This window comes from Myxine glutinosa, chromosome 2 (assembly GCF_964187855.1).
Source record: "Myxine glutinosa chromosome 2, kmMyxGlut1.1, whole genome shotgun sequence".
Classification (NCBI taxonomy): Eukaryota; Metazoa; Chordata; class Myxini; order Myxiniformes; family Myxinidae; genus Myxine; species Myxine glutinosa.
This window is the reverse complement of record NC_136262.1, coordinates 116,236,424-116,297,371: the sequence shown is the minus strand read 5'-3', so window position 1 is coordinate 116,297,371 and position 60,948 is coordinate 116,236,424. Positions and strand designations below refer to the sequence as shown.

General features: G+C 46.2%; 3 protein-coding genes across 7 annotated transcripts; 2 read left to right on the top strand and 1 right to left on the bottom strand.

Annotated features, from left to right (window-relative positions):
• Positions 1 to 3,786: 3,786 nt before the first annotated feature.
• On the bottom strand, positions 3,787 to 15,258 carry LOC137412953 (uncharacterized). Of its 2 annotated transcripts, none has more exons than XM_068098308.2 (2): positions 15,045 to 15,258; positions 3,787 to 7,832 (listed from the first exon to the last, which is right to left on the bottom strand). In XM_068098308.2, the coding sequence occupies exon 2, from the start codon at positions 7,773 to 7,775 to the stop codon at positions 5,229 to 5,231; it is 2,547 nt and encodes an 848-aa protein (XP_067954409.1). In that variant the 5' UTR covers positions 7,776 to 7,832; positions 15,045 to 15,258; the 3' UTR covers positions 3,787 to 5,228. The 2 variants fall into 2 exon arrangements, with proteins under 2 accessions (XP_067954409.1, XP_067954408.1); XM_068098307.2 differs by having other exon boundaries at positions 15,059 to 15,241.
• An 807-nt stretch (positions 15,259 to 16,065) lies between these two features.
• LOC137412949 (uncharacterized) lies at positions 16,066 to 28,019 on the top strand. The gene is made up of 8 exons (XM_078771491.1): positions 16,066 to 16,109; positions 19,757 to 19,818; positions 19,927 to 19,977; positions 20,132 to 20,315; positions 20,509 to 20,981; positions 22,202 to 22,591; positions 22,958 to 23,085; positions 26,502 to 28,019. Exons 3-7 carry the CDS (start codon positions 19,951 to 19,953, stop codon positions 23,030 to 23,032), a joined length of 1,149 nt encoding a protein of 382 aa, XP_078627617.1. The 5' UTR covers positions 16,066 to 16,109; positions 19,757 to 19,818; positions 19,927 to 19,950; the 3' UTR covers positions 23,033 to 23,085; positions 26,502 to 28,019.
• Positions 28,020 to 28,146: 127 nt separating this feature from the next.
• Positions 28,147 to 49,400, top strand: LOC137412954 (lysosomal protective protein-like). Of its 4 annotated transcripts, XM_078771494.1 has the most exons (10): positions 28,147 to 28,317; positions 33,648 to 33,734; positions 33,877 to 33,953; positions 34,094 to 34,162; positions 37,585 to 37,662; positions 39,910 to 39,994; positions 42,618 to 42,709; positions 42,898 to 42,977; positions 46,975 to 47,084; positions 47,255 to 49,400. In XM_078771494.1, exons 6-10 carry the CDS (start codon positions 39,917 to 39,919, stop codon positions 47,345 to 47,347), a joined length of 453 nt encoding a protein of 150 aa, XP_078627620.1. In that variant the 5' UTR covers positions 28,147 to 28,317; positions 33,648 to 33,734; positions 33,877 to 33,953; positions 34,094 to 34,162; positions 37,585 to 37,662; positions 39,910 to 39,916; the 3' UTR covers positions 47,348 to 49,400. The 4 variants fall into 4 exon arrangements, with proteins under 4 accessions (XP_078627620.1, XP_078627619.1, XP_078627618.1 ...); XM_078771493.1 differs by lacking the exon at positions 37,585 to 37,662 and having other exon boundaries at positions 28,152 to 28,317; positions 33,648 to 33,738; XM_078771492.1 differs by lacking the exon at positions 37,585 to 37,662 and having other exon boundaries at positions 28,153 to 28,317.
• The last annotated feature ends 11,548 nt before the right edge of the window (positions 49,401 to 60,948 follow it).

Sequence of the window (60,948 nt, the reverse complement as noted above, 5' to 3'; positions counted from 1 at the left end):
CCCACGATATCGGCGAGGCCCACGATTCTGAACGTTGCTCGGAATCACCTCCTACGCGAAGCCACACGTGGCACCCATCGCGGGCCCTCTCTGCGACGCCGGCGATTCCTATCGCTGCTCGTCGGAACCCCTCTTACGCGCGAATCACGCGCCGCACCGTCGCTGGATGGAATCCCTACAATGCACGACGCGCCAGTTGCGCGCGCCGCATCTTCGCTGGATGGACCCCTTTGCATGCGGTTCCTCTCGCAGGCCCTACTCTGTGAGGCCGGCGATTCTGATCGCGGCCGTCGCAATCCCACCTACATGTGGCTACTCCCCGAGGCCGGCGAACTCCGCTGCCCGGAATCGCCTCAATGGAGGCTCGCTTGGCACCATGCGACGACTCGTCGCAGCACGGTTGAGTTTCTAAGGACGTCGAGCGGGACCTTCATAGCCTTTCACAGCACTCGGGCTTATGCTTATGGTGGTTGATCGTATACCATGTGTATCCTATAAGATGATCGTTCTTCTTCGTCCTTTGTTTTACCGGATTTGTTGTTCCCGATCTTCAAACGGCGTATACGTGAAACACCTGCGACCATTGTACACCGACTGCTTTCATTCCTTTTTCACACCCCGCGTTTCACCCAATTAATTTAATTTGATAACTGTTGGATTGAATGAATGTGGTGTTGGTGTAGAGCAGGCTTGACGGACCAAATGGCCTCCTCTTCATCCTTCATGCTCTGACCCGAAAACGAGACGCTACTTCAGGTCGTGCAGTCTATTGCTGCCAAGCATGCTCGCCACCTCGACTCGGCGGGCTCACCCGCACTGGATCAGCAGGCCGAGCTCAACTCAACTTTCGGTTTCCCTCGTACGCGGTGCGCCCTAGATATTACTTTCGCCCGTCGGCCGGGTTCGTATTCCGTATACCGATCTCGAGCTCGCTCGAATGCTGCTGCCCCATGGACGCGAGACTTTAGATTTCGGAGTGCTACTTTACTCCATCTGGGGATGCCGCTCAGCTAAAACTCGCCGTCAAACCCGCCCGCACGCACGCGCCCGAACTAATTGATGACGTCATCGACTATATCACGCATTTGCTTTACGGCGTCATTAACGTAATTGCGTGCTTCCCGCGATCTCATCGGGGATTCGATTACATTTCCCTGTACCTTGGTAGACTACGTACCAAATGTCCTTTACGTAAATGCCGTAAACAACGTAACGCGGCGCTACCTCAGGGTCGCGCGCCAGCGCCGTTTAGGGAGTACACGGTGACCTCGTGAAATGGTGACATTGAGCGTCGCGCCCGACTCCCTTGTCACCTGCGCATGTAACGGGGCACCGTACTGCCTGCTCGCCCTTGACCTTGGGCTCGTTGTTTACTCTGGGCTCGTTGTTTATCGGACAGAGCTCTTGGCTCGTACATTTCGAGCCTGCGAGACGCCTCGTCTGATTCCATTTTCCCTCTGCCCGGACTGCCTGTGACTCAGCCTGACCCAGACTGTGAAGGTCGTCTGTCTTCGGTATGCAGCGCGCTGCTGCACCCTCGGTGGGGGGGGGGGGGGGGGTGGGATCGGGTGCCTTAACAGATGTTTCGTCTACCTCGATAATCTTACGGTTTGTGGATATGTCCAAGGGATATGACCATGATGCCTCTACCTCGATAATCTTACGGTTTGTGGATATGTCCAAGGGATATGACCATGATGCTGATTTGCAGCGCTTCCTTGAGGTCGCGCTGGTATTATTTCTGGGGTACACCGTGACCCATGGCTCTGTCGCTCCGGGTAAGGAGCATCTGCGACCTTTTCTCGACATGGCCCCTCCCTGTGATCGGGCCACCTCGCCCCTTGTGGGGGCCCGGGAGGTTATTGTTGCTCGCCCGGGTGCCGTCCGGTATAACGCCTCCCACCTCGCCCCTTGTGGGGGCCCAGGATGGACTCTTTGCATCCATGGATGGTCGATCCGAGCCATTCCATGATGGTGTTGAATGGATGGATTGGTCGGACAGCCGTGGATGGACAGTCCATCCGGGGCGATGGCTGTCTTTGGGTCTCTGTGCCATTGTGTCCGTGGATGGTCGATCCATCCGCGGTCCGGCTGGATCCGTGCCATGCAATGATGGCGTTGTATGGATGGATCGGTCGGACATCCGGGGATGGCCAATCCATCCGGGTCATCTAGCATGACAATCATCTCGACATCTAGACAATCCATCCGGGACAACGCTGGGACAAACATGGTTTGTCCAGCCGGGACTCTCTCTCGGTCTGCCGATCTTCTCCGATCCTCCGCGCGCGCTGTACAGCTGGACAGGATGCCATATGCATCCCGGGGGTTCTGCGCGCTTCGCTGGAGAGGCGCATTTCGGTCGTTTTGTGTGTCGTCGTAATCAGCCATGCCGGTCGTCCAGGCAGCCTTCAGAGGCCGCTCGTGTCTCGTGCGATCGCTGCCAACGGTAGATTCGCGTGCCGAAACAAGAGTTTGTAATGCGTATGTACCCTTGGGAGCCAAGGCAGGTACAGACTTACTGTAGTGCTTACTGTAATGGACTTACTGTAGTGGCCTCCTGTCATGTACTCTTACTTACTGTTACGGCTTACTGTAAAGAGGCTTACTGCTATACACATCTTCCACATCGACACATCTTCCTGAAATGTTGCCTTGCGACGAATAGACATGGCTTACTGGTTTACACATCTTCCACATCGACACATCTGCCTGTAATGTGTTGCCTTGTGACGAATGGACAGTCGCTCTTCGTCAAGGCACACCTTATGTAATGAGTTGCATAACGCAAAGGTACACCTTATCCATCTAGCTGCTGTGCCGACTACCCCACAGTAAGACTACTGCTACCCACGGGCTCATCGTCTTCTCCCTGGGATGAACACTGCTTGCTCGGTTCGATATCTTCTTGATTGGGATTTCCTCCTCAATACTTCTATATCTGGGGATTGATGCTAACCCGGCTAACAGGTTCAAATGCAGTAACCCTGCCATCGACGTGGATTGACGTGACCCATTCGTTTATTGCTGATGCTTGCTTGCAACCTGACGAGCGGCAGTATAGTTCTAACGGCGGGGAGAATGTAGTGAAATTATACCAAGGTGAACCCAGGGGTGCTCGCTACGGAAGGGGCCGTCTATAAGACCCGGGACAACCGGGGCGTGCGGACACTTCAGCGGAACTCACTGTGACATTATCCAGTAGTTTGAATGGTATGTACGCCCCCAAATGCTGCGCTGACAATGCGCTGCGCTAACCATTGTTATATTGAAACTACCATTGCTGCTCATGAATGCTCTGATTTAATGCCTGTTGCATGCATGTATATTTACAGGATGTACTCCAGATCTAAATGATATTAAAACCTACCCAGAGGTCAAGTCGTGTCTGAGCTTGATTTTCACGACACACACCATATTTAATTATAAAATGATAATGATTACCTCATAGCAAAATGCATCACACTCCCTCCTCATTTGCACACCTTGTATTCCCCTCATGGTTCACACACACCTTATTTAATTATAAAATGATAATGATTACCTCACAGCAAAATCCATCACACTCCGTGCCAGATGCCAGAGATGCCAGAGCGTTTGTGGAGTTGGTGTCTTATGTTGTTTGCCATTGAGGATGGGACATACCTGTTCAAGTTATCAGATCTACATGAGATGTATGAACGCCCTCTTCAAAATGTTGGGCATGATGTGTCAATTACAACAGCCGGCTGAAAAGCAGGCTTCTTGAGCACTTGGCCGACACCGGTGTGCAAGAACAGACAGATGGCAAGAACATTGTTCATCTATTTCCAGAAGGCAATTTTCAACAATTTTGTACATGACGGCAACAGCAGAACTGACAAGTTAATTCATTTTTATTCACTTAGGATGCCTTGCTCCAACATATCAAGAGGGTGGTATACCAAGGTGGCATCTGGACCACAAGTCGTCAGGCACAGCCTACGGTTCCCTCCCCGGAGGGGTGGGGATGGACAATGCAGAATGACCACTGGGTCCCTGTTTGGATGACCATCCCGGAAGCAGCTAAAGCATGCAAAGAGCTCATCAAATGTGGTTGCAAGTCAGAAGCCGGTTGTGTCAGTCGTTGCAAGTGCACGAAAGCTGGTCTACCCCACACAGAACTTTGCAGTTGTAACTGTCAGAAATAACTTGCTTGCAGCTACAGCTCATCACCGACACGATAGCTATCACACTTATTCCAGTTCTGTATGTTTCTATTTTGAACAATGAATTACTTGCGTGAGGAAGGGGGAGCTGTCACTGTGTGTTTTTAACAAGGTAATAAAAATAATGATAGAAGAAACAACATGTCGGCCGATATGCTAATATTCTTTCGCATCTCAAGGAATCACTGCTACAAAATGGGACAGAATCACGAATATTTGTATAATGTATATGCATATACATTTGATGCAACATATATAATTTTGTGTCATTTACCCCTTTATTAAACCAGCTAACGACATAATGATCAAGTGTAACTAATAATAGCTCAGTCAAAATTACTAAAAAAAAAAATGCTCCAGTGCTGTTTTAAATTCTGTAACTCAACGGAAGATTATTATGTACTAAAGTCTCGATATGTGGATGTTAACTAATCAAACGAATGTGTGCAGATGGATCTAATACGAATTTTTTTTTGTTGTTGTTGGTGTTGCTGGATGACATCAGATTGATGTCATAAATCCTTTAAACATTGTCTAAGAAGAAAAATGACAATTGCATTGAATTCCTTGACCTCGGAAACATATATTTCGATGTCAAAATACACTTAATAGGTGAGCAGATAATCATAACAATTGTGCAAATTATGACTAAAGCATGAAATTTTACCAGTGTTAGTACATACCATAAGCTTCATTTTAAGATCAAGAGGTAAGTCAGATTTGACCTCTGAGGATAGTGAGAGGTCAATGACCTCAATTACATTGAAATTGTCATTTTTTCACGATTCTGGTGCAGTTTGTCTGTTTTGGGAATCATTAAAAAGGTATGTTGCCATGTGTTAGTCCCTTTATCTTCTGGAGAGCCTTTATACATAATCACAGGATGCAACCATGACTGAACAAGTGCTTTAAATGAGGTCAGTGACCTCAGAAAACAAATTTATTGAAATACACATTTTGGTTATTGTGGTGTCCAGAACAGCTTGCATGAAATCGTGTTGTAAGATATAGACGCATAAATATAAAGGTGTCTGATTGCACCTAACAGTCTCCCGAACATGCACATAATGCAGTGCACTTGAGTGCAGCCTTGGTGCACTTGCAGCGGCCGGTACATCCCTTCTTGCAGCCGCAGTGGATCAGTTCGTGGCAAGATTTTGATGCCTCTGGCAGTGTCGTCCAAAGAGGCTGCCACCCAGAGGCCTCCTTTGTCCAGCCCCAGTCAGATGGGATTGGTAACTCTGGATTCAGGACCAGAGTTTGGTTCCAGCAGTTGCCCTGGAGAGATGCACGCTTGATGTGCTGCTGGAGTGCTGCCTGCGTTGGGGGAGTGTTTTCTAGAGCCCTAGACTTGTGTGCGAAGAGCTGTTTCCAAGCAACGTTCACTTCCATGGTGTCACTGGTGCGGTCATACATCAGCACAACGAAGCGCTCCAGCAGTGACATTGACTCCTCACTGACATCACTTGGCATGCGTAAGAGTTCTTCAAAGGCATCAGTCACCTGTGGGAACACTTTCCAAATCTCCCAGGCAGTCTTCTTCCCTCTGCCAGCGAAATAAGACACAGTGTCGCACCCTGTGAGGGCATGGAAGATGGGGAGAGTAGTCTTGGGTTCATGGCGGCAGCCAGTTGGTGAACAGCTATGTACCATGGAATGTCTTATCATTGCCACCGAGTGTGCGCTGTCTAGGAACAGAGGCAACAGTGCATTGATCGCGGCAGTTGGGATCACTGCTTGCTGGACATCGGCATGGTAGGCAGACCATGACACCCATTCATCTATGGATTGCTTCTCTAGAGCTGTCTTCACTGTCCTCAGCCACCCATACTCTTCTTCCATGGCAGCTTTAGCAGCCAGGAGGTCGGGAGGCCTTGCAGGACGTTGTACAGCCGGTGCAGTGAAGTGCTTCGTCTTCATGGCAGCAGGTGGCACACTTGTGTACACTGATGGCAGAGGTGCTACCGACTTGGCGGAAGAGATGTCTTGCCCAATCACCACTACACCACGGTCGGGTCTGCCATTCGTGTGTGATGGATGTTGCATTAGGGAGATACCTGTGCCATGAAAAGAATCATTGGCTGTCGCAGAGCTGGGGTTATGGTCAATATTATCGACAGCCCCAGTAGTGAACAGTCCCTGGCGCAGCTTGGGTGGGCAAACAACTTCTTCCATGTTGAAGCGCTGGCAGACACCATTGGCAATGTCTGCTGTGAGCTGTAGGAATCTATCATATGACACACACATCCCTAGGCTGAACAGTTTGTCAATCAGACCTCTGCTCCTGGTCACAGCGTGAATCTTGAGGGACAAGTAGAGTGGGAGTGGGGTTTCTCTCTCGCGGCTGTGGCGCACTGAGGTTGACTCCACACTGCGTGCATGCTTTACACTGTTGAACACCAGTAGCTGCGATACTGTAAGAGCAGCAGTTGTGGTGATTGTGTTGGCCAACTGAGTCTGGTGCTTGATGTTCGCCCCATCGAGGATCATGTTCACCAGAGCAAGGAGGGATGGTGTCACAGAATCTTTCTGGCAGTCAGCTTGGAACGCACCGTCAAAGGTGAACCTGGTCTCAAACATTTCTCTACGTACTACATGTGCTGCTCTTACTAGGTGCATGGCATCACTGTCATGATCACAGGCCTTCTTCAGGGCGGGACCTATATCTTTCTCAAACAAGAGAAGTGTGTCTCGGCCCTGAGAGTGGGCTCTCAGATCAGGAAGCACAGAAAGAAGTCTGTCCTTCAGTCTGGTTGTGTGTATTCTGTTGGTTACCGTGGCACCCAGCTGCTCCAGTCTCGTCTTGTAGAGGTTAGCCACGTCTGAGAGTTTAAATACAGGCGCATTGTCCTCATCTGCATGCATGTCCTCCATGAATACCACCAGCTCAGCAAAGGCTATGCCATGCAGATGATCCGCATCCTCGTCCTTGAGTGCGGCTGGTCTGATTTTGTTGTATAATGCACGGAGACAGTTGCGATGGTATTTTGCCTCGATGGCAATCATGTCTCCTGCAGACAGCTTGGCCAGCAGTTCAGTGTCCCCCAATTCAGTGGCACATCTCCGAACGTTCTTGTCAATTTCCTTTGTAGCTGCTCCGTGCAAGTCTGCAGTGCCAGCTGGCTTATTGCAGAAGAAACAGATAGACTCGGTTGACTGTGGAAGCCTGTGGGCAGCTGCTGATCGTGTGTGCACGGTTGGAGTACCGGTACTAGATTGCTGTCCTGAAGCTGATTCTGCTCTGCTCTGCTGGTTAAACATTTTTTTGTTAAACTTTAAACGACATTTCTTGTGCCACTGAGCACTGTGTGTCCTCAAGGTAGCTTCTACGCCATCACCATCATCCAGTCTGTTCACGTTGAGTTCCATTGGCATGTGCCGAAGTCCCTTGAACTGGAGGAGGTCTTCTGTCAATGATGCATAGCCACTACCACTCGGTTTCATGGTTGATCTTAGTGGGCACTGCAAAGGTTCATCTGTCTCTGCTTGGCAAAGAATACAAAGCTCCCAGTTAGTTCTTGGGGGTGGTCTTGATTGCTTGGACGTAGAGGGCTGGGCTGGGTCTATGAGGATATGACGCTTTGCCATAGTGACGATCAGGTCTGGGATGCTTGTATCTTGGCTTCGATCATCAGGCAGGGAATCCTGCAACACACAAGTACAACAAGTGTTAGTACCAGCCACCACAGTTTACATTCATTGGCATCAATATTTGATATGTTGAGGTAATTGACCTCCCCCTGTCCTCAGAGGTCAATGCTAGACATCTGTAAATAACTACCAACACTGTGTAGAATATGTAGACACTTTTATTGGAACACAAATGCATGGTTTGTACATCATAAACATGTTTACCATTAACGAATGAAGCCAAACATCAATATTTTGATATTTTGAGGTCATTGACCTCTCACGGTCCTGAGAGGTCAAATCTGCCTTACCTCCCGATCTGAAAATGAAGCTTATGGCATGTACTAACACTGGTAGAAATTTCATGCTTTAGTCATAATTTGCACAATTCTTATGATATGAGAGATTATCAGCTGTACTATAACAGCCTTGTTCTAACTAATTGATTTTTTATATTTGATTGCAAAATAATTATCTTATGACGTCATAATGACATCATAAATCTTTTAAACATTGTCTAAAATGAAAAATGACAATTGGATTGAATTCCTTGACCTCGGAAACATATATTTCGATGTCAAAATGCACTTAACATCCTAGTTCTAACGAATTGATTTTTTATATATGATTGCAAAATAATTAGCTTATGTCGTCATAATGACATCATAAATCTTTTAAGCATTGTCTAAAATAAAAAATGACAATTGCATTGAATTCCTTGACCTCGGAAACATATATTTCGATGTCAAAATGCACTTAACAACCTGGTTCTAACTAATTGATTTTTTTTATATATGATTGCGAAATAATTAGCTTATGTCGTCATAATGACATCATAAATCTTTTAAACATTGTCTAAAATGAAAAATGACAATTGCATTGAATTCCTTGACCTCGGAAACATATATTTCGATGTCAAAATGCACTTAACAACCTAGTTCTAACTAATTGATTTTTTAAATATATGATTGCGAAATAATTAGCTTATGTCGTCATAATGACATCATAAATCTTTTAAACATTGTCTAAAATAAAAAATGACAATTGCATTGAATTCCTTGACCTCGGAAACATATATTTCGATGTCAAAATGCACTTAACAACCTAGTTCTAACTAATTGATTTTTTATATATGATTGCGAAATAATTAGCTTATGACATCATAATGACATCATAAATCTTTTAAACATTGTCTAAAATAAAAAATGACAATTGCATTGAATTTCTTGACCTCGGAAACAGAAATTTCGATGTCAAAATGCACTTAACAACCTAGTTCTAACTAATTGATTTTTTATACATGACTGTGAAATAATTAGCTTATGTCATCATAATGACATCATAAATCTTTTAAACATTGTCTAAAATGAAAAATGACAATTGCATTGAATTCCTTGACCTCGGAAACATATATTTCGATGTCAAAATGCACTTAACATCCTAGTTCTAACTAATTGATTTTTTATATATGATTGCGAAATAATTAGCTTATGACGTCATAATGACATCATAAATCTTTTAAGCATTGTCTAAAATGAAAAATGACAATTGCATTGAATTCCTTGACCTCGGAAACATATATTTCGATGTCAAAATGCACTTAACAACCTAGTTCTAATTGATTTTTAGCCGCGTCGCAGACGCTGCTCATAGAGTGCACTCTGCTGTTGTTGTTGTTGTTGTTACCACCCCCTTCTTCTTCTTCTTCTTGTTGTTGTTGTGCTTGCAGAGAAGACAAAACCTCAAAGCTCCACCCATTCTGGGAACCATAGCTCCACCCATTCTGGGAGAGACTTCATATAAACAAATATCCACCATTTTATTAACTCACATAGCTTTGAGGCCTGTTTTGTAGGCCCGTGGTGTCTTCCTCTCACACAGTTTTCTTTCAAATCAAATTCGATATATCATTTCATTTTTCACAGTCGCCAACATAGTTTTAGACTCGGTTGAAAAAAAACGGGAAGAAAATCCGATGAAAGTTGCCCTTGAAAGAACGAAATGAATTCTCAAAGGCCTGTAACTTCAAGTCCATTGACATATATTTTTTTAAAATCGCGGCATGCTCAGACATACACCGCCCGAAATAAGAGCCGGGAAAATGCCGAGATATATATATTTTGATTAAATCGCGGCATGCTTAGTCATACACCGCCCGAAATAACAGACGGGAAAATGCCGAGATATATTAAAAATTCGTCCATTTGATGACAATCGTCACGATTAAATATTTAATTTATACGTCGTCACAATAATGTGGAGAGAGGAGCATAGCTTCGTTCACGTGTCGCCACATACGGGAAATTGCCGAGATATATATTTTTTTCAATCGCGGCATGGTCAGTCATACACCGCCTGAAATAACAGACGGGAAAATGCCGAGATATATTAAAAATTCGTCGCCACACACGGGAAATTGCCGAGATATATTTTCACTTTGCACAAAGATAACATCAAGTAATCGAATCAATAGGAATGTCCTGTGCCTATAACATCGACGTTTTCGGCACAGCTGCATCTAGGCATTGTGTAACATCGACGTGGCTTTTGTTTTAATTAAAACTTTTTGTACTTGTTTTTATATGATTGCGAAATAATCAGCTTATGACATCATAATGACATCATAAATCTTTTAAACATTTAAACAAAGCGTGAATTTGACACCCAACCTCGAACAGTTCCTGGAGCCTAAGGTATTCATTAGCAAGAGAGCTGCGAGGATTTCAACCTTGGAGAGCAAATCGAAAGATCCCAGATCATGTTTCCAAGGTTTCCAAGGGAGATGGGACGGAGACGGGAGACGGGACGGACACTGGAGACGGGACGGACACGGGAGACGGGACAGACACGGGAGACGGGACGGACACGGGACGGACACAGGAGACGGGACGGACACGGGAGACGGGACGGACACGGGAGACGGGACAGAGACGGGATGGAGACGGGATGGAGACGGGCGACGGGAGACGGGAGACGGGACGGGACGGGACAGAGACGGGACGGAGACGGGACAGAGACGGGAGATGGGACGGAGACGGGAGACGGGACGGAGACGGGAGACTGGACGGAGACGGAGACGGGACGGAGACGGGAGACGGGACGGGACGGAGACGGGCCGGAGACGGGACGGAGACGGGAGACGGGACAGAGACGGGACGGAGACGGGAGACGTGAGACAGGACGGAGACGGGAGACGGGACGGAGACGGGACGGAGACGGGACGGAGACGGGAGACGGGACGGAGACGGGAGACGGGAGACGGGACGGAGACGGGCGACGGGAGACGGGAGACGGGACGGGACGGGACAGAGACGGGACGGAGACGGGACAGAGACGGGAGATGGGACGGAGACGGGAGACGGGACGGAGACGGGAGACTGGACGGAGACGGAGACGGGACGGAGACGGGAGACGGGACGGGACGGAGACGGGCCGGAGACGGGACGGAGACGGGAGACGGGACAGAGACGGGACGGAGACGGGAGACGTGAGACAGGACGGAGACGGGAGACGGGACGGAGACGGGACGGAGACGGGACGGAGACGGGAGACGGGACGGAGACGGGAGACGGGAGACGGGACGGACACGGGAGACGGGACGGACACGGGACGGAGACGGGACGGAGACGGGACGGAGACGGGAGACGGGACGGAGACGGGAGACGGGAGGGAGACGGCAGACGGGAGGGAGACGGGAGGGAGACGGGAGGGAGACGGGAGGGAGACGGGAGGGAGACGGGAGACGGGACGTACACGGGAGACGGGACGGACACGGGAGACGGGACGGAGACGGGACACGGGACGGAGACGGGAGACGGGAGACGGGACGGAGACGGGCGACGGGACGGAGACGGGAGACGGGAGACGGGAGACGGGACGGAGACGGACGGACGGGAGACGGGACGGAGACGAGACGGAGACGGGAGACTGGACGGAGATGGGACGGAGACGGGACGGAGACGGGAGACGGGACGGAGACGGGACGGAGACGGGACGGAGACGGAGACGGAGACGGAAGACGGGACGGAGACGGGACGGAGACGGGAGACGGGACGGAGACGGGACGGAGACGGGAGACGGGACGGAGACGGGAGACGGGACGGAGACGGGACGGAGACGGGACGGACACGGGAGACGGGACGGGACGGGACGGAGACGGGAGACGGGACGGACACGGGACGGAGACGGGAGACGGAGACGGGAGACGAGACGGGAGACGGGACGGAGACGGGAGACGGGAGACGGGACGGAGATGGAGACGGGACGGAGACGGGAGACGGGACGGACACGGGAGACGGGAGACGGGACGGAGACGGGACGGAGACGTGAGACGGGACGACGGAGATGGGACGGAGACGGAGACGGGACGGAGACGGGACGGACACAGGAGACGGAGACGGAGACGGGACGGAGACGGGACGTAGACGGGACGGAGACGGGACGGAGAGGGGAGACGGGACGGAGACGGGAGACGGGGGGGGGGCGGGACGGGACGGGACGGAGACGGGGGACGGGACGGAGACGGGAGACGGGAGACGGAGACGGGAGACGGGACGGACACGGGAGACGGGAGATGGGACGGAGACGGGACGGAGACGGGAGACGGGACGGAGACGGGAGACGGGACGGGCACGGGAGGCGGGACGGGCACGGGAGGCGGGACGGGCACGGGAGGCGGGACGGGCACGGGAGGCGGGACGGACACGGGAGGCGGGACTGACACGGGAGGCGGGACGGACACGGGAGGCGGGACGGACACGGGATGCGGGACGGACACGGGAGGCGGGACGGACACGGGAGGCGGGACGGACACGGGACGCGGGACGGACACGGGACGCGGGACGGACACGGGACGCGGGACGGACACGGGACGTGGGACGGACACGGGAGGCGGGACGGACGCGGGACGGACACGGGAGGCGGGACGGACACGGGAGGCGGGACGGACACGGGAGGCGGGACGGACACGGGAGGCGGGACGGACACGGGAGACGGGACAGAGACGGGATGGAGACGGGATGGAGACGGGATGGAGACGGGACGGAGACGGGACGGAGACGGGAGACGGGAGACGGGAGACGGGACGGAGACGGGCGACGGGACGGAGACGGGAGACGGGCGACGGGACGGAGACGGGCGACGGGACGGAGACGGGACACGGGAGACGGGACGGAGACGGGACGGAGACGGGAGACGGGACGGACACGGGAGACGGGACGGACACGGGAGACGGGACGGACACGGGACGGACACAGGAGACGGGACGGACACGGGAGACGGGACGGACACGGGAGACGGGACAGAGACGGGATGGAGACGGGACAGAGACGGGATGGAGACGGGACGGAGACGGGACGGAGACGGGAGACGGGAGACGGGACGGAGACGGGCGACGGGAGACGGGAGACGGGACGGGACGGGACAGAGACGGGACAGAGACGGGACGGAGACGGGACAGAGACGGGAGATGGGACGGAGACGGGAGACGGGACGGAGACGGGAGACTGGACGGAGACGGAGACGGGACGGAGACGGGAGACGGGACGGGACGGAGACGGGAGACGGGACAGAGACGGGACGGAGACGGGAGACGGGACGGAGACGGGAGACGGAGACGGAGACGGAGACGGGACGGAGACGGGACGGAGACGGGAGACGGGAGACGGGAGACGGGAGACGGGAGACGGGAGACGGGACGGACACGGGAGACGGGACGGACACGGGACGGAGACGGGAGGGAGACGGGAGACGGGAGGGAGACGGGAGACGGGACGTACACGGGAGACGGGACGGACACGGGAGACGGGACGGACACGGGACGGAGACGGGACGGAGACGGGAGACGGGAGACGGGACGGAGACGGGCGACGGGACGGAGACGGGCGACGGGACGGAGACGGGAGACGGGAGACGGGACGGAGACGGACGGACGGGAGACGGGACGGAGACGAGACAGAGACGGGAGACTGGACGGAGACGGGACGGAGACGTTACGGAGACGGGAGACGGGACAGAGACGGGACGGAGACGGGAGACGGGACGGAGACGGAGACGGGAGACGGAAGACGGAAGACGGGACGGAGACGGGACGGAGACGGGAGACGGGACGGAGACGGGACGGAGACGGGAGACGGGACGGAGACGGGAGACGGGACGGACACGGGAGACGGGACGGACACGGGAGACGGGACGGACACGGGAGACGGGACGGGACGGGACGGAGACGGGAGACGGAGACGGGAGACGGAGACGGGAGACGAGACGGGAGACGGGACGGAGACGGGAGACGGGACGGAGACGGAGACGGGACGGAGACGGGAGACGGGACGGACACGGGAGACGGGAGACGGGAGACGGGACGGAGACGGGACGGAGACGTGAGACGGGACACGGGAGACGGGACGGAGATGGGACGGAGACGGAGACGGGACGGAGACGGGAGACGGGACGGACACGGGAGACGGAGACGGAGACGGGACGGAGACGGGACGTAGACGGGACGTAGACGGGACGGAGACGGGACGGAGAGGGGAGACGGGACGGAGACGGGAGACGGGGGGGGGGCGGGACGGGACGGGAGACGGGGGACGGGACGGAGACGGGGGACGGGACGGAGACGGGAGACGGGAGACGGGGGACGGGACGGAGACGGGAGACGGGAGACGGGACGGAGACGGGAGACGGGACGGAGACGGGAGACGGGACGGAGACGGGAGACGGGACGGAGACGGGAGATGGGACGGAGACGGGACGGAGACGGGAGACGGGACGGAGACGGGAGACGGGACGGACACGGGAGGCGGGACAGACACGGGAGGCGGGACGGGCACGGGAGGCGGGACGGGCACGGGAGGCGGGACGGACACGGGAGGCGGGACTGACACGGGATGCGGGACGGACACGGGAGGCGGGACGGACACGGGACGCGGGACGGACACGGGACGGACACGGGACGCGGGACGGACACGGGACGCGGGACGGACACGGGACGCGGGACGGACACGGGACGCGGGACGGACACGGGAGGAGGGACGGACGCGGGACGGACACGGGACGCAGGACGGACACGGGAGGCGGGACGGACACGGGAGGCGGGACGGACACGGGAGGCGGGACGGACACGGGAGGCGGGACGGACACGGGAGACGGGACGGACACGGGAGACGGGACGGACACGGGAGACGGGACGGACACGGGAGACGGGACGGACACGGGAGCTGTCAGCACCTCCGCCGCCGCACCGCGCAGTGCTCCCACAAGGTGTACTCCAACTTCGTCCGGATTCCAACCGTTGCCTCTGCACCAGTGGTGTAGTCTAATTTTTTGTAGTGGGTATACTGTGATTTTTCCCTTCCAGCCTCATAGTCATCCGTCCCAGAGCGACGCGCCCCAGAGCGACACCCCATAAGCACCACTACACTCACTAATGCATACAGTAGGTGACGTCAGATCCGGGTCACAGGTCACGAAAGCCCCAATGCCATTAGTCAGTGCTTCTTAACACAGACGGGGTGAATTTTATCAAATCAAATCAAATTTTATTCATATAGCGCATTTTAGGAATGAAAGTTATTCATATAGTGCATTTTCGGAATGAAAATTATTCATATAGCCCATTTTATGAATGAAAGTGTGAAAGTTCTGTCACGAAACTATGTTGTTACGTATCCTCGCGCATTTTTAAGTGGGTATACGGAAATCCTGGACCTTTCCTAGTGGGTATACGGCGTATACCTGCGTATCTCGTAGACTACACCACTGCAGTCTGCACACGTATTCAAACTGCGCCAGGTACGCCCTCAGATCACTCTTGCCGTCGTACGGCGCGAGTGGGACCTTGTGGGTGCCCGAAGGCCGCACCCCGCGCGTCACTCTTTGCGGGATCGACACGAATGTGTCCATCTCGCATGATTTTACCGATTCTTTCCGAGTTCCAGAATTATGGTGGGCGGTCCCAGTATTGTGTGGGCGTGGCTAATTGTAATCGTGTGAGGTCATAATAGTCCGATCAAAAACGACTTCGCCTCATTGTTCAAACGATTCGAAGGTGAGTGGTTCGAATACATTGTCGGAGCGCGATATTTGTGGATAAATTATGTTTTAGAGAAGAATCCGTTGCCGGATTATAGGTTTTTAATTGTCTCAATCGAAGCAAAAAGTAAAATAGTACATTACTTCACTAATCCTCTAATGACCTCCCGAATCTCATACAGCAAGCGGTGCATGCTCGACCAGCTTTGAATGAATATTTTCAACGTCCACTGGAAACGACCACTGGAAACGAACATAATTGTGAGTTATTGCACATGTTGTTTTACATCGTTCAGTTTGATGGACACGTTCGATTACCAACTTGGCAGGATGTACACCATGTTAAGGATAAGCTTCCAAGGAATGACCGGGCAGGGGTGGTGTACAGGGTTCCCTGTGTTTGTCGGGCTGAATATATTGGTGAGACAGGGAGAACATTAGGACAACGTGTCCATGAGCACCGCAAGGCCTTCGACTGCAACTTTCCAAAGCGATCTGCCATTGCCAAACATGGTCTTCAGGCTGGCCAAGTTCCCCTTTGGGATAATGCCAGCATTTTGGGGGCAACCCCCAGTAAACGAAGGAGGATTTTGGAGGCATGGCACGTGGAGGAGTCTGTGGTGTCGCTCACAGAGGAGGTGTTGGACTTACCACCAGCTTTTGGCCCTCTCATGCAGAAACGGACCAGAGAAACTGCGTCACCAAGCATATAAATTATTACCAATCATGTTGTTTATTTTTCATCGATTTATTTGAATTATGCTAAGTTTTGTTTGATTCAACATGTGATTTAACGGTTGTTTTGATGTGACATCCAAAGGTGTGGTTTCAGTGGTGCAACGGTTTGGATGTACGGTTTAAATTTGAATGGCATGAGTTGTTCCAGAATGGCATTGATTGGTGGTTCGGTGTCCCCGCCTCTTTTTCCCTTTTCTAAGGGAGGATATAGTTGTTTTGCTTTACTCTTGAGAAACGTCAGTGGATGCACGTTTATCTGTGTTGCTGATCGAAACGTCGAGCAGTTGTTTGTTTGCTCATTAATGGTTGGAGAACTAAAAATGGATTCATTTGATATATATATATATATATATATATATATATATATATATATATATATATATATATATATATATATATATATATATCAAATGGTTGAGAGGGAGGTGAGAAGAAAGGAAGAGGAGGGGAGATATGTGAAAGCAGTCGGTCAGGCACAGCAAGGTTCTTGGACTAAGTGTAGTAAGGGCATTTTATGAGATATTTCACAAATCTGTTAACTAAATTGTTACCAAAAAATTTCTTCACCAATATGTTTGTAAAGGTGTGTAATATGTGTTAAAATGTTGAAGTTCAACTCACATGGGAAACCCAGAAAAAAAGCTGTTGAATTCGGGTACCGAAAAATTATTTTCGAGAATTTTTATTTTTTAAAATCGGCCCTTAAGTAACTTATGAGGGGTCAAATAAGGGTTTTTCATGATTCTGAGTTGATTGTTAACATTTATATTTTCACTTTTACATTTACACACAAAGTAGCTTTTATTTCACATACATATATAATACTCAAGAGTTATTTCTCATTCACAATGTCAGAAGTTTCAACAGTCATTGTCTATGTCTTCTTCAGACTCAACAACATCATGACTGCAGTTTCTGCATGTAATGCCATTACAGACTCCACAGGCCGAGATGCACGTGACCCCATTCTTCTTGCAGCTGCATCGCCGGTTGCTGCAATCTCCATGACAATTACAGCTCGTGAACTGCAATAGCTCCTCAGGAGCCGTGGGGTCTAGTGTTGGAACTGGCTCATACCCATGCACACCTATTGTCCATCCAGAGTCACTGGGGTTCAGAGACATGCTCTGTAGAAGGATCCAGTCCCGGGATCCTCAAGCGCAGCATTGATCCTCAAGCACAGCATCAACCGCAACCTCATCATTGATCTGTTCATCGGTTTCCTCCACAATGGTGTCAAGAGTGCCAGAAGTATCTGGAACATCATCTCCACTCCTGCTATTAAGGAAGCAGTATTTGTAGTTTTGTGTCTCCGTGTAAGACTCAGTGTACCCCAGCCGGTGGAACTTGTTGAGCATCCATTTTGACCCAAATCTATGATCAAGTTGTATGGCAAGCCCCATTTGGTGTGGCAATACTCCAGACCGAGGTCGACAGGCCTTAATAAAATTCTGCCCCCAAACGGCAACTCTTTCGTCTGTCTTGACAATCGGTCTCAAGAACATCTGAAGGCTTGCAGGAACAAGTGTCAGCTGACTATCGATGTCAGTCATACTGTGTGTGGTGGGGTATGACTTTGGACCTAAATCAATCGAGGCAATATCATTGGATATGAACTTGAGTGCCGTCTTTATGATCTGAGTCTTCTCATCTCCATGGTCAAGATTAGCATGATGCTCTCGCAGAATATTGTCGGTGCCATCTTTGAGACAGAGTACATCTGCCCTTCTTTCCTGTGTTGTGAAATACAAGGTGTCTTCGTATTTCTCTAGAAGTTTTATCTTTAGCCAATGCTTTGAATAAGAAAGGCTCTTCTCTGGTGACTGATCAAACTCCTGCAGCTTTTCATGGACTTGGTCCATGTTCATTACCCCATGCTCTAATTCTGAGTCTAACCATTCGCAGAATTCAATAAAAACTGCCTCTCGCTCCTCATCAATACTCCTCTGTCCTCTCTTCCTTTTTCCTTCCTCATCAGTCTTGGACAAACTGTCACCTCTCGCAAACATAAGTTTGCATCGCAAATGGTACAGTGTTTCTTCTGCTATCAAGTCGTTGATCCCTTCCAGGCGTCCAGTGACTTCAGTGCCCCAGTCATCCCCGCGACTCCGTGCTGTCTTCAGCAAGCTTGCCTTCAGTGTATCTGCAGTCAAATTATCTGGCACTCTATTTCTTTCTAGCTTGTGCTGGATTATTTTTGTAGAGCTGGGCTGGTTGGTTGCAAAGAATGCATACATCCTTATACAGGAGGTCAACTGACTGTGATCTTCTAGAACTGCAGCCAGTTGATGAACTGAACTCACAAGTAGTGCGTCTTCTCTTCAACTTTGATGACTCTTTCTCTGCCTTTGATGCTTGAGCTGACTTCTTGGTGGTTGCAACAAAGTTGTTGTACAGATCATTTTTACACTTCTGGTGGTACCTCAGTTTTCCTTCCTTTTGAGCCTCCTTCATACGTTCCACAACAGTAACATTTTCGACAGTTTCTGCTTGTTTCAATAAAGTTGAGTATCCCTTTGGAGTTGCCTGTATGAGCCTTTCAGCTGGTGTATCCGAGCGTGCACAGATGAAGCAATTGAGCACAGGTGGAGTAACGTCTTCATCCATATTGCTAGACTCCATGTCCTGCAAAGTAGAAAATGAGATATATTTAGAAATTATTTTTCCACAAAGGAGTGTCTGTGGTGAAATATAAATGTTAACAATCAACTCAGAATCATGAAAACCCCTTATTTGACCCCTCATAAGTTACTTAAGGGCCGATTTAAAAAAATAAAAATTCTCGAAAATAATTTTTCGGTACCCGAATTCAACAGCTTTTTTTCTGGGTTTCCCACGGGAGTTGACCTTCAACATTTTAACACATGTTATTACACACCTTTACAAACATATTGGTGAAGAAATGTTTTTGGTAACAATTTAGTTCACAGATTTTCATTTGTTTCCCTTACTAGTGGGAAGGTGTGCGGGTGAGGATATTGAATTGGCAAGAGATTTGGAGGATGGAGCCAATATTGTTGAATTTCCTGTTGCGGGCAACGTATGATGTGCTTCCGTCACCAGTAAACTTGAGATTGTGGGGGTTGTTGCAGGAGGAGAGATGTTATTTGTGTGGAGATGTTAGATGTTATCTAACATCTAACATGTTAGAGATGTTATCTCCCCTTCAGGTCCAAAATCAGATCCGGCCTATCAGTGGGATACAAAACGTAAACTGTTCAGCGTGGTGGAGGTACGCTCTCCACCGAGTGCCGTTCTTGTTGATTTATGTATCTGCTTGCAGAATTCAAACCTGATCCACTGGTACAAGTATAAATTTTGTCTCTATTTTGCGTTACAGGAAGTTTCTCCATCAGCTCCCGAAATGGAACACGAACATTATAACCTTATGGTAAGGTAAGGGAACCCCAACGGTTGGGGCCCAACCTCAGCTCCACTTTGGATGCTTTATCTGTCAAAGTATGTCTCATTACATGTTTAAATCACCATTGTATTTTCTATTGTCTTTGCACATACGTGAGGAGTGCTTCCGCTATTATCACCAGAGGGGCGATTGCATCAATCAACAACAATATATTCACTCTCTGTGGAAAACCAATGAGGACCTCCTTGAAAAAAATCGGAATGGAGAAGAATACACCCGTAGTTTGCGTGCAGACCTTGCTGAAGCGAAAAAAATAGTGGATCGGCTAATGAGAGATCGGGGGCTGGTGAAAATGGAAAAATTAGGTGAGATTTGTTTGTCCTTTCTTTCAAAACATGATTCATGTTTATATTTTCAGGTGGTATGGCGGTTGACTGGTGACAGAACTTTATTGGTGGTGATATTCCAAAACAGAGTAACATCTTTCTCACATTTATCGATAAATCTCAACCACTCATTACTTTCCTTTCCGAAAACATTGTCATTTTAATTTTACAGATTTGAAAAAAAGAAATGATCGGCTTGAGACCGACAACGTCGACCTGGGCGAAAGTCTCGCGAAAGAGAGGAAAGAAAATGCCCAGTTGTTCAAACGCCTGCACGATGCCGAGCGGATGCTTGAGGAAGTAAGCTCAAGGGAGTGCCAAGTGCAAGAACTGGAGCATTCTCTCGCGCAAGAGAGGAAAGAAAACGCCCAGTTGTTCAAACGCCTGCACGATGCCGAGCGGATACGTGATGAAGAAAGCTCAAGTGAGTGCCAAGTGGGAGAACTGCAGCATTGTATCGCGCAACAGAAGAGACAAAAGGCCCACTTTGTCAAATGCCTGCACGATGCCAAGCGGATGCGTGATGAAGAAAGCTCAAGGGAGTGCCAAGTGGGAGAACTGCAGCATTGTATCGCGCAACAGAAGAGACAAAAGGCCCACTTTGTCAAACACCTGCACGATGCCGAGCGGAAGTTTAATGCCGAGGTAAGCTTTATGAAGTGAGAAACCTGGAGTATTTTTGGAGTTAAAAAAATAAAATAAAATATCGCTCGAAAGTGCCGATGCCTTTTAAAATTAATGACAGTTATATACAAGTTCACATTTGCATAAATAAATACAAAACAATTACCAGACATTTGAATACAAATACATCAAACAATTCCGGAAGTGTACGAATTTGGTGGAACAGCTTCTTCTTCTTCCTGATCGGCAACACACTGAACTCAGAAACGTGAGCCACATTCACTCAGCAACGTGAGCCACTCCCCTTCCTCTCCTGCCTCCCACTTCCCCTCCCCTTCCCTCCACCTCCCCTTCCCCCCCTCGAACTTCCCCTTCCCCCCTCCAATCCCCTTCCCCCCCTCGCCTCCCCTCCCCCAATCCCCTCCACCCTCCCCTCCCCCGCTTCCCCTCCTCTCTCCCCCTCCCCTCCCCCCTCCCATCCCCTCCTCCTCCACCCTCCCCTCCCCCCTCCCTCATCCCCTCTCCTCCACCTTCCCCCTCCCCTCCCCCAAGTTTTCCAATTTTGCAGTTTTTCCAAACATGATGGAATAATATTTACCGATATGAACAGTGATGTAGCTTTTGTTGAAATTCTACGTACCAGGAGAGAATAGATCGACTCCTGCCAAACTCTTCCGATATAAATGTGCCGCTCGAAGTAACACGGCAGCGTGTGCAAAGCGACTGAGAAACAGGTGTAGCGGCCACTTCTGTGTTACAGATTCGGCGCGCACTCTTCACACAAACGTGCAACTGAGAAAGATGTGTAGCGGCCGTTTCCGTTTTGCATAAATCAATCTTTTTTGAAAATGGGCGCCATGTACTGTTTAGATTTTGATGATTTGCATGTGATATGATTCAACAGATGTTTATATGAATCGTTTTCAAATAAAAAAAGCCTTCAATTTCTGATATTTTGCTATTTTCATTTGGGCTTCCCAATTGAAGCCCCGCCCATAGGGCGGGTACCGTTGCGAGTTGGTACAATGAGCAAACACATATTTCAAATGCACATGGATGTCAGGAGGAAAAGCACTTTCTGCAGTAAAAAATAAAATAAAAGAACAAATTCAATCATAGCTCTCTTTTTTTTCTTTCTTTTTTTCCGACCAACCCTCACATTAACTACAAGACCTGTGTTTGTGTATCAACATATCTGTGTTACATGAAGTGTTGATCTCTCTTTTCATTGTCTGTTACAGGTCGTGACAAATAAGAAGGAAATACGACGGATTAATGATGAATTTGCTCGGCGTGAGGCAAGTCTGAAAGAAAAAATGACCATTTTCTTATCAAGCAAGGGCGAGTGCCAAAAAAGAGAGACGAACATAGCCAAACAGAAAATCACCAAGTTGGAGAAGAAATTGCAAAAAAAGAACGTTGAAGTGTTTAATTTGACGCAGCAGCTGCAAAATGAGAAGTGCGGTGCTGCACGGCAACGTCACCTCCAGAGTCGGACCAAGAAGAACTTCGATGAAATCATGATTGCCTCTCAGAAGGGGAGGAAAAATGTTTTCGAAATGGAAAAGCAAACAAAAACGCACCACACAGCTTATGAGGCCTGTGAGATGTGCAGGAGTGAAGAGAAACAGGTAAGTTATTCTTGGAGACAACCGAGAAATGAGAATAAAGTGAAACTGGTCCGAATACTCCAAATCCGAGATAATGTCAACTTGCAGGAGAGTAGCTTGGAGTTGGAGGAGCGCGTGGGGTTGATAATCATTCTGAACATATTTGAGGTTGACCCAAATTTACGATTTTGTGCTCTTTGGCTATTTTTCTTTATAAGACGAAAATAATCATGTTTGTCGTGTGGAATTTTGTTTATTCATAAGGTATGTTCATATAAAGTTGATCCCATGTTGCCATATATAAATCTTGTGTTATCGTTTGAGAAGCTGATGGTAGAGGATGAGTCGAGTTTCGAAATACTTTTATCATCTTTCCCATGCATTCAGAAATCTCCTGGCAAATGCAAAAAAGTTTTGGCTTGGCTTTGCCCAGGAAAGTGCAACAGCAAGAAGACATTTTGAGAAGAACTGCTAAAGTGCCCATGATGTTGCGTCATCTATCATTTGTCGGAATGGTGAGATCTCTTGCATCATTTTGATTTCTGTAACAGCACGAGTTGATTACTTATCTTTGTCATCTCCAGAAGTCTAAGCGTGTGGAAGAGCGAAACTGAAGTGGGTGACAGTGGAATAGACTGAAAGTGGAGAAATAGAGCAGATGGAGGATATTGCAGTGAATTTGAAGGACTGATGGTGAAGGTTCTAAACCTTATAGTTAGGCAGTTAAGAGGAAGCATCGTTCATTTTTTCAGGAAAGCACCAAATTTGGCACAGATGTAGTATGGACCTATACAATTGTTTTCCTGAGGGGTGCCCAAAAATTCAGAAATTTTGAAATTGAAATTAAATCCTGAGGGGTGCCGTGAAAAAGGGGAGAAAACGGGTATTGATTCGAACTGTAGATTCTGATATTGTGGTCTTGGCAATAGCACACTACTTTACCTACCAGTCACATGGTGTGGAGGAACTCTGGATTGCCATTGGCACTCGTAAAAGCTACCGCTACCTTGCCATCCATAAAATTGCCACCGGCCTTGGCCGCAGGAAGTCCGAGTCTTTGCCATTATTTCATGCCTTCACTGGCTGCGACAGTGTCATTTTTTGCCCAAATTGGGAAAATGACAGCCTGGAAGGCTTGGGAGGCATACCCCAGCATCACGCAGACCTTTCATGCTCTCGCTTATAGGCCATCTGTGGACGCTATTACTATGGAACTACAGAGCATAGAAAGATATGTTGCCATCCTCTATGACCGGACTACCGAGATAAAGACAGTGAATGACATGCGCCGACACTTGTTCACGAAGAAGGCAAGAACAATTGATCACATTCCCCCAACAGCAGACGCCTTCGAACAACACCTAAAACGTGCATGTTTTCAGGCTGGACACGTATGGAGTCAGGCACTTGTGCCCTACCCAGAACTTCCATCACCAGCTAATTAGGGCTGGATGAAAACAGGGACTTCTTGGACACCAATTTGGACCACAATACCACTGATACAGGAGGCATGTTCAGAGCTTGGACCACAATACCACTGATACAGGAGGCATGTTCAGAGCTTACAAGCTGCCATTGTAAGTCGGCCTGTAAAGGCAACTGTAAATGCTCCAGGGCAAATCTGCCCTGCACATCACTGTGTGACTGCGATGGACAGTGCTTGTAGTACTACGCGTCTGTGCGAGAGCCTCCACCTTTCAAGTGCCCACGATATTTTAAGTTAAAACTGGAACTGTGTGTAACTTTGATTAATTGATACCATTTCGTTGTTATCAGAGACCAATAAAACAATGTGTATCACTTGGAATTGAAATTTTACCTAAAATACTATGAGAGATTCAAGGAAAATGGAAAAAAAGGGCGGTCATGTTGAAATTCAATATGGCGGCCACCAGGGGTTCTGAATTTTTGGGCGCCCCTCAGGAAAATAATTGCATAGGTCCATACTACATCTGTGCCAAATTTGGTGCTTTCCTGAAAAAATGAACGATACGCCCTATTTTTCGGTCTTAACTGCCTAAGTATTGTAACGAATTTGAGAAGTGAAACGAATTTGAGAAGTGTAACGAATTTGAGAAGTGTAACAGTTTTGAGAAAGTGTAACGAATGTGAAAAGTATGGTTTTGTTGTGTGTAACTGACCCTCGTAATGTAAAGAATGGTCGCAGCTCGTCCTCTTAGTTAATTCCATAAACCTACACACAGGACACGATATATCCTTTTAAATAGTTAGTCCCTTATTCTCTGTAGGCTAAGGATGTGTTTCCCACTAGTTTGACTCTTCATTGCACCGAATTAAATAAGAGTAGGCCCTCCGACGCCCCATGGCAGCTTCCAAGTGCCAGGTTTGCCACTTTGCTGCAATTGGCTCTTTAGGCACTTTGCTGCATTTTCATCTGCCGTCCACTTTGCTGCATTTGACTCCATTACGCACGAGGTAACGCCGAAGAAGAAAGGCGGGTCTCCACCTCGTCATAGAGGGGAGGAGTAAGTCGGCCCCGCTCATCCAACCCAGAACGAGGGGTTTGGCTTGAGAGGGCGGAGAGAGAACGCTTGGGGAAGGTTCGCAAAGGGTGAAGGGCGGGGCCTATATAACCCGCCGCGGGACGCTCCCCAAGCAGATGAGCTTTGACAGAGATGAGTCCAGGAGATGGGTCCAGGAGATGCGCTGGAGACGAGCAGGTGTGACCGAGCCGCCGTGAGACGTGCCGCGCTGCAGGAAAAGCGGACCGGGGCAACACAAGGAGCGCACGAGGCAGCAGTACAGAGAAAGGAACTTCGCCCGCGCAGTTTGGGACCAAAGCTTGGCTTCTTGACGGCGGTGCCTTCTGCCTCTGGCCCGACCGTGCCCAGTACCCGCTGAACCTCCCTTGCCTCTAAAAGCCACCCATCTCCAAGCCATTGCTTCCTGCCTGCATTTCCCCGTGTAAGTGTGATCGTCCGTCTGTCTTTAACGTTGTCCTGGGGTTTATTAATTAAGCTTGTATAGGTAAGCTAAAGATTTCACTGTGTTTCTGCTCTTTCCATTTTCTGAATATAACCAACTGCTCTCTTTGCTTTGGCTTGTGTAAATAATTAATAAAACCTGTTATTCCTCCGTACGTCTTCTTCTTCTTCCTCTTTACATTCGGTCGCTTTAGAGGTTTCCAAATTGAATACCTGTGGCGCGATTTCGGCCAACGTCCAGGAATCGGGTTAGTCGGGGTAACTGTTCGGCCGCGGTGCCTCTGCTCGGCAAACAACATCCTTTTCCGCAGACCGTAACAGTATTATTATTTCCTCGTTTTATCACAATTTAGTGGTTCAGTCATAGCCCCATGTCTGGACAGGAAGTGGAGATAAATTAAAAAGCTCTATTACTGTGAGATGCTCCTTGTTCTGACTACTTGGTGATCATGATTTTTTGTCTTATCATTTTAAACATTGTCATATTAATTTAACAACAACAACAACATGCATTTTAAGGCCATTTTCCCTGCGAGAGTGGGGGTTAGCCTTGCGGTCCCCATGACAATCTTCTCCATTTTGCCCTATTTTCTGCATCTCTCCTTGTTAACCCCTTTGCCCGCATTTCTTCTTCCACCATCTTTAGCCAAGTCTTTCTCGGTCTTCCCCGTCCTCTACTTCCTTCTACATTCATTTCCATCACTCTTCTCAACCAGTCACTTTCATCCTTCCTCACCACATGACCAAACCATCTCAACCTGTTTCTCTTCGCAGCATCAATCACAGGCTCTATTCCCATCATCTTTCGCAATTCATCATTTCTCTTCCTCTCTCTCAACGATACTCCGCACATCCATCGCATTTCCACCCTTTCCAGTCTTCGTTGCTGCTCTACGTTTATTACCCATGTCTCTGTCATGACATGACATGTCATGTCAATGTGAATATCTATGTCAATGACATGTCATATCATTTTAATTTAACAGATGTGATAAAAAGAACTGTCTGGAGACCCACATGGTGGTCAACTTCAAGCATTGGATGGTGCCAAACATCGAACACGAAACGCCAAACATGAAAAACGCTGAGTTGCAGAAGAAATTGGAAGAAAATAACTTTGAAATGTTTAATTTGAAGCAGCGTCAGTAGCAGGGAATTGTTGGTTCGAAGACACACACAATTTAATTACATTTCTCTATTTTCTATAAATGTTATGTAAATTTAATTTGTAAATTCAGTGTAAATATTCAGTCAGTGAGTGTAAATATTCAGGGGTGTCAAAGGCCGAAGGGGTTTAAAGGGGTGTAAATGGTCAAAGGGGTTTAAAGTTGTTTAAGGGGGTTTAAAGTGTCCAAAGAGGTGTAAAGGGTCGAATGGGTGTAAAGCGTCAAAGGTTTCTAATGGTGGGTAAAGGGTCGAAGGGGTCTAAGGGGTGAAGAGGATTGAAAGGCCTCGATATATCCTCACACCAGCCTCGATCTTGCATACAAAAAAAAAAGAAAAAAAAGGGGATCTGAGAGGCGTAAAGGGTCTAAAGGGGTCTAAGGGGTGTAGAGGATTGAAAGGCCTCGATATATCCTCACACCAGCCTCGATCTTGTATGCAAAAAAAGAAGAAAAAAAAGGGTATCTGAGAGGTGTGAAGGGTCTAAAGGGGTTTAAGTGTTGTAAAAGGTCTAAGGAGTGTTAGGGGTCGAAAGGGATGAAAATGGTCAAAGGGGTGGGTCTAAGGGGTGTGTGCAAAGGATCGAAAGGGGGTGTGAAGGGTCAAAGAAGTGTTCAGGATCTAAAGGGGTGTAAAGGGTCCAAAGGGTCGAAGGAGTGGGAGGGGTTAAAAGGCGTCTAAGGGGTCTAAATATGTTCTAAAATGTGGAAAGGGTCAAGGGTTTCTAAGGGGGTGTAAAGGGTCTCAAGGGGTCTAAGGGTTGTAAATGGTCGAACAGAGTCAAAGGGCTTTAAAAGGGTATAAGGGATGTAAAGGGTCAAAAGTGGCCTAAGGGGTGTAAAGGGTTAAAAGGGGTATAAGGGGTCTAAAGATGTTCTGAGGGGTGTAAAGCGTCTTAGCCGAAGGGGTGTAAAGGGGCAACGAGTGGGTCACCCATGGGAATCAGACGGGCATGGACGTGTGTGACATTTGGACATATTGAGTTAGATGCTGCACCTGTACATTCAGTTTCACAAAATGGTTACTGGCAATTTATCAGATGCACAAATGATGTCATCTACACAATGTATTTACTTCTGATAACATGTGAATGCATGTGCGTGCACACACACACACACACACACACACACACACACACACACACACACACACACACACACACACACACACACATATACACACACACACATACATGCATACACACACACATCTCGTTTTTTCATTTCTGTTCCTCACAATTCTATCTCTCTCTTTTATTCACAGACACACACAGACACACACACACACACACACACACACACACACACACACACACACACACACACACACACACACACACACATTTAATTAATTGTGCAGTGAAGGTTGTTCATAAACTTAAATATGAATAATTTAAAGGATTGCTATAAATGATGTTAATTTCACGACATCCCATATTCAACTTTATTTAATTGTAAACCTCAAACATAGTTTCTCCACCGAAAGCAGGAACCTTAACACGTAAGCAATTGACTAGTTCCCCGACTGCATGGATCATCAGCTGGGCACCGTTCTCCCTCGAGGTTTCGATCCTTTCAGCCCAGGACCTCTCCAAATGGCGGATCCACAACCTCGACCATGGATCCACATCAATTGATGGTAAATCAGTAGATCCACAACCACACACACACACACGTACACCCACAAACACATATATACACACATACATACATACATACACACACAAACATATATATATATATATGTATATATATATATATATATACATACACACACACACACACACACACACACACACACACACACACACATATATATATATATATATATATATATATATATATATATATATATATATATACATATATACACACACATATGTATACACACACACACACACACACACACACACACACACACACACACACACACACACACACACACACACACACACACACACACACACACACACACACACACACATATATATATATATACACACACACATATGTACACAGAGACACCCACACACACACACACACACACACACACATATATATATATATATATATATATATATATATATATATATAACAACATGCATTTCAAGGCCATTTTCCCTGTAAGAGCGGGGGTTAGCCTTGCGGTCCCCATCACAATCTTCTCCATTTTGCCCTATTTTCTGCATCTCCCCTTGATAACCCCCTTGCCCACATTTCTTCTTCCACCATCTTTAGCCAAGTCTTTCTTGGTCTTCCCCGTCCTCTACTTCCTTCTACATTCATTTCCATCACTCTTCTCAACCAGTCATTTTCATCCTTCCTCAACACATTACCAAACCATCTCAACCTGTTCCTCTTCACAGCATCCATCACAGGCTCTATTCCCATCATCTTTCGCTCTTCATCATTTGTCTTCCTCTCTCTCAACGATACTCTGCACATCCACCGAACCATTCGCATTTCCACCCTTTCCAGCCTTCGTTGCTGCTCTACATTCATGACCCATGTCTCACTCCCATAAATCATAACACTTCTCACACATGCAGCATACACCTTTCCCTTCAGCTTCAATGACACTCCCCTCCTCATCAGCACGCCACTCAGTTCCCGAAACTTCTTCCTTGCACATCTCATTCGAGCAACCGTTGCCAAGTCTGATCCACCTTCTCCATTCAGCATGTCTCCGAGGTAGCAAAATGTTTTCACACCTTCCAGCTTCACGCCGTCTCCAAGATCCAACTCAACATTTCCACCATCTGCAGCTCCCTCTATGCATACCTTACATTTGAATGTAGCTGCCACACTGGTTAATGACCCTCTCAGACCACTACATTTTTGATGAACCCACTCGGCGCACATTGTATATTGAATGGAGTTCACTCCGACAACCTTCCTGCACACAGCACATGGCCACCTCCCCCACTCAGCGCACATTGTACATTGAATGGAGTTCACTCCGACACCCTTCCTGCACACAGCACATGGCCACCTCCCAGTTCTTTCCACGTCACCACATGCTTTACCATCACCTTCGTCTTTCCTATATTCACCTTCAGACCTTTTGTCTCCATACATTCCTTCCACTTGTTCATCTTTTCCTTCAGTCCATCCATACTTTCCGCAATCAACACCAGATCATCTGCATACAACAACTCCCACGGTAAACCCTCCTTTACGTTCTGAGCCAGCACCTCCATCACAGCTACAAATAGTAGTGGACTTAGTACCGACCCCTGATGCACTCCCACCTTCACCCCAAACTCACCACTGTTCCCGTCCTTCGTCCTTACAGCTGTGCGTGCTCTTTTGTACATTGCCATCACTACTCTGATCAACCATTCCTCCACTCCTAACTTCCTCATTGCCCATGTCAATACTTTGCGTGGAACCCTATCGAATGCTTTCTCCAGATCAACAAACCCAAGAAAGAACTTCTTCCTCTTCTCCATGTACTTCTCCTGCAACTGCCTCACAACAAAGAGCGCGTCTGTCGTTCCTCCTCCTGGCATAAATCCAAACTGCATTTTGTCAATCTTCACTTCCTTCCTTATCCTCCTCTCCAACACCCTTTCCAATACCTTCATTCCATGCTCAAATAACTTTATCGCTCGGTACGAGCCACAGTCCAGAGGGTCACCTTTCCTCTTGTATAGAGGGACGAGGGTACTCAGTTCCCAAACCACTGGAATGCGGCCTTCTTTCACCACCAGATTGCAGATCTCTGTCATTCTCTTCACACCCCAACTTCCTGCTGCCTTCAACATATCTCCCACAACTCCTGTCGGCCCTCCCACTTTTCTACTCTTCATTGCTTTTATCGCTTCCTCAACTTCCTTCTCAGTTATCTTCTCTGCTGGTCCTAAAACTTGGTTAATCTCTATGTTGCCATCCCATTCATTCTCTGTATTCAACAGCATTTCCATATATCTTTTCCATCTTCCTTTAATTCCATCTGGGTCCACAACGATTTGTCCCACTTCATCCTTCAAGCAACTCACCCCCATCACATCACACCTCCCTTTCGCTATCTGCTTTGCAATCCTGAATACCGCTCTCTGACCCTCTCCCGAATCCAAGCGTTCTCCGAACATTTTCGTACATGCCTCCTGCGCCTTTGCTATCTCTTTCTTTGCAGCCTTCTTGGCTGCCTTATAACTTTCATGCTCTGCCTCTTCTGCCCCCGTACCCTTCTCCTTCTGCCACTCCTTGAACTTCTTCCTCTTCTCGTCAATCCTCTTTCCAACTTCATCATCCCACCACCATGTTTCCGAGTGCCTCGGTGGTCCTTTTGTCCATCCACATACCTCACCAACGGCTCCCAACGGACTATCTTTCATTGACATCCAACCACGTTCAAGCTCAACCACATCATCCTCTATTCTACTCAGCCTCTCTTTTAATGCCTCCCTTACTGTCACCTCTTTCAACCTCCACACCTTCATTCTCGGTTGGTACTTCACCCGCCGAGCTCTCCTCGCACCTTTCACCTTATGTCGCAGACAACCAAGTGGTGCTGTGAAACAGCCTCCTCCCCCGGGAACACCTTTGTGTCCCGAAGGTGCCCCCTATCTCGCCTAAGCACCATCAGGTAGTCAACGGTTGTCGTCGACCCACCTGACGTGTATGTAACAAGCTTATTATCCTCTTTCTGGAACTGAGTATTACAAATCAACAAATCGGCTCCATCAGCAAACTCCAAAATCCTTTCACCTTCTCCATTTCTCACACCATATCCGTAACCCCCATGAACTCCCTCAAAATCGTCCATACTCCTTCCCACATGTCCATTTAGGTCTCCTCCAACCACAACAACTTCCTCATCTTTCACATTTTCCATCAGCTTCTCTATCGCACACCAGAACATGTCCTTCTCTTCATCGCTCCGACCAACCTGCGGAGCATATCCCGAGATGACGTTCATCAAGAGCTTTCCAATCATCATTTTCACCATCATCAACCTTTCACTCACTCTAGTCACACTCACCACACTGTCTACAAACTCCTCAGAAAACAGGGCACCAACACCATTCACGCCCTCCGGGCACCCTTGCCACACAAACTTGTATTTCTGTCCCTGCCTACCCTTCACCATTCTCAGACCACTTCTCTTCCATCTCGTCTCTTGCACACAACATATTGTTGCGGACGCGGTTAAAGATGTTATTTTACCGAGCGGTTGGTATTACCGCGACCGAACAGTTATTCCCCGATTAGAACCCGATTCCACCCAAACGTTGGCCGGATCGCACCGCGGCTGCTCAATGAGGGAAAAGACTAAAACGACGAATGCAAAGAGGAAGACGAAGGCAAAGAAAGGTTTGGAAATACTACTAAATTTATTTACTATTTACACACATAAGCAAAAAGAAAGCAGTCACGTTTATTTACAGCACATAAGACGCAGGTGACACAGTGAAAATACTAGCTTACCTACAGTCTTAATTAACCCAGGACAGAACAAACAAAAGACAGACTCACGCGGGGAATGATGACAGGAATCGCAGGAGGTGGATGGCTGGAGGTGAACGCTTGGTGGAGCCAACGCGGAGCTTGGTGGAGCTTTGGTGGAGGTGAACGCTTGGTGGAGCCAACGCGGAGCTTGGTGGAGCCTTGGTGGAGGTGAATGCTTGGTGGAGCCAACGCAGAGCTTGGTGGAGCCTTGGTGGAGGTGAACGCTTGGTGGAGCCAAGGCGGCTGGTGGGGGGTTGGTGTGACGGGTTCTCTCTCCTTCCCTCACAAGCTTCAGGACTCTTTCTCTCTCTTTCTTAGTCCCACCCAGTCCAACAACTTCCTCTCTTGCTTAGTCCAACTCAAGGCCTTTCTGTCTTCTGATCTCCTCCCTCCTCGACTCTCTCTGGGGGCCTCTGCCTCGGGTTATATAAGCCCCACCCTTGACCCTTTTGCGAACCTCCCCAAAACGTTCTCTCTCCGCCCTCTAAAGTCAACCCCTCGTTCTGGGTTGGTCGGCAAGGTCTGGTTCACTCCTCCCCTCTATGACGAGGTGGGGACCCGCCTTTCTTCCCCAACCCTGCCTCGTGGCCAATGGTGGATAAAGAGAAAACCGCCCAAAATGCAGTTGGCAATGCGAATGGCAATTGATGAAAAGGGGGAATGGAAGTTTTGGGAGTGGGAATGAAGGGAATCTATCTCTTTCACTTGGTGCAATGGAGTACTTATATTAATGGGAGACACAGCCTTACCCTAAAACACAGAATAAGATATAACTATCGAACAGGGGTATTCTATGATTGGCTGACGTGTATGCTTGTGGACTAATTATGGGACGCCCTTTGACCTTTACACAGCTCCGGAGGCAGGAGGCGCAGAATAACAATAATAATAATAATAAAGCACACAATCAAAAAAAAATACAGTCCTCATATCCGCAACAATATATTCACTCTTCTTCTGACCAATACTTCCACCACTTCTCCTGATCTCCCTGTCATTGTCCCTACATTCCATGTCCCAAACCTCAGAAACTGATCTCCATTCTGGCTGTACCCTGCCCATATGTAGTTGTAATTGTCATGGTTCTCTCTTTGAGGCAATGTTTTTATGGCCGGATGCCCTTCCTGACGTTAGCTCTCTTAGTCGCCTCTTACGACACGCAGGGATACGGTGTACCTATTCTAACCAGGGTACACACCGGGACATATATATATATATATATATATATATATAAATAAATACAGTATATACACACATACACATATACATGTACACACACATGTACACACACATGTACACCACACTAAGACAAGTTGAACATGTGTAGTTGTAGAGGGTACTGCTTTGACCCCCGACATGTAGAATCTCTGTCCATCGTACGTATCGTGTTCAGTTCAGTCACACACACAACTCCTGAAATGACCATCCCACCTTATGTATCTTTCCATGGTTTACTTTTGTCTTTGTGATTTGTATAAAAATACTGTTTACCAATGTCTTTGTCATCCATGTCAGTGGCATGCACATGGATCTTCGACTGCAAATCGACATGATGGACACAGGACTAGTGAGCAGCTGGTGGGATGACTATGAAAATCGATTGTATGTATGTGTGTGTGTATGTATGTATGTATTTATTTATTTAATATTTTTATTTCTTTAATTTTTTTTATATTACATTTTTTATTCTTTTTTTTATTTATTTAATTCACTTTATTTTATTTTTTTATTTTGGACTTTTCAGGATTGGTTGAACAGTCCTGTTTGGCAGCTGAAGAATTTTGCAAACACTACTATGACACGTTGGACAAGCGTCGACATGTGAGTTTATAATTTGCGTTAGATCGTTGAATGGTATCCATTTTGGCTCTTTGCTGGTTATGTCTGTGTTGTCTGTTTGATACTTTGGTAAACATGAGACATTCACCATAATTGCTTCATCGTCATATTTCATGTTTTAGGTACTGACTCGACTTTACCAAAAAAGTGCATTGCTGGTGTGGATTGGAAATGCTGTCACGGGTCTCGAGGTAAGGTTAAATACCATTGTGTTGATTGGTGTTCAGTGTATTCATTTTTAGCTCACCTGGAATGTAGTTCTGGGGAGCTTATGCGATGGTGCATCGTCAGTTCGTAAACACTTACAACTTCTTCTCTGAAACCGCTGATGGGATTGTAACCAAACTTGGCACAAATGATATTTGTTGTGTTGTCACTAAAGTTTGTTCACGGCATTAAAAAAATCGGCGTCTCAGGGGTTTTACCGGGGTCAAAGTGGATCCAGGTTTGATCACCCACAAATGAAACAAAATGATACGGAACACCATTGATCTTATGTATTGTCGCGTTCCCGGGGTTACGACCCCTGGGTGACGAATAACCGAAACGAGCTTTAACTCCGGGGCGTATTTCAAACCTTGGCGGGATTGTCTTTGGCGCGTGCGGGAAAGGCCCGAAGCCTTATCTGATCGGGAACACACGTGGTTATTCCGAACCCACAAAACAAAGAAACGAACCAGGACAAGAAAAGTAAAATTCAACAAATAATGAATTTATTAAAAGTAATTGTAAACCAAATAAAATGAATGTGAGGTAAAACAAAATTCTAACTTGAGACGTCTCCACTCACTCGTTTTCAAACAAGGGGAAAACAAAAGTAAAAATAAATAATGTTTCTGCCGGCCGGCACTTAGCTCTGATGATTAAATAGTTAACGAGGGGCTTGATGTTCGTTGAACGCGTCTGGTCCGTTGGTGAAAGGACTGAGCATCGACGCATCCACAATGGCGCAGGTCAAGCGCGCCCGCACACTGACCAAGCAGCAGGCAGCCAAACGTCCACCCGTTCGATCAGAGAGAGAGAGAGAGGGTCCGCTTCTTCCTCTCCATGATCGCACATGAGCCAGGAACAGCCAAACCAGGGACAAAGAACAAAAGCAACTGCCAGATTTGATTGCCAGAACAAAGGAGAGTTAAAAATGCGACCGTTCGCCATGCCCGCCAAGACCAGAAGAGAGCAAGATGGCTTGACTGCGTCTTTTTTCCTTCCGTTCTCGAATGTTTGACGATTGCTTTTCTCTCTAACAATCACCTGAGCCTTGCCCATCACCCCATCGCACCTACACCAATCACGAAGGCCGGGGCGTGGCCTCTTCGCCACACGTCATCGGGGCGAGGCCTAGTCTCCCGATCGAGAATGCCCGGGTGTCTGTCAGCCCTGATGGCATCGGCTGTGAATGGAGCGTTTGTGACATGGCTTTTTATTTGTAATAAAACATCATAGGGAGAAATCACCGAGGGCAACTACACACAAGGGAGTTCATCATATAATCCCTATCTTTTTTTAACACAAGCTCCACCCTTTTGTATGGAGCCATGTAAACACTTAACCGGACATTCAACCCTACTTAGATACATCGAAATGGCTTCTTTGCGACACTCGGAGCATGCTAATCGATACGATTCTATCTCGACTAAGGTATTTCATTCTTTACCCCCACAAACGTAACAGAATGTACACAAATAAACAATTCAATGTTGTGGGTTGAGAATGGATGGGCCCACTGGCCATTTGATGATGAAATACTGCTGTTGTTTGACTCCAGCACGATAGAAAATAATCTCCGATGAACAAAACTACTCTTCAGATGAAGACTACTGTTCTCCATAATGTGAGCAGGGATATGCATTGGTTTGAATATGTTGTGTTGGGCAATTTGTGAGATAAATATGCCATGTGTGTGGTGAGCCTGGGACAATGGGACATCTGCAATATACCTTTTTCTCCTTCCTTCTCCTCTGGTTCTTCAAAGGCCCAAATTAATTGCACTTGTGTGGGGTTAGCCGAGGAAGCATTTCTGGACCAAGTGTTTTTAGAAGCAGCTGGGTAGACCTGACCTTCGATTGGTGGCAGGAACTTGTCATTTGTTGAAGGGGAACCCAAACGCAATTTCTTTTTTCTGAAAACCATTGAAAAATCATTAATCACGTTTGAATTTAAAGATTTTTTTTTTGGGAATTTCTCTGCCAATAAACAACGTGTGAAAAAAAAAGCCCTAGACCTCGAGTGTCTTTTCGATTTTGTCAGTGATGTCACATTGTGAACTCTTCTTTATCCAAATGGTGGCTTTGCATATTGAACAGTGTATTTCGATCTCGGATTTCGATACTGAATCCACCGTCATGAGCAACTCTGAGGTTCTCAGCATGTTGAAACTGATCAGCGCGATTTTGAAGAAACTATTGGAGTCAAAATTAGTGATGGAAAACGATTTTGGGGTAATTGTGGAGCTGTATCATTTTGAGCCATGTGTGAACGATTCAGACAACGATGGCGTTGGTGAAGATGGCGGTGTTAGTACCTCAATGAAGATTCAAAATGATATTTGTAGCCTATTAATTTTTCAGAGATTTTGTATAAATTGATGAATCGGTTGTATTATTCCAGGAGAAATACAGGATGGACATGGCTGAAACGGATACAGCATGGCACGACACTGCCCAGAAACACTCGTACATTGACCAAAGCTTTGTCCCACCATAGCAGGCTGACCGGTGTCCTATATGTTCCAGGATGGCCCAGTTTCATACTTTCCCGGGACGCCATTTGTATCTGTGGTTGTGCTGTGTCCGTGCTGTGTCGTGGCATGTCGATGTCCCACCCCAGTGGAGGAGGGGAGGGGTATGGGGTAGTGGCGAGGTGAGGTCAGTTGCCAGCAGGCCAACACGGGTGTTTGATTCACTGCTGAAATCATCTGTGCACACGTGCTGATAGCTGGTTAAAGATGGTCTTACAGTTTTGAGCGATGGCTGTTTCTTCCGCCTCATTGTGGGAATGGTGTCCTCCCTCAATCGTGATGGATAACCACAAGATCTATAGCCATCTCTGTTGTTTCAAAACAGTGCTCTGTGAAATGTTCCGAACACAAAAACGAACATTTTGTAGGCACTATCCACATTCTGGTGTTTCGGACAAACCTCGTCCAATTTCTGGCAACCTTTGTATCGTTCGGCCATTGGTGTAGTATTAAGCCATCTTGGTTTGTGTACTATTACACTATGGCGCACACTATATATACTGTAACTACCAAGGACGCATCGACCTGACATATTTGTAGAAATTCGAAGATTGTTCGTCGTTTGAGTTAAATCGTACTGCGATGTAACCTGTAGACAGTACAAATATGACGGGCAACTTCCGGTGTGACGTCATGGCTAAATGTGAAGAAGATTTCAACTTTTCATCACAAAATTACCCACTTTTTAAATCAGAAATGGAAAAAGACACGTCAAATCTATTTTGTAGGGTATCGATGGATAGATTAGCGTCAGGGAGGTCTGCGTATTTGGGTTCCCCTTCAAGGGTGCTGTTGATAACTCGTCCACTCTTCATGCATGATGCTGCAGGATCTTTAATCCTGGCAAATGGGTGCTTCGGCTTGTCCTTCCAACAGACAGTGCACACTGATGCCTTGCCCTGCACAAGAAACACCAGGGTGACAGTTTATATCTGGGTCGAGATTCAGAACCAGGTGGGTGCGCATACCTCCAAGCTGTCTTGCCAGCCTCTTGTGGTACTCCTAAATTGCTTCCATCCCTTTGAGGTATCCCTAAATTGCTTCCAGCCCTTTGAGGTATCCCTAAATTGCTTCCAGCCCTTTGAGGTATCCCTAAATTGCTTCCAGCCCTTTGAGGTATCCCTAAATTGCTTCCAGCCCTTTGAGGTATCCCAAAATTGCTTCCATCCTTTTGAGGTATCCCTAAATTGCTTCCAGCCCTTTGAGGTATCCCTAAATTGCTTCCAGCCCTTTGAGGTATCCCTAAATTGCTTCCAGCCCTTTGAGGTATCCATAAATTGCTTCCAGCCCTTTGAGGTATCCCTAAATTGCTTCCAGCCCTTTGAGGCATCCCTAAATTGCTTCCAGCCCTTTGAGGTATCCCTAAAGTGCTTCCAGCCCTTTGTGGTATCCCTAAATTGCTTCCAGCTCTTTGAGGTATCCCTAAATTGCTTCCAGCCCTTTGTGGTTTTCTCCTGCTTCGTGGTGGTTCTCATTCGTACAAAATTACTTGACATCGACTGTCTAGTTGTAACTTCTTTTTCTTGTGTGTAGTGCCCTCAGAGAGTATTTACACCCCTTGACTTTTTGACATTTTGTTGTGTTACTGCCTGGATTTAAAATGGATTAAATTGAGATTTTTTTTGTCACCCATCGACACATGAAACTCGTAATGTCAAAGTGTATTTTTATTTTTAGAAATGTTTACAAATTAATGAAAAATGAAAAGCTGAAATGACGAGTAAATAAGTATTCAACCACTTTGCTATAACATTCCAAAGTGATCTCAATTGCGTCCAGTTTCCTTTGATAATCCTTGAGATGTCTATCCAACTTGCTTGGAATCTACCTGTGGCTAATTTGATTGATTGGACATGATTTCGAAAGAAACACACTTTTCGATATGTAAGGTCCCACAATTGACAGTGCATGGCAGAGAAGAAACTCTACCACGAAGGCCAAGAAACTGTCCGTAGATCTCCGAGATACAATTGTAAGGAGGCAGAGATCTGGGGAAGGAGATAAAACAATATAAAACAATATAAATAGGGTTGAAAGTTCCCAAGAGCACAGTGAACTCCATCATTAAGAAATGGAAAGAATATGGAACTACCCAGACTCTTCTTAGAGCTGGCCGTCCGACCAAACTGAGCAACTGGGCAGGAAGGACCTTGGTCAGGGAGGTGACCAAGAACCCAATGACCACTCTGACAGAACTACAGAGTTCCTTGGCTGAGACAGGAACACCTGCTGGAAGAACAACAGTCTCTGCAGCACTTCACAAATCTAGGCTTTATGGGAGTGGGGCCAGACAGAAGCCACTCCTGAGAAAAAGGCACAAGACAGCAAGCATGCCTGGAGTTTGCAAAAAGGCACATGAAAGACTGAGAGCATGAGGCAAAATATTATTTGGCCTGATGAGCTGAAAATTGAACTTTTTGGCCTGAATGCAAAGTACTACATCTGGTGGAAACTGAGCAAAGCTCACCACCTAGGTAACACCATCCCTACCATGAAGCATGGTGGGAGCAACATCATGCTATGGGGATGCATTTCAGCAGCAGGGACTGGGAGACTTGTAAGGATAGAGGGAGCAATGAATTTAGCCAAATACAGGAAAATCCTTGAGGAGAACCTGCTTTAGAGTGTAAAAGGCCTTAGACTGTGGCAAAGATGTACGTTCCAACAGGACAATAACCCCAAACATACAGCCAAAGCAACACTGTAATGGTTTCAAAACAAGAATGTGGAAGTCCTTGAGTAGACCACGTGTAGCACGTAGAAGGACTTGAATCCCATTGAGAATCTTTGGAAAAACCTGAAGATTGCTGTTCACCGAGACTCCCCATCCAACTTGACAGAGCTTGAGCAAATCTGCAAGCAAAAATGGGAGAAACTACCCAAATCCAGATGTGCAAAGTTGATATGGACATCCTCAATAAGGCCCGAAGCTCTAATCACCGCCGAAGGTGCTTTTATGAAGTATTGACAGGGGGGGGGGGGGGGGGGGGGTTGTTGAATACTTGTGTAAATTAGATATATATGGATTTAATGTAAAATTTATTTGTAAACAATTTAAAAAAAATACAATTCCACTTTGAGCATACAGCCCACTTGGGGATATTTTTACTCCTGTTATTAGAAGTGGTCTCTACATATTGATAATTTGCTGTTCCATTTCAGATGTCTTACTCTTTCGTTTGTTATTCCTTGATTTTGCAGTTTGTGGATGCGTTTGCAGAAAGCTTGTTGTTTGGAAGACAAATGTAACTTCCACAACTCCACAAGAATAAAATGTTCATTTGTGGTAAGATTTCATTTTTTCCCATTTCCACGAGTTTTAAGGCCTATGTGACAGAGTTAAAGAAAGGGTGAGAGGTCAGTGCACGGACGGAAAGGCGTCTGTGGAGAATATGGGTTGACATGGGACAGGCATTCAGACAAGGTTCATGGGAGTTGTAAAAGTCGTGCGTTTGCTGTGAAAGAGTGCTGATTGTAGCACGTAGAAGGACTTGGGTGAACAGATAAGGAAAGATTATTCCACAAAAGGGAGTGAAGGTGGATGAAAATATTTGCTCTGGAAATGCTGCCAAAGTTATTGGAAGAGCAGGTTTGACCTGATGGAGCTGGGAATCGATAAATGGCTGATAAGGGTAGAGGTACAACACGAGAAAGAGGTGATGGAATACTTTAAAGCCGTCAACCTGACTGATGTGAAATAATAATGCCCCAGTTCAGACTTTTCATTCGATGAGAAATTCTGTTGAATTTGGCACTTTCGGGCTGTACAGGCTTTAGGATAGCGGGGTGGGCTAGCTGTGCTCTGGCTCAAAGTGGAGAACCTTGAAGAATGGACAGTGACAGGACTAGGGAGTAAAGCCTTGGAGTAAAGAATAGGAGAGCTACATGGGACCTTTCACTCAGAGATGCTGTGGATGTATAGAATCGTGAAACTGAGTCGATAAATGGATACATTGTACTTAATTAATGTTGAATTGATAGAGCACAGGCGTGACGGGCCAAATGGCCTCTTCCACTTCTGATGTCCAAGTTCCTTAGAGCCTGTGTAGTACTTCAATGCACGAAATGTTTCAGACAAACATGTACATAGACAGATATGTGCTACAAACCAGAAGATTGTTGGAATCTCCTGCACTGAAGCTGAGCATATGGGCCTATCACTTTCCCATTTGTTACGGCCTGAAGCTCACCAAGCCAAGCCTTCAATCACACTGTCTTTATTTATGGATCATCACACGAAAATCTCTTCCCACACATAAAACCAAGAAGGGAGAAAAGAGGGAAAAACCCGAATAGGCCAGTCCAAGAGTAGGCAGGTCCAAGAGTAGGCCGGTCCAAGAGTAGGCAGGTCCAAGAGTAGGCCGGTCCAAGAGTAGGCCGGTCCAAGAGTAGGCCGGTCCAAGAGTAGGCAGGTCCAAGAGTAGGCAGGTCCAAGAGTAGGCAGGTCCAAGAGTAGGCAGGTCCAAGAGGAGGCATGTCCAAGAGGAGGCAGGTCCAAGAGGAGGCAGGTCCAAGAGGAGGCAGGTCCAAGAGTAGGCAGGTCCAAGAGTAGGCCGGTCCAAGAGCAGGCCGGTCCAAGAGCAGGCCGGTCCAAGAGCAGGCCGGTCCAAGAGCAGGCCGGTCCAAGAGCAGGCCGGTCCAAGAGAAGGCCGGTCAAAGAGTAGGCCGGTCCAACAATAGGCCCCAGGGCAGGCCCAACAGTAGGCCCAAAAGTAGGCCCCAGAGCAGGCCTAGTGGTAGGCCCCAGTGCAGGCCCAGCACAAGAGGGTAGGAGTAGGCAAGTCCACGAGTAGGCACCAAGGCAGGCCCAACAATAGGCCCCAGGGCAGGCCTTGTCGTAGGCCCCACGGCAGGCCCAACAGTAGGCACAGTGGTAGGCCTCAGGGCAGGCCCAGCACGAGAGGGTAGGAGTAGGCAAGTCCACGAGTAGGCCCCAAGGCAGGCCCCAGTGGTAGGCAGCAAGACTTCGATCAACGTCACCCTTCAGGTGGAGAGATTGCAGCGGGTTGTGGAGTATAGGCAGGTCCATCCTTGGACCTGCCTACACTCCACAACCCCCAAAAAAGCACTCTGCCATCAGCCCCCCTCCAAAATAGCCACTCAGACCTCTGAATCATCTTCCTGGCCACACCCCTGCCCCACAGCCAATCATAGGTTTACACACATGGACCAAACCACTTGGTCTAACTCACAGGGGGGTGTGGGGGGAAGGAATAAGAAAAAGGTTACAAACCGTAACACATTGCAGACAGGTTGGTGTTCCTTGTCTTCTACCGCATTCTTTTTGGTCTTGCTCCCTTTGCTCGTTCCTTGCTTTGTTTTCCCCCAGGTTTCCGCAGGGCACACGCAGTCCACCATCAACCCCCATCGAATGAAACGATCTAAATCCAGTATCACTGCTCACCTCCACTCATTTGTTCTTCTTTTGTTCCTGCTTGTGGAACCAATTTACACATCCTCTTCAATCCTATTCTTCCTTCCAGGTCTTCAACACAGCTGTTCACCACCATATCAGAACATCCCCATTCCAAAACAATGATCTTTTCTGTCCGCGTTAGCCCGCCTCCCAACCCCACCCTCATTCCAAATTTCCAGTTTTCCCTCCTGAGAGTTTCCTTCTGTACCAATGTTGTCCAACCCATGCATCCTTTCCTGCCCCCATTCCTCCCCACACCCCTTATTTGCCTAATTTTGTCCTTCAACCCTGCTGTGCCCCTATTCCCCCTCCTACCGCCCCCCCCTCCCCCACACTCATCTACTATTCCTTTTGTCCTGTTGACTTTGTGTACAAAAACGGGAACCTACTCACCAGATTCAAGTACAAAATGTCTCATCTTGGAATGTAACTCTGGAACTTTCGAGCGAGGGCTTTTAACGACCCAGGCTTTTTGCTTTTATTTGATTTGCAGGTGAAGGAAGCAGACAACATTGTGGAGAACATTGGCCTGAATATATACAAGTTGTACAGCCCATGTGATGGCGGTGTGCCAAAGAGCATTCGGTATGTGCAATTGATTTTGTTTGAAGTTTTGTTTATTTTATTTGACCTTTTTCTGATGAACCAGTTGAAGCAAGAGGATGCGTCTTGTTATTCCATGTACAACCCATATGCTTGCTTCTTTGATGACCTTTGGCTGGGGGGAGGTGACGTTTTGAAAGAATGTTTTCTGTGTTTGTCTTGCATTCTAGTTCAGAAGGGAAGCAATTGATCATCCCACATCCAGGGCATCTCTTTTCTCAACACAAATCTCAACAAACGTGGCCAAAAGGTAAACACCTTGTCCCATATCACAATTACTTTGGCCTTGTTCAGCTCTTTCTGCTTTCTTCGAAGCAGTGAGAGAGCTCATTTGGTAGCTTCTTTTTTTTTTTTTTTGCCGTTGAGCTGTCTCGCCAGGGTTCGATCTGTGGCAGGGACAAACTTGTTTTAAAAAACCCCAAAAAATAACCACTGTTCTCATGATGCAATGGCAGTAGGAGCACCTCTTTCTTCAGGTATGGATGTAACGCTGTCTATAACTTCTACATTTAGGTTGTGGATGTGAAAGATCCTGTGTTCCCTTTCAAAAGTAGTAGGCATGAATATTTAGCGCTGGAAGAGCCCAGTTTGGGCATTCCCATTTTAAAAATATTTTTGCTCCGACGAAGGTTAACCTTTACAAAGTGTATCAGTGTCGCTTTGTTATCAGATTTGAGTGTTCACACTGGAAAGTGGAGAAGAGCATGTTGATGCATCGCATTTGTGTTGCACTCAAAAATACAAGAAAGTGCGCTGATGAATGGTATTTGAGTGTATGCACTCAAAAGTGTGTCGTACAGTAACATGATTGTTCATCTCTTCACCTTCAAACTAATGCAAATTTTAAAGTGAGCTTTGGTGAAGAAAAAGTGTAAGCAGCAACTTGCATTATTTAGAGGGCAGACAATATCCACATCGATTCTGGGAGAAAACGACGCTGAGTCCAGTCACAAAAGTAAAGTGCATCAATTTGCATCATTGTGTCCATGCTTGACATTTACGGACGTTGGACGCTGCACACGAAAGATCTTGTGCATTGGCAAAAAAAATCTTCCCTGCGAGTTGTCTTGGTAATTTTTATTTGTAGCAGCGCTTGGGATGAAGCCAATAATGTGCATTATTTTTAGGATATATGTGAAACCATTGCATTTTTGGCCCTATCTCTCAATGGTGAAACATCACTTTAAAACAAGTTTGATTTAAATCCCTTCAACTGTTTTCACCAAACAGGATAGGTTTCACATCGATCGGTGAAGCAGTTTCAGAGAAGGGATTTTTTTTTAAATATTGGCTTTCAAGCTGATATGGCTGCCACTCCACGTGATCGGATCAGGATCAGGATCGGATCAGGATCAGGATCGGATCAGGTTTGTTTTGTTTATCCGATATGGCTGCCAGACCACGTGACCTACGACGTCATCATTTTCAAACTATATGCAACAATAGTGTTGGATGACATGTTTAAAATTTCACATTGATAAGGTAAGCTGTTTCAGAGATATAATTATTTAATATTTTCCTTCAATCAAATATGGCTGCCACACCATGTGACCAAAGATGTTTTCGTGATCAACTTTTAATCGCCATGCTTAGTCAATGACACATGTAAAGTTTTGAGTCAATCAATTTGGTGGTTTGGAAGAAGATATTTTAAAAAGATTTTAGGTTAAATCCAATATGGCTGCCAAACCATGTGACCGATGATGTCATAAATTTAATATTGCAATACAAATGGGTCACAGATCATGTGCTGCAGTTTTAGATTTTTAGGAAAAGGAATTCGATTAAAACATATTTGGCTGGTATACAACTTCACCGATGGTGTCACCATTATCATGCTTTTGTTCCCCATTGGGAGTACTTGACAATGTGGCAAGTTTCAAATTTTTCCATTCAGCGGTTTCCAAGAAATAATTTTTTATTTTTTTTACGTTTAATCCAAGATGGCTGCAATACCACGTGACCTATGACGTCAGAATTATCAAAAAAAGCATTCTGCATGGGTGTCACTCCTATCCTGAACGTTTCGCCTCAATTTCGGACATGTAGTTGCTGATTAAAAAAACGAGGTTTAGCCGGTACGGATGGATGGACGTACGTACGTACGTACGTACGTACAGACGGACGGACGGACGGACAACCCGAAAACATAATCCCTCCGGTCACCTTCGGGGGTGGAGGCATAAAAATATTCATATCTGGATCCAGATCCGGATCTTCACCAAAATTGAATCAGTTTTTCCTTATCACACACCGAACCTGTCCACCATGTTTTGTCAGATTCCGTCCACAACGTTTTGAGATATTATGCTATATATTGTTTTTGGCCCCATCTCTCAATGGTGATGAATCACTTAAAAAATTGAAAAGCTCTCATAACCGGATCCGGATCTCACAAAAATTTAATAAATTGGAAATTTGGAAATTTTGGAAAAAAAATTGAAATTTTGGAAATCACAAGCTTCTGATGTTTTTTTTGTTTATAAATCCCATATTCTTAAAATTTAATTTGTGAGAATATATATATATTCTAGTACAAGAAAACAGGATGCAAGCAATGGCAATTTGCACAAATTGATTGGCAGGCAGCAAGTGCTCTTATTGATTATTTTATCCGTTTTGTGTTTGCTGGATAGCCGAGAGATGTGTGCACTCCGCTTTCAGCTGTCTCAACTCAACCCACTGAGAATCCCAACCCAGCTATAAACTATCACCCTGGTGTTTCACATCAATGGGTGCACCATCCATTGGAAGGTATTTAGCCAGAGGACCTTCTGCCAGCACCAGTTGTTGGTTCGCGTTAAAGATCCAGCGATGTCTTTTGTAAAGAGTAGATGAGTTGGCACCAACACCTTCAACAAATTACAAATCCCTGCCCTGACTGACGACTGAGAAGGTCACGACAAACAACCCAGCACGGCCACAGCAACCCGGCTCAGGCATAACCACAACACAAGGTAGTTGATGCCAAGCATCTCACCTTCTCAACATGGAAGGCTAATGTAACCATTGATTACCTTGGACTACCCAACAAGGTTTGCTATACTTGTCAACAATGTGATGCTTTTTAGCTCACCTGGAACGAAGTTCAGGGGAACTTATGCGATGGCGCGTCGTCAGTCCGTCCGTTTGTCCCTCCGTAAACACTTGAAACTTCTTCTCCGAAGATTGCGACCAAATTTGGCACAAATGATATTTGTTGTGTTGTGACTTAGGTTTGTTCACAGCATTAAAAAAATCGGGGTGAACTTCGTTTCCCTGAACATTCTCCTGAACAATAGCATCTTCTATCTATATTCTATACTATGACACTTTGTGTGTGTGTGTGTGTGTGTGTGTGTGTGTGTGTGTGTGTGTGTGTGTGTGTGTGTGTGTGTGTGTGTGTGTGTGTGTGTGTGTGTGTGTGTGTGTGTGTGTTGGTCGAATTGGATTTATTTTTTTTTATAGTGCCTGAACACTCAGCTTGGGGTGTTAATTCCACCATTTTGTCCGCACATCTCAATCATGCCTTGCCTCAGAACAGGTCGGTTTCTGTCCAATAAAGCTTCATATCCACGAATGGTAATATCGCTGATCTTCATACCTATGATTTGCTGTATTCCTGTATACATCACAATGCTTACAAACACCAGTGTTTGTGCCTTTATTTAATTTCCGCAAAGCTTGATAATCTCTTCGTCTGAACCAAATTTGAAAATTTTAACTGCTGAATTGACCTCAGCAGCAGTTCCGACTGTTAACAAGTAAACAAAAAAAACCTTTTCGGGCTGCACACTTTTATCTTCAAGTTCCCCTTTTCCCAGCAGGCAGCAATAATTCAAAACAGGTCTCTTGACCTGTTTCGGTTCAGTTCAGTTCGCGGATGTGTACATGTACCTCACGAGCACACCAGGTATGAAAGTACATCCGGGTACTTTCACCCTCTGACACTTGACAACCGAAGGGCCGATGAAAGCAAAGACGCGTAGCAATGTGTGCGTACATGTGTAATGTGTATACATGCGCGATACACACAACAGTTACTTATGTTGCGTTGCAGCTTTCACTGAATTTATGAACGGTTTGCTATTTTTTCGCAAGTTCTTTTTCGGGAGAATATTTCAGTTTGTTGTACATATCCTATGCGTCTTCATCAGTTGTCATAGAGTTAAAATGCCTCGAAACTGTATAGCGTTTGGCTGCCATAATCACAGTCTGTCGAGAGATAAGAAACAATCTTTCTTTGAAATCCCAAAACGACTATGCAGTCCAGAGAGAAGAGACCGGTGGTTGGCCGCGATCAGCCGTGAGAATGAAGATAGATCCCACTGGCGTCCAGTCAATTCAAGGACGATCTGCTCTGATCATTTTGTCTCAGGTAAGGTTTATGATTATTACCGTTGCATGTTTGGGCGACAGTGAAGTTAAATAAATTATTGCAAATTTAAGGATAATGCTTGGCTGAATGAGTGATATTTTACTGTTATTGTTAAAGATGTCAAGATGTCACTATTTCTCATTTTGTGTTTGTTTGCTTAATTTTTGCAGGTCGACCTTCGAAGGATGCACTTCATCCTGATTATGTGCCGTCGATCTTCCCTCATCGTCCTCACAGCCTACAGAAAGCAGAGCACAGCCTGAAGCGACACCAACGCCATGAAGACACATCTTCCAAGCGAAAATGTAAACAGCGATTGGACTTTGAGGAGACTTTAAGTGAGAGAAACACTGCTACTAATTTAGGTGTTGCCCTTCTTGATGAGCATAGAGCACAGGCAACTGACAATGACAAATCAACCCAGACACATGAAAGTCGAGAGCAAACACGAATCACAAATCTTCATGAAGAAATTCAAAATTTGACACAGGAGAAGGAGGAGGCCATTCAACATCTAGATGAACTTAAAGTTCGATACAAAGGAGTTCAGCTATCGAGTTGTCATTAAGGACAATGATGCGAAGTCCCGTTTTTACACAGGTTTGACATGGGCTGTGTTTCTTCAGACTTTCAATTTTTTGGCTAGCCATGTGAGTGGGAGGACAAAGGACAGTCTAGCCTCCATAGATCAGTTCTTCATAACTCTTGTTCGACTTCGCCTGGACTTGCCATTTGAACTTATTTCAGATATTGCTGCTTGTGGGGAGACCACAGTTAGAGACTATTTTTGGAAGTGGATCGATGTGATGTATGCTAAATTGTCATTTTTACTCAAGTGGCCAGAAAAGGATGCAGCTGCACAGACACTTCCACCAGAATTTAAAGTGTTATATCCATGTTTGACTGGCATAGTAGACTGTTTTGAGATTTTCATTGAAAATGCAGGAAATCTACTAGCGTGTCAGCAAACTTACTCCAACTACAAAAAACATACGACGGCAAAAGTTTTCATTGCATGCAACCCTTTAGGGGCAATTACATATTTGTCAACAGCATGGAGAGGTCGAGTGTCTGATGTTGAACTTGTGCGCCGTTCTGGGTTTATGTCTCCTGAACTTCATTGGCCGCATGACCAGATTTTGGCAGATAGGGGGTTCACTCTGCAGGAAGACTTTGCTGTAATATGTGGGGTGTAACTAGTGATACCTGCCTTCACCAAAGGAAAGAAGCAACTGTCGGCATCTGAGGTTGAAGTATCACGGCAGATGTCCTCCATCCGCATCCATGTTGAGCGGGTAATAGGACTTTTAAAGAAACGCTACACAATTCTCCAAGGGACTTTGCCTATCCAAATGATAAAAACTCTAAAAGATGAAACGGACCAAGTGGGGGAGGCAAGCATCGATAGACTGCTAAGAGTATGTGCAGTGTTAGTCAATCTTGGTGGAAGCATTGTATATAGAGGATGATGGCTTCATTTGCTAATATCAAATTGTGTACAGATTGATGTCATACTGTCACATGTATATTGTTATTTGTTCTTTCTTTATTTGGTTCAGGTTCTTTCCAGCTCACTCCATTTAAGCTTAGTATTTTGTTCAATGTACACATTTGGGACAGCCCCTTAATAAACATTTGCAACTGTAATTTGTATTGTTTGCTGCAATTATTCTTTAAATTTCTTGGAGTTGTCGACTGACTAGAATGTGATGAGAGTTGCCTTTTAAGTGTTTCATTTTTAGTCATTGATTTTGTCGAGATGTGATTTATGCTTATTTTTACCTGTAAGTAATGTAATGCGTGCATATTCTGTTTGTAATTTGAAATTGTGTATGAGCAATATCTGTGCGAGTATGCGAGTTTGGCAAGACGTGTTTTTTTCTTTGTTTCATTTTTTAAGTGCAATCAACAAACCTATCCACTTACTATTGGAAATTATAAGGTACCCTTAATGTACCTTTATGTTGGTAAATACAAACAAATCTAAAAATAAGCACTTATAACAAAAGTGTCTTCTAAAAGTGTTGGAAAACATTTCAATAACCCGTTTATATGAATCAATGATTTTGGGGGAGGATCATATAAAATAATGAATATAAGCTGGAATGAACCTTACTTAAAATTAACGCATTGAATTTCTGTTGCTCCAATCACATGCAATAAAATACACCCACACACAAAATACAACGAACTTCTATCTGAATCGGTGATATAAATGAAATACTTCAAATGGTAGTGATATAAAAAAACACAATGGTGTTATTTTGGTTCGAGCAGTGAATATACATTTTCTTCTATAAATTTATTTCAACTACATGCAATGTTTCTCTTTCAATTAAAAAAAATTTTCATTCACATCCCACCCCTTCACTCCCATTTTCTTCTCAAAAAAAATACTGCACTGTCTCATAACATTTACACATGTGAAAACAATTACAAATATAATGACTTCTGCACAATGAATTTCATGGTGTCAACTTTATTTCATTTATTATTTCTTGTACTTTGTCTTCACAGAACCTTGATTATACTTGTACTTCATTTCTAACTTATGAAATGAACGAGGTAATGTAGGCATTATAGGTATTACATGTAAATTATATTGTAAGTACGATACATGATATCAAGCATTTCATGCTTGAATTTACTTTTCGTGGCAGCATTTCGAACAGTACCATGTGCCTTTCGGTGCTGTCTTCCTAGCTGGACGTATGCAATTCAAGTGTACCCACTCAAACGGGCAAGACCACCCATCGCATCCAACTAGAACAGAAACTCCATCCCACTTCTTCCTGCAATAGCAATATATCCGTTCATCACGCTTAACTTGTGCATTTGCATGTTCTACTCATCTAGTGAGGAGTTCATGTGTGATGTGACGTTTCCAGAATCCTTCAAGCGTTGGCAGAATTTTGCTGAGGGACATATCATTGCGAACAATTGTCTGATGCAGAAGAGAGTCTTTCACATACACAACAAACTCACAGGCCTGCACATTGTGAACATATATTTCTAGCTGAACTTGTGTGTAGTACTGGTGTTCCTCTTTCAAGTGTCCACCATACATGTAGGATGCCTTGTCATAACAAATTCCTCTGCTTCTTTGTCCCTTGCTGAATACGGGCACTTGATTTCTAAAATCCTTGTCCCATGACAGGAGCACTTAACAATGCTGACAACCATGGCTTGTCCTCGCATATCACCATTCCGCAGTGCGAGAGTTCACAGTTTTCATGATATTGTCCGAGGAGTTGACCCGCTAACTGGAATACCTCGGGTTCCTTTTTGCGGCCATAAATGAGGGGGGCTGAATGTATCTCTGAAGGATTCGGTTTTGTCAATCTGAGGATGGCGGATGGAGCTGGGCTGTCCTGGTTAGTGTGCAGGATGGTATGAGCAGAAGAGGCAGTGATACGACCAGCTCGGTGTTCATGCCAGATGGTGGTCTTTGCCTGGAGTCGAGTTTTCTGTTCCAAAAATTCAGATTCGCTTTTGTTCACTGCCAAAGATGTCGCTAGTTCCTCACATTTTCTTTTCAGTTCTGCAGAATGTAGTTGTTTGTTAGTCTCTTTGTAATGTGACCGCAATGTCAACGGCAGATGCGGTGTTGGTGGTAGAATCCGTTGAGACTCGAACGCAGCTGAAGTTGGCGAGAATAGTGAAAGGGCAACAGGAGGGCATTCATTGGTGCTGAGTAGTTTAAGGAAACTCTGCTGTTCATCTACAGAAGGCTGAGTCATATGTGATGTGGGCCGTCTCTTTCTTTTTTTCAAATCCACTTTTTTGATAGCATCCTGGTTGTAGAAACCAATGTTATGGATTGGAGCTGGCTGAACCTTATCCGTGTGGTAATTATTCCACTCACACGGCTTGCTTGTACAGGCCACTGATGTCAGCCCGAAACGAACTGCTGCCTCCACCTTGAAGAGCAAGGCAGCAACGTGTGAACAGGACTCGCCAAGCCTGGAGGGGAGAGACAAAATAAAATTATATTAAGTACTCACACGACCCAATTTATTGTAAATTATATGAATATGAAATACTATAGTCTTGATAGAAAGTGATATTTTCAGTAGCTGTGATGTAATGAAAATACTAACTGAAGTTAAAAGTAATAGTTTATATTTAAACTTACCCAGCCATGCAAGTGCAGTGGGCAGCTTGCACTACTCCGTCACTGTTTGTGGCTAGCCATGGGTGATGTGAAGGGTCATCAGCCCGCTGTGATGGACGTACATCAGCTTTCAAGATAATCAACCCTGTTGCAGACTTGACATGATGTACTGTCTGCCCGAAGCCAGCAGTGAAGTACCGATGGGCCTCCAGTGACTTATAAGCCTTCATCGCTTGATGTGTGTACACACCTGGATTGGAGAGAACATTAAAGTAACATTCGGGCAAGTCTTTCACTCCTCAGTCACATTTGCTCTACGGCTAGGATACGGCGGCCGTACCCCCCCTAAATTGACAGAAACCTGCGGCGGCCGCAGAGTTTCTGAGGTGGACACTGTACGTGTGCAAATCCTGCCAGCAACCTCCTGGAAGGAGGTAACCCGACTGCAGGAGGACGTCAGCAGAAACAGTTGGGCACCAGAACTTCACCAGAGGAGGGGAGAGGGAGTGGAGAAGGGATGGGGAGGGGATGGGGATGGGAGGAGGTGGGGGAGAGAGGGGAGGTGGAGATAGGAGGAGGAAGAGAGGGGAGGGAGAAAGGAAGGAAGGGGGAGGGAGAGTGAAGCCTCACTATACTGCACACTCTGGGAGGGAATGGTGGTGCGAGGAGAGTGAGTGGAGAAGGGACAGGGAGGGGAGAGGGAGTGGAGAAGGGAGCAGAGAAGGGAGGGGAAAGGGATGGGGGGAAAAAAGGGGAGGGAGAACGGAAGGGGGGAGGGAGAGACAAAGCCTCACCACATGTCACTATACTGTCGGCAAAACTGAACTGATTCTCACTAAATTTGTTTTACTGGGGCCTTATCGACCTCAGCGACTATGAAAATCGAAACCAGAAATTGAATCTCAGTTAAACTAAACCCTGGAGGCCGACTGCGGACCTTTGATCAGCAACATAAAACTAATGTAGCAGCACAACATCCTGCACGAGGTAAACTAAACCCAAAATAAGGGCGAGGTAAATTAAGGGTGCCCCTTTATATGAACTTTTCCAGAGCATTACATGGTTCCTCCGAAGAACACAAGGGTTATACAGCATGCACACAAGATTTTTAGAATGTCCCTTCTTTATCGTCTGGCATTTTCCACATGCGATGGAATGTCCCTTCTTTTCTATTGTTTGGTATTGTTATGTTTATAGGGGTAGCTGAAAGGATACCGTAGGGAAGGTAGGACTGTATAATTATAGCTTGGACCGTGTAAAGCGTCAGAGCATTTCAATGTAATAAGTCGGGAAATTGTAGCTTAAGGCTGTTTATGTGTCTTCACATGAGGGGTGAAGCAGTGCTAATTAGCGATAGGGATTTTCCCTCTGTAATTTTCCCTTTACGTTTTGCTGATAAGGCCGGCCATGCAAAACCTCATTTAAACAACAGCAACCGCCAACTGCAAGCAAACTGGTTCCCGGATTAAGCCCCACCCAAAGGACCTAATAGGTGAAAGCCCGCCCACGAGAGGCAGATAAATGGGCGGTCAAGAAGAGCCGTCAGGCTACACCCCTGAAGGTGATGATTGGCCCAGAAGACATGGGGTGATTTGTCAAGAACTTTGCCATTGGTAGGGGTGACGTCATCGAGGTTTTTTTTAGAGAGGAAGAGGAAGAGTCGCTCTCGGTGTTTTTGCTCGGACAAGAAGCTTTGCCATTTTGGCTATTTCCGATCGTGAGCTGCATGGAGTTGGGCGCAATTTTGTGGCACTCGAGGAGCAATAAAGGCGGCGTGTTGTGGGGCTCTTGGCACTTCGGACAGAGTGCAGGGAAAGAGGGTCGTCTTCATTGCTCGATTCACGGCTCCGTGCGCTCTCTTCGTCGCCTGGTGCCAATTGGGCATGGGAAGCGTTGGTGTCGGCCACCACTGCCGACCTCATCAAACGAACTCGTTTGGGTGAGCTAGGCACTGCCACTAAAAAGGAACATTTTTTTTTTCATTTTAATTTCCCGTGTGTTCGTATTCGTGACTGTGTGTGAGGATCCTCAAAGTAAGAATTTCAATTCGTTTACCTCAACATTTATTTCGTCTTGCTTTATTTGGTTATTAAATCGTTTGATTATCAATTCATTGTGGTGTTTGCATGTTCTGTGGGTTCGGAATAAACCCGTTTTCCGTTCCGGATAAACGTCTTGCAGCCTCCATCTCGCGCACACTCATAACCGCCAAATTGGGAGTTTGCCTCAGGAGTAAAAAAACGTTCAGGTATTCGTCATCCGGTGGTGTTCTTAATCGACAGGGACAAGACAGTATTTTCTACAAGCCATGGAATGTGGAATGTCCCTTCTTTTCTATAGTTTGCCACATGGCACATCTCTATATATAAAGGAGGAGTGTCTGTCTGTCTGTCGGGATGTCCGCTTATAACTCAAGAACTACACATCGAAGAAAAGTTTTAGACACAGATTCGGAATCAGCATAAAATTCCGGTGGTTATAGGCTACGTTTTATTTTAATATCAATGGTTTAAAAAACCGGGCCAGCTGTAATTCCATGGTGTAGTTTGTGGCGGCGCTATTGCCCCTTTCCGATCCCATGACGCATTGCGGTTCCGATTCGCGATAAGGTCTATGCGCTATCACCGACACTTTTCCACCTTTTCCATACCTTTTAATCAGATTTAACTTATCGTCCATCGTAACCACATTATGCTTGGAAACACTAGCATTATCCTTCTTCGGACCCATGGCTAACACAGACACAGTAAAGGAATACTGTACGTCGCCTCTGTTTTGAATGAGAATCGGCAGTTGCGCGTACATACAGTATACTGTACGTACATATTTATATATTTTTAATGTGCTTTTTATTGTATTTTAAATTGTTTTTTAGCTTCTTTTATTGTTAATTTATGTACTATTTTATTTATTTTAAATATATTTTTAAGGAAAACAAATGTTTTCACGTCCGTAGGAGTGACGTAAAGTCGCACATAATGACAAAATGCACGCCATTTTTTCGCGCCAAGAACGAATAAACGGTTTTTTTTTTTAGTTGAGATTTTATTCGAATTCGAATTCCATTAAATTTCAACTGTTGGAAACAATAATTATTTCAACTGTTGGAAATATTTTTTGGGTTCACCAACGACGGTCGATTGGAACACCAAACAATCTTTATGTCTTGGCACCAAATAAGAAAACCAGAAATGTTGTATACCAAGAGGTTTTGAGAAATTGAAGAATGGCAAGACGGAAGCCACTCCTGAGAAAAAGGCACATGACAGCACACCTGGAGTTTGCAAAAGGGCTTATGAAAGACTCTGGGAGCATGAGGCAAATGATTCTGTGGTCTGATGAGACGAAACTTCAATGCTTTGGCCTGAATGCAGTGTCACGTCTGACGGAAGCCGAGCACAGCTCAACACCCATCCAACACCATCCCTACTGTCTGCATTGAGGGAATGGCTCAGGAGCTTCTGAGGGAAACAAACTACAACATGGAAGAGCTGACCACATTTGTAGAGCAGAATGTCCCAAGAATGGTTGAGGACCAACAGCAAGCCTTTACTTCTATCCTGAAGAGTGTTGATGATGATGCTGGCAAGATATTCTTCCTCGATGCTCCTGGCGGGACAGGAAAAACATTCCTCATTAATAACATCCTGGCCAAGGTTCGTCAAAATTCGGAAATTGCTCTGGCTGTGGCCTCAAGTGGAATTGCAGCTACACTTCTTGAAGGAGGAAGGACAGCACACTCAACTTTCAAACTGCCTTTGGATTTGACCAAGCAAGACACCCCAACCTGCAACATTAGCAATAATTCAGCAAAAGCCAAGATCCTTCAACAGTGCAAAATCATCATCTGGGATGAGGCTACTATGAACCACAAGCAGGCATTCGAAGCAGTGAACAGAACACTCCAAGATATTCGCAACAACAAGAAAATCATGGGTGGTGTGACAACTGTTCTGGCTGGAGACTTTCGTCAGACTCTCCCAGTCATCCAACGGGGCACAAGAGCAGATCAAGTCAAGGCCTGTATCAAGTCTTCTTATCTCCTCTGGCCACATGTGCAAAGACTTACCCTGAATACCAACATGAGAGTCCACCTTCTTGGTAACAACACTGCAGGGGCGTTCTCAAGCCAGCTTTTGAAAGTTGGCAATGGCCTATAGTCTATACTCTCAAGATGCATCAGAACAAATAATTCTACCATTTGGACAGTTTGTTGAAACAAAAGATGACTTGATCAAAAAGGTCTTTCCCAATATGGAGACCCAGTTCCAGGACTCATCATGGCTTGCCGAAAGAGCCATTTTGGCCCCCAAGAACAATGCTGTTCAAGAGATCAACAATTTGCTCCTCCACCAACTTCCCGGTCATGAAAGACATTATGATTCTCTTGGCAAAGTGACAGATGAAGATCAGGCAGTAAACTTCCCAACTGAGTTTCTCAACAGTCTTCAGCCTCAAGGACTCCCAACACACAGGTTGATTCTCAAGGTGGGAGCACCAATCATGCTTCTAAGGAATCTTCATCCACCAAAGCTGTGTAATGGAACACGATTGACAATCCAGCAAATGATGCCGCATGTCCTAGAGGCAACCATCCTCTCAGGACAATACAGAGGAGAGAAAGTATTCATTCCAAGGATACCACTTATTCCACCTGACCTTCCATTCTCCTTCAAGAGGATTCAGTTCCCCATCAGGCTATGTTTTGCTATGTCCATCAACAGGGCACAGGGGCAATCAATGAAGGTTGTAGGCCTGACCTTCACAGAACAAGTGTTTGCCCATGGCCAGCTGTACGTGGGCTGCTCGAGGGTTGGAAAACCAAGCAATCTTTATGTCTTGGCACCAAGTAAGAAAACCAGAAATGTTGTGTACCAAGAGGTTTTGAGAAATTGAAAATTGACAAAACGTCATGTAGGCAATGTACTGTGATATTGCTCTAAAATATACATGTTCTTTTCATCATATATTTGTCTTATTCTTATTCAACCTGGGCAAAGCCAGGTACCTCAGCTAGTACTATATAAAGGGGCATTTTCTATGCCCCTGACATTTTCCCCAATAATTATAGTAATGCAATGCTTTGTCAGCTTCACCTTTTTTCTAAAGATGACAACTTTGTAAACATGTTTTGAAATTCCTGCATACGTTTCCTTGGGATTTTTACTACAGAAGGGAAAAACTGATAAAAGGAAAAACTCTTTTCCTTGGCAGTGTGATGGGGCTGGTGGGATGGCCTGGAGGTGCACGCACTCTCCTCCAAGCTATCTAGCCTGGGTTCAAATCCCGACCCAGCTATAAACTGCCATCCCGGTGTTTTACAGGCAGGACGGTTCGTTCATCAATGTGCATGCCATCCCTCGGATGCACATTAAACTGGACGTTCCGTCCGTCAGCATTCGTTGGATGTTAGAGATCCCATAGTGTCCTTCACAAACAGAAGGCGAGCAGTCACCGTCGCCATGGCTAAATTCCAAATTCCAGCTCCAACCTACAGGGGGCACTGCATCAGCAACACAGCTTCTCAAGCAAATGATGCGACCCACGGTGATGTGCTGCATACTAAAGAAGAAGAAGCACACACGAGCAGAATCAAGCACCAAATACCAAGACGTCAATAATGAAGTGAAAAGATCCTGGAAGCTGAAAAGCACCAAAATTGTACCAGTGATGATTGGGGCAACGGGAATTATAAAGACGAATGTTCGAGATCTTAAGCATCCTTGGGAACATTACCACAAATGAACTAAAAAGTTGGAGGCAATCTGGGTTCGGTGATGATCCTGAAAAGAACCCTTGGAGCAAAACTCTGAAAAAAAATGAAAAAAAAGCTTGTACCATAAACTGTGATCCCTCACCAAAGCGGAGGAGGATACTTTGAGACCTGGGAGGTCACCGTTCCACTTTCTGAAACCCACATATATAGAGATAAAAACCACCGGAAGAAGAAGAAGAAGGCAGTGTGGCCTGTTCTGTGCTCGGGGTAGTTGTTTTAATGAACAAGGCTCATGTCGAAGGCATCATATGACATGGGTAAATAACAAATGGGGAAATGACAAAGGTTACATCACTCCAATGATGTAATAGTTAACCCTAAAAACACCAAATGCTTAAAAATATTTCCTTCTCTTTCAGAATGGCAACAAATGAAGCATTTTAAATAATTGATTGTTTGGAATAATAGTACCAACATATCTGAAATGACTTGTCAGTGAATGAATGAAGCTGCATGCATGTACGGTATTGTCTTTCAGATTGTTAAAGTGCATTTTAAAACCTTCAATTATACCGGAAAAGGAATATAAACTCCACCTCCCACTCCCCAAGCCATTTTAAACAGTGAAACTGCAAAATCTTTGGAAAGTCAAGTCACATAAAATACAACAGAAGGAAACAACTTGGGTTTTGGTGGCATTTTCTTGCATCTGCCGGGACGGATGACAACCCAGGCACACAGTGAGGCTTCACCCGTGGGATTGCGATGAGGAACTTTGTACTCTTCTTTACCATCTCTTGCTTAGTTTATAGATCCTGAGGAGCCTCGGGTTTATGGACGACGCTGGAACGTCTCGCTTTGATTTTGGAGATGGGAACCTGATGAAGCTCTCGCCATAGCTTTCTTAGCGGAACAGGGGCGGCACGCTGAGGTGGCAGGTGAGAGACCGCTTCGTTGCGGCTGACACTCGGTGAATGTTCAGCCATATTCGATTTGGAAATGGAGCTGTTTAATGATCCATCTTTTACCTCCTCCTGTCCGTGGTCAATGTCGTCCGATCTGTCGGGCTGCACCTCCTCGCCAAGTGATGGGTGGTCCGACGTTAACGCATCTGCATCACATTGGACCAACGATAGTATTTACCAACTGTGACAACGATAATCTGGTTCCTTCAAACTTCCAAAATCATTTAGTTTGGGTGCCGGAACATTTCCAAAATTGTCAATAATTTGCTCTTTTTGTTTATTTGTTGTGCAGCTGGAGGGGAATGTTGGGAGTGGAAGGCGAAGGGAAAAATTTGAGTAACGTCACCTGGAAGGCTGGTTGAGGCTCCTTGTGAGCGACGCGATTCTGGAAACGTTTTCTGCAGTTTACGCTTCAGCTCACGACTCGTGCATTTGTAGAAGACGAGGTCCTTCTGCAGTAGTTGCACCTTGTCTTCATAAGATTTAATGACAGTAGAGCTCTCACTTTCGCCTGCTGGATAAAATGACCAAAATATCAAGAGAATTCCCATATGCTCTGAGGTGGAGCAAGAGAGGCGGTACACCTTGTGACTATTAAAAGTTCGGCCTTTTTTTTTTAAATGTTTGTGGTGCTGTGGTGCTGTGGTGCTCACCTGCTGGGAGTGAGTGCGCAGTCGATGCGTGGATAATGTACAGCTGCAGGCTGCGGTCATGCTCACTCTGCTGTGTGGTGAGCTTACGCTCGTTCTCCAAGGAGAGGTTTTGCATCGCCACTTGCAACTCGGCCACGAGTAGTTCGCTTTCCCCGGCCTTCGCTTCCAGCAAAGGAGCAGGAGAGCTAAAGGTGCCGTTTCTCCTCTTGGAGCAATACCACCTGGAGGTCCACCAAAACATAATGATGGGATGGATTATTGCAGCAATGTGTGCAAAGAAATTGAGAAAACCTTAGCGGAGGGGTTCTGCAGATGCATGACGTAATGCCTCTTTGAAGGTCAACCTTATCAAAGTACTTGCACAGAAGATGGTGGGTTTCCTTGGTGGCCAGGTTGGCCAGGTGTCCCATTATGTTGTCCCAACTTTGGCGAAGGACTGCAGTGGGATCTTTAGGTGCGGTTTGCCGGGAGCTAAGCACCTCGTTGCGGTAAGCAATGGTGGCGTCCAGCGACTCGATGGCTTCGTCCAGTTGCAGCAGGTAGTGCTCGTCCTGTGTGACATGCAGCACAACGCATGAATGTTGGCAAATGGCATTGTATCTTAATCATTGTCAGTGTCATTAATGTCGCATAACATGCTAAAAGTAAAAATTATACAACAGCTTAATAATCTAGCAATGAAAACTTCCAAGTTCAACAAAAAGCAGGCGGCTTCATCAGACGTGGCAAAGAGCAGCAGCTCCTTGGCTGTATGGTTAGCCGACATTAAAGCAGTCAGCAACCCAGAATTAACATGATCATTTGGGGGAGAAAATGGCTGGCGAAGGAGGGTGACCTGCTCCCGGGCATCCCAAACAGAAGGGTGACCCGCTTCTCTGCTACTGGAGCCGAATGGATACAACGACATTTCCGATGCCTGTGATGGCTCTGAAACTTCCACACAAAGTTTCGCAGCTTTCTCAGCAAAACGTGGTGCGCAGTAATCAATACTTCCACTGTGATGCTACGGGAATTCAACCATGTGAATGCTGTACCTCCATATCCAACCGCTTGTGATGAAGGCTTGTATTAGCGCAGAGTAACAAAGAGCAAGTATATGTTCAGTCACAGGCATAGTATTAAAAATATGGCGGGCAGGCGGAGACAATAACTAGGAATCCATTGTGGGGTGTTGCATTGTGATGAGATTGTAGGACCGATACCTCTTTGGATAATACGTTTCCCTTCCATCTCAGCATGTTGAGCCAAGAGTTCCAGGTGGTTTTGTTCCAGCGTTTTCCCACTGATTCACCCCGTATCGCTAACAGAAGCCTTGGATTCATCCAAGGAGAGTAGGAGGGATGACATGCGCAGTTGGTCGTTACTCAGGGTCTGGTCACACAATGCAAGAAAAGTGTGAATTGTACACATGTTTACAGTCGTGACTAAAAATATTGGCACCCTTGCACTTTTTAAAAATAACTCTTCAAATTTCTCTAAAAATAAGTTGAAATTGACAAAAGTATTTGGTCTCCACAATTCTTTATTTCACTGAAAATATTACAGCACCTTTGTTTTTGATTCAGAACTTAATATATCCTTTTAAATCAGAAAATAAAAAGAAATGGCATTGACAAAATTATTGACATCCGAGACTTAATATTTGGTAGCACAGCCTTTGGACAAAATAACTGCAGTCAAGCGCATCCTATAGCCATGAATGAGCTTCCTACGCCTCGCTACTGGCAGTTTGGTCCCACTCTTCTTGTGTAAATTGCTCCAGTTCTCCCAGATTTGAATTATGCCTTCTCCCAACTACTGTTTTCAGATCTCCCCACAGGTGTTCAATAGGATTTAGATCTGGACTCATTGCTGGCCACTTCAGAACAGTCCAGCATTTTGTCTTGAACCATTCCTGCATGTTTTTTTGAAGTGTGTTTGGGGTCATTCTCCTGCTGCAAGACCCACGGCCTTTGACGGAGACCCAGCTTTTTGATACTGGGTTGAACATTGTGCTCCAAAATGCCTTGGTAATCTTCTGATTTCATGATGCCATGCATCGCCATGATGCCCAGACACGACATTCAAGGCACCCAGCGCCAGAGGCAGCACAGCAACACCAAAACATCACTGAACCTCCTCCATGTTTGACTGTAGGGAAGGTGTTCTTTTCTTTGAAGGCCTCATTTTGTTTTCTGTAAACTTAGAGATGATGTGCTTTACCAAAAAGCTAAAATTTGGTCTCATCTGTCCACAGGATATTCTCCCAGAAGGATTTTGGCTTTTTCAGGTGTGTTTTGGAAAACTCCAGTCAGGCTTTCTTATGTCTCTCTCTCAGCAGTGGGGTCCTCCTGGGTCTCCTACCATAGAACCTGCTTTCATCGAGTTGGCGATGGATGGTGTGAGTTGAACCTACCTGTAATACCTTGTGTCTGAA

Coding starts and splice junctions, on each gene's coding strand:
- LOC137412953 (XM_068098307.2), bottom strand. CDS start 15,223: ATGGGGTGTCGCTCTGGGGCGCGTCGCTCTGGGACGGATGACTATGAG. Junction 7,833..15,058: donor CCTTGTGGGAGCACTGCGCG/GTGCGGCGGCGG, acceptor TGTGTGTTGCAG/GATTCCCTGCCTGATGATCG.
- LOC137412949 (XM_078771491.1), top strand. CDS start 19,951: ATGGAACACGAACATTATAACCTTATG. Junction 19,978..20,131: donor ACGAACATTATAACCTTATG/GTAAGGTAAGGG, acceptor TATTATCACCAG/AGGGGCGATTGCATCAATCA. Junction 22,592..22,957: donor GCAGGAGTGAAGAGAAACAG/GTAAGTTATTCT, acceptor CCATGCATTCAG/AAATCTCCTGGCAAATGCAA.
- LOC137412954 (XM_078771493.1), top strand. CDS start 34,143: ATGCTGTCACGGGTCTCGAG. Junction 34,163..39,909: donor ATGCTGTCACGGGTCTCGAG/GTAAGGTTAAAT, acceptor TTGATTTTGCAG/TTTGTGGATGCGTTTGCAGA. Junction 42,978..46,974: donor TCAACAAACGTGGCCAAAAG/GTAAACACCTTG, acceptor ACGACTATGCAG/TCCAGAGAGAAGAGACCGGT.